Source organism: Mixophyes fleayi, chromosome 6, assembly GCF_038048845.1.
Source record: "Mixophyes fleayi isolate aMixFle1 chromosome 6, aMixFle1.hap1, whole genome shotgun sequence".
NCBI lineage: Eukaryota > Metazoa > Chordata > Amphibia > Anura > Limnodynastidae > Mixophyes > Mixophyes fleayi.
This window is the reverse complement of record NC_134407.1, coordinates 11806609-11863471: the sequence shown is the minus strand read 5'-3', so window position 1 is coordinate 11863471 and position 56863 is coordinate 11806609. Positions and strand designations below refer to the sequence as shown.

At 42.3% G+C, this 56863-nt stretch overlaps 2 protein-coding genes across 2 annotated transcripts; both read right to left on the bottom strand.

Moving 5' to 3' along the window:
• Positions 1-10551: 10551 nt before the first annotated feature.
• Positions 10552-20031, bottom strand: LOC142160179 (single-stranded DNA cytosine deaminase-like). The gene is made up of 4 exons (XM_075215122.1): positions 20010-20031; positions 15532-15953; positions 15325-15440; positions 10552-11303 (listed from the first exon to the last, which is right to left on the bottom strand). The coding sequence occupies exons 1-4, from the start codon at positions 20015-20017 to the stop codon at positions 11250-11252; spliced, it is 600 nt and encodes a 199-aa protein (XP_075071223.1). The 5' UTR covers positions 20018-20031; the 3' UTR covers positions 10552-11249.
• A 17007-nt stretch (positions 20032-37038) lies between these two features.
• Positions 37039-49417, bottom strand: MFAP5 (microfibril associated protein 5). The gene is made up of 7 exons (XM_075215777.1): positions 49307-49417; positions 46938-46997; positions 45290-45331; positions 42949-42990; positions 40533-40620; positions 37836-37909; positions 37039-37718 (listed from the first exon to the last, which is right to left on the bottom strand). The coding sequence occupies exons 2-7, from the start codon at positions 46993-46995 to the stop codon at positions 37633-37635; spliced, it is 390 nt and encodes a 129-aa protein (XP_075071878.1). The 5' UTR covers positions 46996-46997; positions 49307-49417; the 3' UTR covers positions 37039-37632.
• Between the last annotated feature and the right edge of the window lie 7446 nt (positions 49418-56863).

The following is a 56863-nucleotide window of genomic DNA, read 5'->3' as shown; positions in this document are numbered from 1 at the left end:
ACATTTTACCCTCTCCGCTAATTTAATTTTTTTTTTTTTTTTTTTTTTCCGTGGGGGGGGGGGGGGGTCTAGGGGGGGTGTGGGGGGTATTCATCGGTGGGGGGAGCTGGAAGAAAAAAAAACCCAAAAAAACAACAATACTCACGTGATCGCGCGGCACCATGTCCCTCCTCTCCTCTTCTCCATTCTCACTGACTGCCGGGCGTGACGTCATCAAGTCACGCCCGTCAGTCAGTGAGGAGCGCCGCAGCCAGGACACAGCATGAAGAAAGAAGACAGAAGAGAAGAAAAGAAAGGAAAGAAGTTGACAAAAGGTAAGTAAAGAAACGGAGAGGCAAGGGGAGGAAAACAGAGAGGGACAGTACTATAAAGAAAGGGGAGAGAGAAACAGAGGAGGAAAAAAAGCAGAGAGCCACAGAGGAATAAAAAAAAAAAGTGGGAAAGAGGAACAGAGAAGAAAAAAAAGGAGAGAGGAATAGAGGAGGAAAAAAGGTGGGAAAGAGGAACAGAGGAGGAAAAAAAAGTGGGAGAGAGGAACAGAGGAGGAAAAAAAGGAGAGAGGCACGGAGGAATAAAAAAAAGTGGGAGAGAGGCACAAAGGGAAAAAGGAGGGAAGGCAGCATGGAGGGCGCAGTGTGAGTATAAGGGGGCACAGTGTAGTTGTGAAGAAGGGGCACAGTATTGTGTGTGTGATGGCACAGGGGGCTTGTTGCAATGTAGTGAGTGTGGGGTAGGTGGTGGCTAATTAATGGGTGCTATTTTGTTTGTAGGGTGATGGTGGGGACTATTAATTTAAGATGGGGTGGTTTGGGGGCTATTGAATGTTGGGGTGAGTTTGGGGAGAATGAGGTCTATTTATTAAATGTGACTATGAATTATTTAATGGCAGTGATGGTTGCGGGAAATAGGTATTGCTGGGGCTGTTTGCAGGAAGGGAAATAGATTTATTTATTAAATGTGAATAGTATTATTTTAATGTTGGGGCTGGAGGAAGGCCTAATTATTAATCGTGAGTGCTATTGATTTAACGCCGGGGCTGGCTGTAATTTTCTAAATGTAGCCATTTTTTTTCAAAATAGATCCTTCAACATTCTTGGATCTGGACAAGCCACAACTAAAGAAACCAGCAGCCACAGGTGGAGAAAGTGAGAAGAACAGGTAGGAGAGAGCAGCACAGTGTGTGAAATGTTGTGATTCTAGTAGGGAAAATACCAATTTTTGGTGAATGTTGTGCCCAATGTAAGGTGCAGGCCAAGACTGAACTCTCTGTGTACACACTGCATTCTTTGTATACTACACTGTGGTGGTAGATGTCCTGAAAGTCAGGAGTGCTTGAACATATGTGACGCTCCGGCGAATTGAGAGCCTAGTGATTTTGATGCTAGCCACGCCCCAATGGCGCATTTGCCACGCCCCCAAATGTATGACCACACCTCGGAAAAATTTTGCTACACACTTAACGGCGGCGGCAAAATTTTTTTGGGGCTTACTCAACTATGAGGGGGGGGGGGGGGGGGGGGCATGAATTTGTTGTACCCGGGCCCTGAATTCCTCTTGGCAGCCCTGGCTGCGTGTACTGCTGTTAGGTGCACACAGCTCTCCCTTTTCAAGCAGAGCCGTGTGAAGCGGAGGCAGGGCCCAGCCACCTCCATTATGCAGTGCTCCAGGCTTGGAGGGGGGTTTCCACGTAGTAGGATCCCCCCCCCCCTCGGTTTGATTATGAAAGTGTCATAAGACGGTATGCTCTAACAAAGGAGATCATAATCATGTTAATATTTATAGGCTAGTGATGCAGGTTTATATTTACGTTCAGTGTAGGACAGGCCAGAAGGGGAAGAGTTGGGCGTCAGTTTGTCAGCTTAAAATTTATTGCAATATGTGGAACTAACATTCCCTGTTTTTAATACAGAGTATAGCTTTATTACAGTGTGAATAATGTTATTAGAGCGTTATCTTTATTGTACTTCCTCTACATTGGATATTTATTGTACTTTGCATTTTCTTGATGCCGTTAATAAACAGTATATTTAAAACAGTCATTAACAAACCAATATAGAATATCTTCCCTCTGATTGGTCAGAGCATGAGAAAGCAGCTCTGATTGGTCAGTAGTCTTTAGACCCACATGGACAATGGACTACATTGATAAACAGGTCAAACACGCACAACATATAAGTGTATCTGTGTCCGCATCCACTTACGACTGTGCCGCAATTATGTGAACGTGCCCTTACTGTACTTGTTCTACACTTGCCCACCCCTTTCCTCTTCTCTTAACGTAAGAAGTATTAAGTGTAAGATGCGGCTGAGTCTGTATAGGGTTGGAAACGTGCGCATTTTTAAGTCTGCGTTGACAGTATGGAAAAATAAAATGTACATTCAAATCTACATGAACTCCACTGTGTGCAAACGTTCCCCACCCCATGCCTTCACCGGAGGTCATTTACAAAGGGAATAACAGCAGCTTCACAATGCAAATACATCTTTATACCTACTGAGTGCCTCTATTGTCCCTCCCTGGAGCACTAAGTCCAAGTGAGACTTCATTTTCCGGCACTAGCTACTTGTCTGGAGATAAAGGGGAGAACGCTGAGTATTCTCTGTAAAACGAATTCTGCACCAACTCGGATATGGCTGAAATCGGGTCTTGTTCTATACTTTTCACAATATAAAACTCTTCCAATACACAGACCACTAAGCAATAAAATAAATATATAACTGGCACGGTACCCCCCAATCTTCAGCCAGCCACTATAACCAGATTTCACATGACAGGGAAGCAGTGTTTTCCCATGGTGGTTAGCACTTCTGCCTCACAGCGCTGGGGTCATGAGTTTGATTCCCGACCATGGCCTTATCTGTGTGGAGTTTGTATGTTCTCCCCATGTTTGCGTGGGTTTCCTCCAGGTGCTCCGGTTTCCTCCCACACTCCAAAAATATACTAGTAGGTTAATTGGCTGCTATTAAATTGACCCTAGTCTGTCTCTCTGTGTGTGTGTGTTAGGAAAATTTAGACTGTAAGCTCCAATGGGGGCAGGGACTGATGTGAGTGAGTTCTCTGTACAGCGCTGCGGAATTGGTGGCGCTATATAAATAGCTGATGAGGATGATGATGTTATGTGGGAAAAATGGAGGATTTTGGCAGCTCCATGATTATTTTTTTTTCGGTAGGCGCTACCTGTCTAATAGCTAATATAGTATTTTCAGGCTTCTAACTCAATATGGCACAATATGTGGCTGGGATCAAATGTATGATAGATACATCCATCCAAGCAAAACCAATTCAAGTACACAGGTAGTAACTTCCAAAATCTAAACTTTGTCATGGTAAGCACTGAAAATGTTGATACTGGTCAAATAGACGTGAATAGTAACTTCAATTTCAAATCATAAGAGAAATGGGCCCATGTGTTGTAGACCTTATAGTATTGGCATCACCGATAAGCAGAATCCATTTATATATTTATCAATATCAACAAAAGAGAATATAAAATTGCAGATCTATGGCAACAGGAAGCTACGTACAGAAATATATAAATAAATGGCAATAATAATATAGCAATTTCAAATAAAGCAGTATAAAAAACATATGTATTAAGTGGAAACACAATTGCAACAAAATGAAAACTGTTATCAAATGAGATGCTACCACTATAGCACTAGATGGCGCTAGTGGACAGACTTAGAGTTTCCCATCTATTTGAATGACTATAAAAATACTAACGACCTTCCCCTTTCATAATCAGACCAATATTTATGTTTCAAACTGCTCCAATTTCGGTGGGAATAACTTACATATTTTTAGTCTATCCAAATAAATTTTATATTTTTGTGGATGATGTGGATTTCAATTTGGTAGCATTTTAGAATAAATGCATTTTATTCTGTGCATTTTATATAGGGAAAATGGCCAACATAAGAGAATAAAATGCACTTTTCCATGATCCTTCCTAAAACCGCACTTAAATAATGAATGCAACCCCTGGAATGTACCTGCAATGAGTATAATTATAAATAATTGTAGAATTCCTACCAGGGATGTTTCAAATGCTCAATTTCAGAATAAAGCAGAACAATTGTCGTAGTAAGACCTGGGATCTGCTGGCGTTGCATTAGTCTTTTTTTAATATTAATAAAAACGTGTATCACTTGTTTAACATACTTACGTTACTAGGGTCTGAAGCTTGCTTGGAGCTCATTGCAGTCTTCCCTAATGTTTATACCCTCAGTAAACATGAATTGTGACAATAGGAACAATGATTTTTACTGTAAGCCATACTTGCCAACTTTGGTTGATCTCCAAGAGGGGACTCCGTCATGGGGCCGTGGCCACACGGATAGCGTTAGACGTTATCAATATCGGCCTATCACAACAGGGGGCGGGGCCAGGATGACATGTTTATCCCCGCCCTCACCCACTTCACCAACAAAGAGGGCACAATGTTGGAGGGTTTCCTTGCTTTCCCGGGAGTCTGAGAGAACTCCCAAAAATTCGGGAGTCTCCCAGACATTCCGGCACAGTAGGCAACTATGGTGTAACCACATTTACATACATTCAACTAGCGCTAATACACTGGTGAAACATATGTAGTTACTGCCAGTGTGTAACAGACACTATTTTTTCTAGTCAAATTGTTTCATTCTTAATAAATTACCTTCTACAGACACACGGACGGACACGTAGCTGGGTCACACCGATACATCCACTGTTCAGAGATACTGAATAAGCTTTCTTAAAACAGGAATTCACGCGCATACGTCTGTCTACGGCAGTGTGGTAGAAGGTGTGGCCACACTGTGATGAGGGTGTGGCCATGTCACAACAGGGGTGTGGTCACACCCCACAGAGGGCTGCCTAGCAGTGTAAATTAGGAGGCTGCACATTAGATGCCTTCCTTCCCCCAAAACTCCCACCCACAAATGTTCCCGGGTGGGAGTTTTTAAAATTGGGACTAAAAAGGGATCTTCTGTGTTAAAAGAAAAAAAAGATAATGGATGGATATACATGAAAATACTACAAGGTCAAAGTCTGAAAGTAAATGTTCAAAAAAGACTCCCATAAATCTCTGGTATATAGATGCCAAGATATGTGCATGCACAAAAAATAAAATAATTGTAAAAATCAGAAATAAATGAAGACTTACAAAATAAAAAGTTCAAAAGATCTCTCATGAAAATATCGATAATCTGGAATCTTTGCAAACATGCAGGGGCTCCAAATGGTGAGCTCTCCCCTCAGAGGACGCGGTGCACCTCCACCTCCGGCTCGTTCCATAGTTCCCCTGGATTATCAATATTTTCATGAGAGATCTTTTGATACAGAAGATCCCTTTTTAGATCACATCATACATTATTGTTTATATATTCATTGTTTTATTTATATTATCTATGCCAATTGGGCAAACCAATAATAATTCATTTGTTAGAAATATTTGATATTTCAGACCTTTACTAGAGTTCTCTTTTTGCATCTTTTTTCTTCTTACTCTTTAGTTTGTTTGTTTTGCCATTAGTTCTATTAATCAATAAATCTGTGAATCAGGAGATGTGACAGTAAATCCGTGGATAGAGCGAGAGGAGGTATGTAAAAATGGATAGAAGGATATAGAGTAGTGTACAAGAAAAGTGAGTGTCCGAAAATTAAATATACAGAAAAATTTAAAAGGGAAAAGTGGTTATACAAAAACTATTAATAAATCAATAGACAGCTAAATCAGTAGGTTCCAAATGCGTTTCACCCACAACAGAACCCACTGAGCCACATACCATGGTGAAACGCGTTCGGTACTTATCTACACTCCAAAAACAGTTTGCTACCTACTGACTTTACTGTCTATTGATTTGTTAATATTGATTGTATAACCACTTTTTCTGTGGAAGATTTCTGTATGCAAATAGCCAATCAGAGTGGTTTCAGAATGAACCAGCTCTGCATTGGTTATCTGTGGACAGGATCCTCAAGGAGCAAGTTCTCAACGGGTTTTATTTTTACATTTTTCTTAACCTTTATATTTTCACAGAAGAATGCTAAAGGGGACAAATGCTGGTACAGAGTGTTAAAGGGGGGCACAGGCTGGTACAGAGTGCTGAAGGGGTCCACAGGGTGGTACATAGAGCTAAAGGGGACCACAGGCTGGTACAGAGTGCTAAAGGGGTCTACAGGCTGGTACTGAGTGCTAAAGGGGACACAGGCTGGTAGAGTGCTAAAGGGGGCCACAGGCTGGTACAGAGTGCTAAAGGGGACCACAGGCTGGTACAGAGTGCTAAAGGGGTCCACAGGCTGGTACAGAGTGCTAAAGGGGACCACAGGCTGGTACATAGAGCTAAAGGGGTCCACAGACTGGTACAGAGAGCTAAAGGGGGCACAGGCTGGTACAGAGAGCTAAAGGGGACCACAGGCTGGTACAGAGTGCTACTAATGGGGAGCACAGGCTGGTACATAGAACTGTGCCGCCTGCTTGACTAGAAGCCCAAATTTCCTCCCTCAAATAAATATAAGGATTATGTATTTGCTTTGTGTCTGTGCTGCAGCTGGAGCACAACATTTGACCAACTAGTTCCGCTTATGATCTGTCCGTTATCCGATCATTTTATAGGTGTACCAGCGAAGATGTCATTTTTGTTTGTATATATGCAAACGATGGCAATATATACATGCAGAGACGGGCACAATAACATCACAGGCTCATCGTCTCAGCATCTGAGCTCTGTGCAGCCGCAGAATCAGTACATTGTCTTTAATGCAGGATAACTTCTGGGAAATCCAGCAGTAGAACATGTGTCCTCCTCTCTCCAGCTGTCTCTATGTATTGTTCTTTCTTCTTCCTACACAGAAACATTTGCTGTTCATTCTGGCAAGACTGGAATTACACAAATCAGATCCAGATTGCTGATAGAGAAGACGCAGGAGAATATGGATTCTACAGTGTTAACGCTTGGTTGACTAGTATTTCATCATCAATTAGGACACAGCCATTTCCTCAGAACATGTGATATATATATATGTGTTGCTTGTATGTTATACAAGCTATATATATATAGCCAGCGTTAGAATGAATGCAAAACGTGCTCTGACTCCAGTCAAACACATCTAATAACTGTCCAATTGTATTACCCAACACAACACCGTACTATAACTTTTATTGCTAGTGCTGCCTTATTCATTCTCGGGTCCAGGGCTGGGACATGCAGCATGTCTGGTGCCCCCTGCAAAAAATACATTTGCACCCTATTCTCTTTTATAAATTATTTGTTCATTCAATAATGCTTTTCTTCTTTTAATATAAATCATATAATAAACTTTCATAAAGAGAGTAATGCAAATAAGTACATTAAACAGTTATTGGTATATGAATAATATAAATGAAGAACATGTATTCTGTGTAATAAAATGTTACGTTTTTGGCAAATTAATTTGACGAGAAGTATAGAAGATAAAAAAAATTCCCCCTTCTTCACACTGTGACCCCTCTAGCATCACACTGTGCCCTCCTTCATTATCACACTGTCCCCCCCTTTATCATCACATTGTTTCCCCACTCCCTTCATTATCACACTGTCCCCCCTCTGCATTATCACACTGTTCCCCCCGCATTATCACACTGTCTCCCCCTAATTATCACACTGTCCCCCCTTGCATTATCACACTGTCCCCCCCGCATTATCACACTGTCCCCCCCACATTATCACACTGTCCCCCCTGTATTATCACACTGTCCCCCCCCACATTATCACACTGTCCCCCCTGTATTATCACACTGTCCCCCCAACATGATCCCACTGTCCCCCCTGTATTATCACACTGTCCCCCTGCATTATCACACTGTCCCCCCCTGCATTATCACATTATCTCCCACCCTGCATTATCACACTGCCCCCCCTGCATTATCACACTACCCCCCCCCCTGCATTATCACACTGCCCCCCCTGCATTATCACACTACCCCCCCCCCCCTGCATTATCACACTACCCCCCCTGCATTATCACAATGCCCCCCCCCCCACATTATCACACTGTTCCCCCCGCATTTCACACTGTTTCCCCCCTGCATTATCACACTGCCCTCCCTACAATATCACACTGCCTCCCCCCTACATTATCACAATCTCCCCCCCCCCCTGCATTATCACACTGTCCCCTCCATTTTTACTTACCTTTCTATGATCTTCCCCTCTTCTTTTTCTCTCTTCTTACCTTCGGTGCTGCTCCCTGTGTGGCTCCTCACTGACAGTGTCGGGCGCCATGACGTCACGCCCGACATTGACACCGTTTTCTTTAAACTGGGCCGGTGGACAGCAGGGGAGGCAGGCGGGGGAAGAGCCTCTCTGGCATTGCTTACCCCGCTTACCGCGTTCTGCCAGCTCTGCTCGGATTATACGTCTTATCATGTACTGCCCCATACAGAGTCTACCTGTAACTGCTTCTTTCTGTATTATGTAACCTGACTCTCTGGCGATAAGAATGAGCAGCCTATTTGACAAGGATTGCGGAATGCTTTATTATTTGAATAAATCATGTTTTAATTAGATACTAGTTATTTTTAAAAAAAACGTTTTCAATATTTTTAACTATTTTTTACTGTTTTTTTCATTAATGGAACTGAGATCCCAAATCTGTGCTTTCCACCACCATCAATAATCAAATAGAAGTCAACGGTACTGTGTCTCTGAATACACCAGTCAATAAAGTGATTTATGAAAGTTTCCAAGAAAGTACTTCCTTCCCAAACAACAAGACGGAAGCCAAGCTCCATAGTCCCTACTCTGAATCAGGAAAAAGACTAATAAAAGACAAAAGACAGTGCAGTAAATTGTGATGAAGTGATAAGTGCTAATAGGAACCGAGGTGAAACGCGTTGGTGACTTTTTTTTTTTGTTTCCATCAGATATAGGACTTGGAAAGGGCGGAAACTTTGCTCTCAGGAAATTACTATTACACCCCAGGTTGTGGAGTGGATGCAACAAATTGCTATAAGATAAGCTGTTTTTAGATATTTTTATGGAATGTGCATTAATTATTTTAACCTAATTGAGATTCATTCAGAACATACTACTTTATATTGGTTTTATTCTCTCTGTGCCGTAGGTGTACTAAAGTGCTCATTATCTAGTAAACAGGAGTTGTGGAAGATCCCCCAATTGCCAATCAGGTAAGCCCAAAATCATTGACTGCAATGTGTTTTGAGTATCACTTAATTGTAACACAATTTGCTGCCCTAGAAGTTGCCCTTTGTCTTTTATTATTAACCTCCACCAACATATTAATATAATTCCATGGACGCTTTTATGGGCCTGTGCATCTAAGCACCTGTTGGTATTTCTTTTAGTACTGTACTTATAATTATTTATTATTACGTTTCTTAGCTTTTTACACTTACAGTTAGGTTATCTGTGATATCAATTTCACGCTTGATGCAGCATTTACTTTGACTTTAACAGCAATGTGCTTTGACTTTACATCTGGGCTGACGCTGACTGGTTTCTATAGAAGTGACAGTTAAATTTTGTAAGCCACCAATAAGAACCACATACACACCATAAAATAGTGCATGAGGATAAGGCCTATAGATACAAACAAGGGTTTGTATTCATCTATGTGTCCATTTGTTGGGTTTGCAATAACTTTGAGATGAAAAACCAGGACAATGAAGTCTACTGAAGGCATGAAATCCACCCTACACAGATTCCTTTCAATGCCCCATAAGATAAAACAATACAAGAACATGTTCCCACTAATCCTGCTCAATTATGTGCATCAGAAGTCTAGATTATGGGTAAATAAGCAATTTCAGATTTTCCTTTGGGAAGTGGGTCAATTCTGAGAAAACCTGGACACTTTGAAACCTACCATGTGTGAAATTCCCTGTCTTTTTATGAGTCTATGAGAGTGTATATTTATGTTTCCGTTATTGACCTGCCCTACACAAGGGTCCCGTCTCACCCTAGTGTCTCTCCTGGTTCGGTTTTCGGCCACATACACACTGGGTAAGACTGTAGCGTTTAACAAGGCGGGATGGAGGCACCAGATGGAAGCAGGGAAACATAGAAATAAGATAACAAGGAATTACCATATTATACTGTAGGTTATTATAAGAAGAGAGTCGGGTAAGGGAATCTTCTTGAGGTATATTGAACCCCAGTATTTGAACTTACCAGGGAATTTACATTTTTATAATATTAAGAGATAAATAAACATATACCTAGGATATATTTATTTAAATTTCCATTTCTAAAGCTTCCATTCCCCCCTGGCAGAAGATCCGAAGAGGGGCGGACAATGAAGACCGCGTGAGCAAAGGATGGGAGATGTTGTTAATAGAGAATATCTGATTCTCCAGCAGGGCTTCCCCTGCACAGCTAAGTGAATAGGTTGGGAAGACATTGTCAGGATTTAAATGATAAAATAAATATATTAGATTTATGTTTACTGGTCATATAGCGAAGATGTGTAAGCTATCACCTGTCCCTTTTGTTTCTTTGGTGGATGTAATACAGAAAATAATGTTTGAAAAGCCAGAACTAGAGGACAATAACAGACACGCACTTCAGCACTGAATCTTGGCTCACAGGGCTGTTGTTTATTAATACTTGGGGGCTGTACAATAAATGATTCTCTAGGAAAAAACTAAAGAGTGTGAAAGAAGCAGAGAATATGTTTGCAGAAGAGAGAGAGAGAGAGAGAGAGATAAAAGTTGGAATTTCTGCCAAAAGCAAACTCTACACAAAGAAACATGGACCAACATAACTTATTATTTTGAAAAATAGTTATAAATAGCTATGTACATGTGTCTCTGCTATATTACTTTCTATGCAATTTGAGGCCAGAGTTTGGGCTCAGTTTTTACTTCTGTAAATGGTCTATGCCTACGTGTATATGGAATCTTAAGTCACTTCTGTGTTCGTTCTTGGTCTGGATGGAAGTTCACGTGCAGAACTGGTGAATTCTGCATCTGGATTCAATCTGCATACATTTTTTGTGTTGATTTTGAATGTAAGTTGCATCATCTACTCCTCTGATTCCTGATTGGATCCAGTTCCATTGATATTTTTTAACTACTTCTCAATTCAATGCTGTTTGTGATTCTTGTCTGGTACAGCGTTGGCTTGGCGGTTTGGTGTCTTCGCTCTGGGCTTAGGTTTGCTCTCAGCTCTGATTGTTGATCCTGGTTTAGTTTTACTAAAAATTCCAAAGTTTGTGTTCCGTTTGGTTATCCCTTCAAAGACTTATTTGAATATTTAATGCTGCGTCTTCAGAGTCCCAAAAGGTCAAATGCTTCATGCAAATCCTCCATGTCATAAGGAGGCTGTAATTAAAGGAGAAAGGAAAGAACGCTGATTGATAACATGAGCCAGATGTGGGGAAAACTTGACTGATGGAAAAAAGAGAATTAAGTAGCAGGAAGTGATAGCAACACAGGAACACAGGGGCAAACACAGGATCTGTAGAGGGGGGTTTCCACACCACGCCACCAGTGGGCGTGCCATCATGCATGGGGGCGTGGCTATAATTTTAGACAGTGCTTGGCTGCTCTCCAACTTTTCCTATCCCCATAATATACATGGGCAATGCTGTGTGCACTACTGTTAGGTACATGCAGCTCTCCCTTTTCAAGCAGAGCTGTGTGAAGTGGGAGCAGGGTCCAGCCATCTCAATTTTACAGTGCCCCAGGTTTGGGGGGGTTTCCAGGCACTAGGAACACCCCCCCCCCCCTCGGTTTGCCTATGCAACAATGACGTCACCAATTTAAGATCTAGAGATGAACCGTTAATTATTTTCCTGCTAATTAACGTTTAAAAGGTGGTAGGTTGCTCGTTGCGTTTATATGACAATTTTAAGTCAACATCAATGGCATGCTTAAAGCAAAATACTGAACATGAGAGCTACTATTACAATCAGATTTGATGAATACAATTGGCTTTCACAATTTTGGTCTTGGTTTTTTTCTGTGGATCTCCAATCTGCCCCCCACCTTCCTCCCTTCCCTGCATTAATTCTTCATTGCTACCCACTGCATGTGTGGCCCTGGTGTAGAGGCTGCATGGGAGTCTGTCTCCCACATTCTTAAAAAAAAATCAGTGAATGTTGATGGGGTTTAATATATTACTATAATGTGGGGTCTGGTGGAGGATTTTAATTTTATGTGGGGGTATTAATGTTATGTGGGGACTGGTGGGTGATTTTAATGTTATATGGAGGCTCTTTAATAAATGTAGGGTTATTAATGTAATGTGGGGTTGGTGCTGGCTATTAATATGTTGTAAGAGCTATTAATGCAATGTGGTATCTCTGTATTAAATGTAGAGGATAATAATTTTGTGTTTTAAGCTCATTGGGTAAAATAAACCTATTTATTAATTTTTGTATACTATTAATTTGATATCGGGTCTGGTTGGGTGAAAGAAGCCCTACTGATGAAAGAGGGGTGCTATTGATTTAATGAAAGAGTTGGTTGGGGAGAAATAGGTCTATTTATTAAAGGTGAATGCTATTAATGTAATGTCAGGGCTTGCTGATGAAAAGGAGGCCTAATTATTAAATATGGTTGCTATTGATTTATTGTCGGCTGGTTGGAAGAAAGGAGGCCTAGATTGTTCACTCCTTGCTCGGCATTCCAGTGAGAAATTGTACCTATCTTTTCCGGGGTCATTTTAAATTATTATTATTATTATTATAAATTTTTTATTTATAGGGCGCCATAAAGTATCTGTAGCGCTGTACAAGGATAAACAATGGCACAGTACAAGGTGAAACAGCACAGTAGAAGTAACAGTAAGCACTATAACTCTGGGAGCTCAATGCACAGCTAGAAAGAGAGGGTGGGGAATAGTCAATACAGGCTGGTAACTTGAGTCCAAGATGGTGGGCGCGGATGACAGGTTAAGAGCCACTGAGAGGAGCGGAGAGAAACGAGAGGAGTCGGAGGGCAGTAGGTCCGAGAGGAGGTGGGCTGAGTAGCTGGAGAGCGCAGTTAAAAGTGATGGAAACAGGAGGTAGGAGAGCCCTGCTCAAAGGAGCGTACAATCTAAAGAGAGGGGAAGACAGACAGACACAAGGATGAGACGGGGAGAAGGGTGAAACGGAGACGGAGTCGAGGAGGGGGGGAGAAGGGAAGAAGGGATGAGAGGGAGAGGTAGCCGAAAGGTGGGATGTTAGGCATGGGACTGGAAGGCTTGTAAGAAAAGGTGGGTTTTTAATGTTCGTTTGAAAGAGGGCAGATTAGGGGAATTTCTGATGGAGCGGGGGAGCTTGTTTCAATGGAGGGGAGCATCGCGGGAGAAGTCTTGGATACGTGAGTGAGAAGAGGTAATCAGAGGGGAAGAGAGGCGACGATCGTTGGACGATCGCAGTGGGCGGGATGGAGTGTGAATAGAGATAAGGTTGGAGATGTAGGGAGCAGTGGAGTTGGCGAGGGCCTTGTAAGTCAGAGTGAGGAGCTTGAAAAGGATTCTGTAGGAGAAGGGGAGCCAGTGAAGGGCTTGGTAGAGTGGGGAGACAGAAGTGGAACGGCGAGAGAGGAAGATGAGACTAGCAGCGGCGTTAAGTACAGATCTAAGAGGAGCGAGATGAGAAAGGGGGAGGCCGATAAGGAGAAGGTTGCAGTAGTCCAAGCGGGAGATAATCAGAGAGTGGAAGAGAGATTTGGTGGCATCCTGGGAGAGGAAGGGTCGAATGCTGGCAATGTTGCGTAGCTGGAAGCGGCAGGATTTGGCAAGAGAGTGAATGTGAGGGGCAAAGAAGTGAGAGGAGTCGAGGATGACACCCAGGCAGCGAAGTTGGGGAACAGGAGAGATAGAGTGATAGAGAGGTGATAGAGAGGTCAGAGGGGAAGGAGGTACGAGAGGGAGGAAAGACAATGAGTTAAGTTTTGGCAAGATTGAGTTTAAGAAATCTCGAGGACATCCAGGAGGAGATAGCAGAGAAGCATGCGGACAACCTGGAGAGAAGGGAGGGAGAGAGATCAGAAGAAGAAAGGTAGAGTTGAGTGTCATCGGCATAAAGGTGGTACTTGAGGCCAAAGGAGCTGATGAGTTCACCCAGTGAAGAGGTGTATAGTGAAAAGAGTAGGGGTCCAAGGACAGATCCCTGTGGGACCCCAACTGGAAGGGAGGAAGAGGGGGAGAGAGACCCAGAGGTGGAAACAGAAAAGGAACGGTCGGCAAGGTAAGAGGTGAACCAGGAGAGGACGGTACCGGAGAGGCCAATGGACTGGAGGGTGTGAAGCAGGAGGGGATGGTCAACGGTGTCAAAGGCCACTGAGAGGTCAAGGAGAATCAGGAGGGAGTAGTGGTCCCTGGCTTTAGCTGAAAGGAGATTGTTCATAACTTGAGCCAGGGCAGTTTCAGTGGAATGGAGGGGGCGGAAGCCTGATTGGAGAGGGTCAAGGAGGGAGTGTTCAGAGAGGTAGGTGGTGAGATGGTTGCAGACGAGTCTCTCGAGTATTTTGGAGGCAAAGGGGAGAATGGAAATGGGATGGTAATTAGAGAGTGAGGTGGGGTCAAGGTTGGGTTTCTTGAGAATGGGTGAGACAAGAGCATGTTTAAAAGAGGAGGGGAAGATGCCGGTGGAGAGGGACAGGTTAAAGAGGTGAGCGAGGTGGGAGCAGGTGGAGGGGGAAAGGGAGCGAAGAAGGTGAAAAGGGATAGGATCCTGGGGACAGGTAGAAGGGGGGGAGGATGAAATGAGAGAGTGGAATTCCTCGCCCGAGGTAGGGCGGAAGGAGTAAAGGAGTTGGTGGCTGGGGGGAGAGGGGGAAGGAGGAGATTTCAAGTCTGATGGCCTCGAATTTAGAGGAGAAAAGGGAGGCAAAGTCAGTGGCAGAGAGGGAGGATGGGAGGGGGGGAGGTGGGGGACACAGGAGAGTGTTGAAGGTGGCAAAGAGGCGGCGGGGGTTAGAGGACTGGGAGGAGATGAGGGATTTAAAGAAGGATTGTTTAGCGAGCAAGAGGGCAGAACTGTGGGAGGAGAGGATAAACTTGAAGTGGAGGAAATCAGCCAGGGAGCGAGATTTTCTCTAGTGGCGTTCAGCGGTACGGGAGCATTTTTGGAGGAAGCGGGTAAATTTGGAGTGCCAGGGTTGGGAATTGGAGCAGCAAAGGTGGATGGGCTGGGCAGGGCGACCGCATCAAGGGCGGAGGAGAGGGTTTGGTTATAGAGGGAGGCCGCCTGATTGGGGCAGGTCAGGGTGGAAAGGGGAGAGAGGAGAGTTTTGAAAGAAGAGGACACCCCTGATTAGAGGATTATAAGCAAGGTACTCTGATAGTGATGCATAATAACTATGTTGTCAAGGCTATTTATACATTTATATATCTCTGTCATAGGTTTACCTCTAATATACGTCTGAGTTTTCTAGACAATCTCACGGAGTTCTCATGCAATCCATCCCAAGCCTCAAATCTTTTCTCGTGGGTCTCCACAAAAGTGTTCCAACAATAAAAATAGTCTGAAAGAGTCAGTAAGAAGATGTTAAAGAGAAAAAAGTGTGTCCAAGTTCTCAACCACTGAAGATTCGGATTCTATTACCAATACCTTACCTTTATAACTCATGACCCCCAACCGCACGCCTGCTTTCTGCAGCCTCCGTAGACCTTCTGGCTCCGCGTTGCGGTCCTCACAGAAGTACAGTCGGGCTGTGAAGATGCGGAGGCTGAGGTTAGGGTGGTTGCGCAGAAAGTCAGCCGTGCGCTTGGAGCAGTCCCAGCACGGGCTCCAGGAACTGAACCAGGTGACTCGGAGCGCCTTGTATGGATCATGCCCCAGCCAGATAGCCAGGTACCGCAGGAATAGCATCTCAGCGTGGCAGCCGCTTTGATTGCGCAGGTAACCAAAGTCCATAGCGCAGGAAACAGAGCTGTACCGCCGCTTGACAATGTAACACAGGTAAGTCTCATGTCGACCTCTTGCCCAACGTAGGTTCTTATAGTGGTACAGGAACTTATTACGCTTCAGTAGGATGCTAGAGGGAAAGATATGTGTATCAGCAAGTTATATTTATCTGTATATATATATATATATATATATATATATATATATATATTTTATATATATATATATATTTGTATATACCAGTGGTTTCCACCCAATGTGTTGGCACAACTTTACATGTCACATAACAGCGTTTAGTTGTTATAGGAGAAATGTCCTATCAGATGTTGACAATATACAAAAGGGATAATATGGGAAGTGAAGAGCTTCTTCAGACATAATAGGCCTGATTCATCTTCAGAGATAACCTGTTTGCAGCTTGCGTTTAAACATAACGCACGTAGCTCGTACGCACATACGCCCAAATTCAAATCTAAGTGGATCTCAATATACATTAGCATTTGAATCTGGGTATAAGTCCGCTGTGGCTATACGTTACTTAGACAGAGAGAACAGAATGCAGGATACGCACATGCCTATGTGCAATATAAAGTAATATCAGAATGAATGCAAAAAAAAATTCTATAAAATAAATTAACAACACTTAATACTATAATCATATATAAAAATATGTGTTTTAAAAAAATGTTTTTTTTTGTAATTTTCTTTTACATTAAATATATAAATCAGGATGTTCTTAATGCGTACTGTACATAAAATGCATTTTAATAGCTTCTCTTAATTGCACACGTGTTCTGGCACACATACGTGTAGTCATCACTAACAGTTGGCACTTACACCTGCCCTGTAGCTGGTGCAAATGATACGGCTAGAAAATAACTACTTAAGAAGAAACCCTGAACTTGAATCGGCAGCATCTGCATTAGCTCGCCCTCGGCATGCCCTTACTATACATTACCTATGTCCGCCCTCCACCTTCCCGTCCGTGTTCTTCCCTTCAAGTCGTAGGCTGGTCTAAGTGCCATTTGCATTTAGACATGAATTGAATGCAATTGCGCTCACTGGCGGAAGTCCCGTTCTGGCGCATGCGCAGAGCTATTTCGCGCAAGATACGCCACACAAATGGACTTACGTTTGAAGATGAATCAGGCCCACTATAAGCCTGAAATCTCTCAAGTTGGAAAATACTCGAAAGCTGCACGTTTCAATTGGAAAATACTGCAGGAATAGGGATCAATGTTTGCTGCGCACTTTCTGACCAGCAGTTTACAACACTGTGTGGACAGCACGAGTGTGCAGACTCCAGCATCACTGATGCAGTCATTTCTGATTTTCTTGTGGCTAGTTTCATCCATCCATTAGATAGTGCTATGAAGGCACTTGTGGAACAATCCCAAAAAGTTAACAGATTCTACCAAGACATGCTTGTTTTTATTATTATAAATGTGCTCTTATGTCTAAGTGTGTTTCAATATCATTTTGCATCAGCAACAGATGTGTTGCAACATCAAAAGAGTTAGGAACCACTTGTATTTGCTGTGTAATACCACAAGTGACTTACTGCAGAACACACTTACACATACGTCCCACATAATTTCATATGCAACATCTTATCAGCTATGAACAATATATGCATTGGTGTTTCACTTCTCCAACAGGCATCCTGGGACACGCTAATGCACAGATTCACTGGTTTATCAGGAATACAAGAGAATAATTGCTATAAAATAGAACTCCTGTGTCGCTTTGCGAGTGTGCAGACAGAAACATCCATGTACACATAACAACATTTACAACAGACTTCAAAACGATGACTTTCACCGGCCGCTCTGCCGGTTGGAGAGAATTCCTCACAGCCCGGTCCCCTCATTGGTGGTGGAGAGAATAAATCTTTAATATTTCATTTGTATAACAACACTAGAGTACACAGCGGCTTACAACATTATAAGGAAATTTGTTTGACAATATCAGTAATAAATTTGTAAGATGTTGCTACTGCTACTGATACTAGTATTGTAAGAATAATAGACGTAATGTGCGAAAATATTCCAATTTCACTTTTCATTTGTATAATACAATATTCAATTTTGTGATTGTTTATTTGTAGATTGCCCTGATGTACTTGTAGCTCTATATCAATATACAGTATAGAACATGCACATAGCACACAAAAGACTTTAATTCATGCACTAATAATCTCTTGCAGTTCCCTTCTTACTGGTCTACCCCTAATCAGACATACGTCCCTGACAGTATATTTGAAACCAGCAACTAACCTAATTTTCCTTGATAATCGTTCTTCAGCTCATCTTGTTCTGTCACAGGGGCGGATCTAGAATATTATTTTATGGGGGGCTTTTTAGTCCCCGTCCCATTTTTTGCCAGCTAAGTGCAGCTCCGTTCGGCAGAGACAGGCAGGGAGTGTGCTGCCTGGCCACTTTGATTGTGTTTAAAACACAATCAGAGCAGCCAGGCAGGACTCTCTGTCTGCCTGTCCCTGCCAAACGGACCTGCACATATTGTGCAGCCACCGGTAGCAAGCCCCTGCTAGGGGGGAGTCGACTGCTCCGATCGACCCCCTCTGGATCCGCCAGTGCTCTGGCAGTCCTTACATTCGTAGTTTGTCCTTTACAGAATCTAAAAAAGACTTCTGTTAACAAACTAAGCCATTAGTCATAGAACTGCACCAACATACATCCCTTCCATCTTTAAATATCACTCAAGTTGACCTCTCTATCCTGCCCAATATCTGGTCCTCTCATCATCACCACTCATTACCTGCCCCCATTCCTGGTTACAGGACTTTTTGGGGGGCTTATACCAACCCTGTGAAATTTACTCCCTTGCACAAGAAGACTTTCAGCTTGTCTCCAAACATACAAGTGTTCCCTGGTAGCTTACCAAATTCCTGAACCATCCTCTTAACCTCCAGAGGCCATTCTACCAGATTAAAAGTTCAATGGGTGGAAGACCAGAGCCAAATGACCAGAGTGTCCAATATTCTAATTAATTACCACCATGTTATTCTAAAGTGGATAAACTAAATATGGTAAGTGGCTGTATCAGATCATTCCTGTCCTCCATGGTCATAATATCTGATTTTACAATGATAACTGCCATAACCTAGAACTCACAGTATAAAAATAATCATTTCAAGTAAATGAATCAGATTCATTGTTCTGCTACCAGATTCCGCAACTTAGACTTCGGTGTGAATGAAACATCAATGCGTTACCATGTTTGTAGAACGCTGCGGTATGCAAATGATTTGGTAAGGCTATTTTGGTTCTGTTTATGAATGTCTTGGTTTCTCTGCGTTGGGTTGAAAAACATGCAGACATAGGGACAGATACGTTAACAGTATAGATATAAGCTTAGTATAACTAGTACTAAGAAATGCAATACAAACCCTACCAAAAAATGTACAATGAAAACACACACCTATGACTATAAATATATATATATGCAAAGGACATCTCATATAAAACACCTGCAAATGAAAAAAGTGCATTATACGGAATATTACATCAGCAATTATCAGAAACTATCTAACCTGCAGAGATTACATTCTGACTATATAAATGATAACCTATAATTTGCTGCAGATTGTTTGCTAAATTCATATTGCAGTTTCCCCACTGATAATATCCCTGTCTGACAATTTCACACTGTTGTGTGACATAGAACACCAAGCACACATAGCACTAATATTTCATATTCCTTATATGAATAATAAACACATACTATATATTGATTAGAAGAATATATATAACAAATACAAGGTTACAAACATTCGCTCCCTGTGCAAGTTAGCAAAATCCAGCACTTAAACTGTGGCTGAAGTGTCAGTTGATCTAAGGTATATACTATAATATAATATATAATATAATACATACACATAATACATATATAAATATTAATAACCTTGTCGCTTCTTGCGATCGCTGAAGCATAAAGATTTATAAAGCTTCGTTATGAGTCAGTAACAAGATGACTGAGAAAAGTTCATCACAAAATGAGTTTGATTATGAAGCAGCGAGTGTCAGAAGACAATCAGCTGGAAATTTCTGCATATTGGTAAATTACATTAATGCTCCAATTTTGTGACGTGTTAATATATCGCAGAACAATGAGTAAGAACAAGAGACAAGGACACTCAGAGCGATACCAGGAGGGAGGTCCTTACCTGTCCATTTCTGGAGCTTCTCGTTGTGTTTCTGAGTCACTTTGGTACTTGCAGAATCATTAAAATACCCCCTCGTACGTCACCTCCCCCCCCCCTCGTGTCATAGTCAACGGTCAACAAAATTCAAATCTGTACTCAGCATCCAAGAAACTATTTACAATACACTTAGTTCCTCCTCTCAAAGAGCATCTTCGTAAACAGAAATTATATTGTTCTCAGTGTATAAAGTGAAATTACACACACTTAGGGGACGATTAGTTTCAGCTGGAGGTGCCGTAGAACATCACCTCAATGTTTGGATGCGCATATTGGCGATTATTACGGTACAGAATCTTCGCTGATTTTTCTGCACACCTCTATGGGACCCGAGAATAAATGAGCGGAGAATTCAGCCTGAACATCAAGGCGATGTGTCTCCATCGTCTCTTCTGGAGACGCATCGCGTTGAATTGAATCTCCCCCATAATTTATGAGGTACACTCAACGCGCAGTGCAAACCACCTTTGTTTTGCAATGATGCACTTAGATGGTCCACTCAGTGCACCTTCTCTGCGTTTTTGGGAGATGCCTAAACAAACTAGAGGAGCGCACAGGTGTGCGGAGATGTGCAAAACATCAATTTGTTGGTTTTGTGCACAGTAAGATATCCACAGACCTAAACGTGTTATATTTAAAGACACCACTGATGTCAAGCAAACCTGTAACTCATCATCATTGCTCCCATATCTTCTGAAGATATTCAGCACTGGGCTTAAAAAGTACTCTGCCTCCTTTAGACACTAAAAGTATTGGGAGTACAACTATCATTTGCTGCCCTCCAACCTTCAAGGGGCCGCACAGAGGAAGTAGGGAGAGCATCTCTTTTGTTATAAACCATGGTCTCCCCGTGTTGTGCAGAGCAGGTCACGTGATGCAGAATTCAGCTGCCCCCAATCTTAAGATTGGGAACAGCCGGCTGGAGGGTGCAAGTGAAGGCTCTGTGGGCCGCCTGTTGTCCACCACTGTCTGGATATAGTGGAATCATATTGCCTTGCTCTTCCTGCCCATTCATCATCAGTTATTTATATAGTGCCACTAATTCCGCAGCGCTGTACAGAGAACTCATTCACATCAGTCCCTGCCCCAATGGAGCTTACAGTCTAAATTCCCTAACATACACACACACACACAGAGAAAGACTAAGGTCAATTTTTGATAGCAGCCATTTAAACTAGTAGTATGTTTTTTTGGAGTGTGGGAGGAAGCCGGCGCACCCGGAGGAAACTCACGCAAACACAGGGAGAACATACACACCCCTCACAGATAAGGCCATGGTCGGGAATTGAACTACAGTTCAAAGCAGTTCACATTATAGTCAGTTTAACTCACTACACCTCCCAGATGCCTCCTTCGCTCGACTGCCACCCTCTCTCCATTCCCCACTCCCCTGCTTCCCTTTGCAATTAGATGATCCAACCCCCCCAGACATTAAGTAGCAGATCCCCATGCCTCTCTAACAGCTCCTCACTGCAGGCGGACTCTCCCCCATCATCATAATATAGCTTTGCCTATCTGCTAGCCAGACATGGACACGATAGCCTAACGCCAGAGGGGGCATTATACATTAATGCCGACCCTTACTATTGCAGTCAAAAAGAATTATTTCCGTGATGGTGGGATATTACTTAGGCCCCATAGCCTCTAGTAGTTATAACAGGGGATTTTAATTTAATGGAGAGCGTTTTCAAATGTTAGCTGAGTTTAGGATTCGCCAGAGTCTAACATTTTCCTGGCTGGCTGGAACTACGGGATCGGTCAGATAAGAAGAAGGTAGTTACTTTTAAGGGAGCAAATTGCTTCTGCTTGTAATTAATTTCCTCCTGTTTCCCTGATCTTATATGTAATAGTTGCACAAGCATTGCCCAGTGCGTTAAATAGTTACTATTAGCATCACCTTTTGCCTTAACCAGTGACCTCAGCTCATGAACAAGTACGTGTTATGGCTTCCTGGAACTGTCATAAGCCTTCCTAATAGGCAGAAGAGGTCTTCATCTATAGCAGTCGAAGGTATATGGATGACACCAGGACTTAAACTCCTGTAAAAGCTTATGATCAGAACTGGTAGCATAGTGATAGGAGGCAAAGAGAGACAGTCCAAATAACCAAGGCCAGGCCAGGGGTCAAAGGTCAGAGGCAAACAAGGAGAGGAGTAGAATAGACCAAAATGTCAGGACTCTCAGCAGGCAGGGATAGTGCAGGAAACAAGGCAGAGGTCAGGGCAATCAGCAAACAACCGAAGTCCAAGAAACAGGCCAAGGGTCACACCAGGTGTAGTACACAGCACAAGCAGCAGGTTCAGCAATGCAGAGCAGAGACGTTAGAACTGGCAGGGAAGCTGACACAAGAAAACCAATCAGAGGTGATGCCAGAATGAACACCCCTAAGCAAGTTTAGGTGGATGTGATCAGTAATATACTCGTGTTGGCAACATATACTGTCTGGGCAACAGCAGAGACTGCAAGGTACTTGACCTGTTACGGTTAGCGCGGCGGCTCGTAACAGTACTTTTGTCTGTTTTTACCCTTTGGAGAATTTGAGTGTGAGCGCTGTAATGTAGTCAGACACGTCTTAATACTTCCACTTTGAGTTTTTATCTTTGTGCATTATTGCTGATTGACAGAAAAGGCTAAAACACCTTATAGAGCAGTAGAAGGCATTTCAATTTCTCCCCATGTGATGGTATGGAAATTAAACTAGAGTATAGCAGTATACTGCGCTAAGTCCCTGAATGACTTATCAGAAAGCCGCAGTTTCACAGAGATGACTTTCAATCTAAAACACTAGCACTGATTAACCCGTAAGGCCAGGAGAACACAGCTATTAGCTGTCCATTAAGATTTTATCCATTCTTCCTGGTGCCTGATGCCTCTAAGGGCTCAAGATTCTCTCCAGTTACTTAATCTTTTGATCATGTCATCTACTTAGATGTCTTTGTTCTGTTTTAGAAAAACATTAGCAGAGCCTAACGAATGTAATCAAAGAAGAAGGATTGCAAGCAAGAGTTACTTCCGTTGATACTCAGTAAATTATGTAGGGCACTGTATCTATGCTACCTGACCAAAAGTATGTAGATACCCGAACTTCACGTCCATATGTGCTTGTTGAATATCTCATTACAAAACCATGGGTAATAATATGAAGTTGGTCTACCCTTTGCTGCTATTACAGTCTGCAGTCTTCTGAGAGGCTTTCCACTAGATTTTGGAGCATGACTACTGGGGTTTGCATGTACTCAGCTGCAATAGTATTGTTGAGGTTGGGCACTGATGTTGGGGTGACAACGACTGACTTGCAGTTGGCGTTCCAATTTATCTCAAATGTGTTTGATGGGGTTGATGTGCAGGGCAATCAAGGTGTTCCACACCAAGCAGGTGACTGGTTTTGGAAAGAATGATATGTATATATGACTATACATTTAGGGAAATGTGATTTTACGAATACAGCATGGAATGGCGATGTAAAATCAGAACTTGAAGACTGTATCGACAGAAATTTGTATCTCTGCAAAATGTCCTGTCCCACTACAAAATGCAATCTCTAATAACCACCTAACTTGATTACTGATAACCCTCTGACCTATTTCCTGACTACTGCAAAGCTAGATCTCATAAGACACCACGTGTTAGCTGATAACTAAAGGTCAAGGTTAAGCTCAAGGTCAAATAAACGCAAACTAAGACTTTATGAGTCAGTGCCTTGTCAGGACAATCTAATAAGCAGCCAGTAAATGGAGACACCAAGTATGGTGTATGAATGACAATAGCAGTTTGAATATAGGCCTCACCTGGAATTTTCACAGCGACTCTATGAAGTGAGCACTGATCTTTCCTTCCAATACCTTCCCTCCACTTAGGCAACCTCTCTCCCCAGCATTGCACCCTTTCCCCCAGGTGTGCAGTGTAAGGGGCCAACAGTAAGGGGCTTAAGCTCTCTGATGAGTGACCACAGAGACTTCATGGAACCTGCTCAGAGGGAAATGGAATTGTGATGCTCTCTGAGCAGGAAGACCAGAGTGATGCACAGCTGAGCGTCAGACAGAGCAGGAGTCAGCCCAGTGATGAGATAAATGTGCGCGTATGAGTGTGTGGGCGGTTATTGCTGTAATGTGTGTGGGGTATTTATTGGTTTAATGTGTGTGTGGGGCCTATTTGTTAAATGTGGCTGCTATTGATGTAATGTTGGAGCTGGGGGGATTGAGGCTTTCCTAGAGAGGCTTATTCCCTTTTCCAAAGAGAGCCCCAACATTCCAGGATCCGACCAAGCAACCAAAGAGCTCAAATCAGCAGCAACAGGTGGTGAAAGCTAAAAGAAAAGGTAGGAGAGAATTATCTGCTAATTGTCCTGATTGTGATGAGACTGTCTCAGGCAAGGTTGGTGGATGGCCAACACTTGTGTGCTGGTTACTCCCATTCCGGATACATGGCAGAAAACACTGGTGGCGGACCGGCGCATTTCACTGCTTCCTGTTGATTTGAATCTGCCTGCTGGTAATTTGGCCTCACCTACAACACCAGGCAATTTTCAGAATATTTTCCAGGGCCAGTTTAAAGCCCCACTCCATTCTGAATGTTCCTGTGGAACAGAAACAAACTGACTTATGTATTATATGGCACAGTATTAATATTACAATGGGTCAGTTAAGCACTGAAGAATAAAACAATTTTTCTAAGACATTTGCATGATCAAAACAGACCCTTTGGGTGGAGAAGTTCTATGATCTCATTCAGGAATGATTTTGTCTCATCACAAATTAAAGAAAATGTCAATGATCACTATGCTTAATAAGCTAAAGCCTTCTCCTCCGCAGATTAAACATGATCTACAGTGCTAAATGTTATAAATAGTCATCTTTATCCATTGTGGGCTGTTCCACTGATTATTTGCTGAATAAATAAAAAACATGAAAAACTTGCTCAACAAAGAACCCGAGGGAGATTAACTAAACTCTCTAAAAAGGAAAAGTGGAGGTGTTGCCTGTGGCAACCAATCAGATTCTCGCTGTCCTTTTTATAATGTAGTAGAGCAATGATAGCTAGAATCTGATTGGTTGCTATAGGCAACACCTCCACTGTTCCTTTTAAAATGATTTAGTAAGTCTACCCCCTGATGTTTAGTATATGTGTGCACCTGGAAGGCATCCCAGTGAAAGTACAGGGGCTATTAAAAATATTTGCCCCCTTTGGCATTTTTCACATTTTATTTTATTACATTGTTAAATCAATATGAATTTATGTAGGAATTCCTATCACTGACTAATCCAAAATAGTTTGTAATGTCAAATAAAAAAAAAATAATGTTACAGTTTTTACTTTATTAATTACAAATGACAATTAGACAATAATTGAGTATAAAGTAATCATTTGGTACAAGCACCTTTAGCTGCAGTTTTCTACCACTCCGCTTTGCTATATTTCTTGAGTTCCGCCAGATTGGATCACAACAATAAAAAATCAGTTATCACCCCAATTTAACAAAAAATATATCACCAGCTGCCCAGGTGATTCTAGCCCAGAGCTGTGCATGGGACAGTTTTAGATAAATAAAATACATTTTTAATAAATGTAAAAATAGATACAAATTAATAAAAACATTTAGGGCCTTTTTCATCTTCGGGCGTACGTCCAATAACGTGCCTTATCTTGCGTTAAATCGCTCTGCGCACGCCCAGAAATGAACCTTACGCCAGTGACCGCAATTGGATACAATCCAACTCCAAAGGCAAATTAAACTTTCGACTACCTACGGCTTAAAAGTAGAGATGCTCAGGCTCGGTTCCTCGAGAACCGAACACACCCGAACTTAGGGGATCCGAGTACTGAGTCGAGCCGGCTCGGTACTGTCATGCGCCTTTAGAATTTAAAACGAGGTAAAACGTCATTGTTACGTCGTCGGATCTCGGATCTCTCGAGTTTTGGATTCCTTTTTAAATTCCAACATCACGGAGGGAGGGCGGACCCCCATTTTTCTTTTCTGCCACTGCTGTGTGCCAAAGTTTTCTAGATGTGCTAGGAACTGCCGTGTGTTTGTGTCATTGCTCTGTCGCTTACCATCCAGCCAGGTCGCTGCAGTATTTGTCCAAAAGTGAATGAAATAATATTGTGACCTGTGAGGTGGCCAAAATTGACTGCAAATGACTTGAAATTAGTGTTATTGAGGTTAATAATAATGTAGGAACAAAAAAGGAGAGAAATTAGTATATTTTAGGATTTTTTATAAAAAATACAAAACCAAAACACACGAGGGTGGTTTTGACAAAACCAAAACACGAAGCTAATCCAGATCCAAAACCAAAACCAAAACCAGTTCATTACTTATCCCCCTACTGAAATGCAAACATTTCTTGAGATCCGTACTTGATTGCACTTGAACAAGAGTGTACGTGTCTGCAATTTATGTCTGATTTAAAACATGTTGGCAAATGTTACCGCCAACAGAGATCCCCGGCAGTATCGTTTTCATATAATGGGCGGTAACGAGCCCCAACACTGGAGAAAACACTTCGCCCGTTGATAAATATGACCCCCAATCACTATACATAGAACATAATGGTCAGTCTGATGGGCTATCTGGTTATCGGCATGAAAAGAATTACTAATCAATCTTGTCAGCTAGACCCAGTGCTTGGTGCACTTATGGTAATATCAGGGTGAGATGCGGTACCGGGATAGGACGTCCTATTAAAAAATGAAACAAATTAAGAATATATTGCAACTAAAAAATGCTTTGCACAAAATATTACAGAGAAACTTCGTTTCTTCCCCCTTTGAAGACTGCTTTGCAGATAAATATGTATTTCTGAGCAGTTTAATAGGTTTTCTGCAATATTTAAATGCCGCTAACAGCTGGTTAGAAAACAAGAGTCTGTTTTCGCCGGTGAGGTTGCAGCTTTTAATCTGCGAGTCTGTTTTCCCATCACAGAAAGCTTGTTTCTCGTGCCGGGTGCTGTCATAGGCGAAACACAAACCTCTGTCACCACCTTTTCTACCCAGAACTACAGTCACTTTCTCTGTGTACTAATAATAGAAAGCCACAAACAACAGACAGGCGTTTGCTGTGCCGGCTGCAGAGACAGGGGGGAGAGCAGGGGATAGAGAGCTTTGTCTGTCTTGGTGAAAGATGAGAGTGCTCTTGTAGTGGTAAATACAGGGGGGGGGGGGCGGAATAGTGGTCTGTGCTGGACCACTGTAGGTTATGGGCTCATGCTGACGCAAGTGTTGTGTCAGGGGGCTCTGCAAAAAGAAAGATGATAAATAAATAGTAAATAAATAATAAATAAAAAATAATGTGTGATCAGGAACAGTTGTGGGTAAGCAACAGATGAAAAGTTATTCGCCTAGGGCACCAGGGTTTAGGGGGCTCCTAAAATACTGAACGAGTGACATAATTTCACCAGGGCATCCATCACTATGTACTGGCCGCTGACAAGTAGGAGGAACAGCCAGCAATTTCTTACCTGTGAAGCTACTGGCTGCTAGTCCTGCATGCTGGTATTGCATGGGGAGTATAGGGCTGGGCAATCATCATCACCATTTATTTATATAGCACCACTGATTCCGTAGCGTTGTACAGAGAACTCACTCACATCAGTCCCTGCCCCATTGGAGCTTACAGTCTAAATTCCCTAACACACACACACACACAAACAGAGAGGGAGAGACTATGGTCAATTTTGATAGCAGCCAATTAACCTACCAGTATGTTTTTGGAGTGTGGGAGGAAACCGGAGCACCCGGAGGAAACCCATGCAAACACGGGGAGAACATACAAACTCCTCACAGATAAGGTAATGGTCGGGAATTGAACTCATGACCCCAGCGCTGTGAGGCAGAAGTGCTAACCACTGAGCCACCGTGCTGTCACAGCCCAGCTTCACACTCCCAAGCGGAGAACATCCTGCTCCATCCCTGCCCCCCACAAGAGGGGGTGTTGCGGTGCTTATGGGGGGAAGCGCTGTCCCTGAACGTAAGATATTTTGGGTTCTTGTGGTTTTAGAATACTCCTCCGCATGTTAGAGGCGTTGAACAGGAACATTATTGCGCTTATTAAACTGGACATGAAAAATTTAAATGCTAACTGTACATTAAAAAGAGATATATATTATAAATTAAGAATAATTGGGGGCTACATACTGGGGGTCACATATGAGTCATCAGCACAGGGCAAGGAGTCCGCAATTGGTATCACACGTATCTTCTGACATTGGGAAGAATTTCTCACCTTTGCGGCACAGACCATGTGACAGGCTGTGCGCGTGGTCCACAAAAGTCAGATTTCATTGTTTGGGATGAGACTTATCTTCATATCATGCGCTGTTTGCTGTCACTATACATTGTCTACAACACCAGCTTTGTGAACATTTTTTAATAACAGCAAAATCTGGATTGTTTTCAGTGTTTAGAATAATTTTTGTGCTGTTTACGGCACAGCAACCAATTGCCATATGGCTCCCCATACAGAAAGGGCTGGAGACTCACTAGATGCCCAAAATTCACTTGGCCGCAGTATATACTTGTCCACTGATTCTCAAGTACTTTCCCCATCCAAGAGCGACAAATAGGTCATAATTCCCATAGATATGAGCGCTAAAAACAATATTTTTAACCCCTTTGTCGGTGAGGCGATTTTCTTGTAAAGGATAAGTCCCACTGGTCCTTAGCACTTCAGGGGTTAAATTTCCGTCACCTTAAATAACGGCAGCTGCTTTTGGAAGCTATTTGAAATATAAATTAAGATCAGAGAGGTGAATAAATGAAACCATAAATATTTAAATGAATGAGGGTATATTACTTGCTTGATGGTGACGTTCGTTTCTGCAAGACGTACTGTGAAGTCCCACCTATAACTACTGCACACGCTGAGACTGATTGAGAGTGAGACATATGTACATTTCTGTCCCGAGCATGTGTAGCAATATGCCTCTGTGACTAGGTTTGTGCGTATCTTAGACACGTTCCCTTATGTCTTCCATTAAGGATGTGGTCAAGTAAAGTACGTCCCCTGGAAATGTGATTTAATGGAACTTGGCACAAATCCCCAGATACACGTCTGGCCATTTTGTGTGTTTGAAACTTTCTATTACATGTCTTGGAATGGCCCTAGCAACGCGTTTCTCCACCAAGGTGCAACTAAAAGATACAATTTGGGTCGCATTAAAAAACAACTTTACTTTTCCAGCTGTGGCATTACTCCGTCCTACTTTGCAAAGTTCTGCTGCTACTAACCCAGACGACATGTATGGAAATCTAGGCAGGACCAAAGCTGATTTCTCACCGTGCAGCGGATATTATGTGTTTCATGAATAACATCCAATATAAGAGTCCTTCTATTGATGGGATGGATAATATTGGGAATTGGTTGTGATGGTGAAAGATCAGGTTTGGGGAATGGATTATCAGGTGATTACAGATTACTGATCACTGATACAGGGGGGGGGGGTGTTACACTGAGAGTTGTGAGCAGCAGCTGTGTGGAGGTGGACTGCAGCGTTCTGCACATACAAACATGTAGCAGGTGTGCGGATGTGTGCATTGTGTTGACAGTTTGTTGTGTGCAAGGACTGAGTCTGGGGGATGTGAAAGTAAGCCGGGGTGTGTTGTTTTAAGCTTTCATCAGACCCACAGACAGACATAAAGAAAATACAGAGTCATTGTCAGAGACCATTCATCGAGTGGGTGTAAATTAAGTGATTATAGAATATTGAAAATCCTGATAATTAGGGAATTATTGGACTTAGGCACAAACTGACATACATACATACATGTTCTATTGCATACATGAGCGGATATGGAAAGACTGGTATAGCTGAGTGCACAAACAGATATCTTCTATATCATGTGGTCATGGCTCACTTGTAAGAGGAAGATATTTAAATAATTTAAATATAAATGTATTTGGTGCATTGCCCAGAAATGTCCCTATTACTAGCAGAAGTTCTATCTTTCAAGTGCAAAAGGGAAATCCTGGTTTGCGGGGTCACGTGATGACTTTATGACACGGGCAGAGCTTCCAGTCCAAGATGACCACATCTGCGGGAGGTGGTGGTGGGGGTCTTATATTATCTGATGGGAGGAATTGGGAAGATTGTGAATGAGTACAGATTACATGATTTTTGCACCCTTATGCAATAGCAAGACTTGTGCTTATGTAAATCAGGTTAAGGCAAAACGGGAGCTGACAGTGTCCTAGGCTACTGTACGAGACGGGGATATGGGGAACACGTCGCTCATGTGGGGTATTTGACTGTGTGCTAGGGACAAGATTCAGAAGGATTTATAAGTGGATATGTTCAAGATTCACTTACTATCTGATATTTGACAGTGATTTTCATTGCCTATATCTGTAATTTTGATTTTGTCCAGAGGATGTTTATTCCTGCTTCATTGTAAATCACCTAAAGACATTATTGCATTTTCTACCAGCCACGGACTTTGACCAATCACATGATGGATGAGCTCTAACCCAATCTCTACAAATAGGCGGAGACTTATGACCATAAAAAACATTAATATATGTATGTTAAAGCCACCCACCACTCCACGGTGCTTTTGCTAATAGGGTGGTCCTAACTCTAAACCATGAGAGTCCCATATATTTGGGTCATACATATGTGTTTTTTAAATTGAGAGCTAACTTACCAAAGAGGTACCCTAGAAGTCTCCAGATAGCAATCCAATGTCAGCAGTCCCCCTCAGCTACTGACACCAACATGCCTCTCAGACAAATAAATAAATGGAAGTTGCTCAAATCAATTTAAAGGCTATAGCAGGTGCATGAAAGGGTGGGGTTATCCTAAAAGGAACAAACATAGACAGATCCCCCAGCACACTGCTATAGCCAGCAACCTATTGCTATTTGGAGGCTTCTGGGGTACCTCTTTGGTAAGTTAGCTCTCAATTTAAAAAACACATATGTATGACCCAAATATATGGGACTCTCATGGTTTAGAGTTAGGACCACCCTATTAGCAAAATCACCGTGGAGTGGTGGATGGCTTTAACATATATTTGCAAATGTGTGCAACTAAGACTTTTGCATTTTTATCTACAGTAAGTATGGCAGATAGGTTGCTGGCTATAGCAGTGGGCTGGGGGATCTCTCTGTGTTTGTTCCTTTTAGGATAACCCGACCCTTTCATGCACCTGCTATGGCCTATAAATTGATTTGAGCAACTTCCATTTCTTTATAAGTATGAATTATATACAGACATACTGACCGGCTTTTTGTTCATGTTGAAATTTAGAGTTGAGTTAGAATTTACACCCCCCCCCCCCCAAAAAAAAAATCTATATCTGTCCATACAATTTAAATTTGCTACCCACATGCAAAATTGCACATTCTAGCTGGATTTTCTGTAAATAAGGCCCATTCTGTATCTAGAGAGAAAAGAGCGAGCAGTAAACATCTGAATTAATGTCATGATCATCCAGAAGAGACTTGTCGTAGTGCATTGAGCCCTCACACATGGACAGGAATGTATTATCATTGTCAATAGTCCATTACACAGATGAAAGAATTGATTTTACCTAGCAAGGTTACAGTGACATTGTCAAATGTGTTCAAAAGATTCCTGATGCACATTGTCAGATCATAGAATCATATCGTAAAATGTATTAGATTATGATACTGCGTTAAGAATCACATCATTAAAGCATCCACTAGTATCAGCCTCTAATGTGCTCCATCACACTGTATCAGCCTTTAATGTGCTTCATCAAACTGTATCAGCCATTAATCTGCTAAATCACACTGTATCAGCCTTTAATCTGCTCCATCAAACTGTATCAGCCTCTAATGTGATCCATCACACTGTATCAGCCTTTAATCTACTCCATCACACTGTATCAGCCTCTAATGTGCTTCATCATACTGTATCAGCCTCTAATCTGCTCCATCACACTGTATCAGCCTTAAATGTGCTCCATCACACTGTATCAGCCTCTAATGTGCACCATTACACTGTATCAGCCTTTAATGTGCTCCATCACACTGTATCAGTCTTTAATCTGCTCCATCACACTGTATCAGCCTCTAATGTGCTCCATCACATTGTATCAGCCTTTAATCTACTCCATCACACTGTATCAGCCTTTAATATGCTCCATCACACTGTATCAGCCTCTAATCTGCTCCATCACACTGTATCAGCCTTTAATGTGCTCCATCACACTGTATCAGCCTCTAATCTGCTCCATCCCACTGTATCAGCCTTTAATGTGCTCCATCACACTGTATCAGTCTTTAATGTGCTCCATTACACTGTATCAGCCTCTAATCTGATCCATCACACTGTATCAGCTTTTAATGTGCTCCATCACACTGTATCAGCCTCTAATTTGTTTCATCACACTGTGTCAGCCTTTAATCTGCTCCATCACATTGTATCAGCCTTTAGTCGGCTCCATCACACTGTATCAGCCTTTATTCGGCTCCATCACACTGTATCAGCCTTTAATATTCTCCATCACACTGTATCAGCCTTTAATCTGCTCCATCACACTGTATCAGCCTTTAATCTGCTCCATCACACTGTATCAGCCTTTAATCTGCTCCATCACACTGTATCAGCCTCTAATGTGCTCCATCACACTGTATCAGCCTCTAATGTGCTCCATCACACTGTATCAGCCTTTAATCTGCTCCATCACACTGTATCAGCTTTAAATGTGCTCCATCACACTGTATTAGCCTCTAATTTGTTTCATCACACTGTATCAGCCTTTAATCTGCTCCATCACACTGTATCAGCCTTTAGTCGGCTCCATCACACTGTATCAGCCTTTAATCAGCTCAATCACACTATATCAGCCTTTAATGTGCTCCATCACACTGTATCAGCCTCTAATCTGCTCCATTACACTGTATCAGCCTCTAATGTGCTCCATCATACTGTATCAGCCTCTAATGTGCTCCATCACACTGTATCAGCCTTTAATCTGCTCCATCACACTGTATCAGCTTTTAATGTGCTCCATCACACTGTATCAGCCTCTAATTTGTTTCATCACACTGTATCAGCCTTTAATCTGCTCCATCACACTGTATCAGCCTTTAGTCGACTCCATCACACTGTATCAGCCTTTAATCGGCTCCATCACACTGTATCAGCCTCTAATGTGCTCCATCACACTGTATCATCCTTTAATGTGCTACATCACACTGTATCAGCCTCTAATCTGCTCCATCACACTGTATCAGCCTTTAATGTGCTCCATCACACTGTATCAGTCTCTATTGTGCTCCATCACACTGTATCAGCCTCTAATGTGCTCCATCACAATGTATCAGCCTTTAATCTGCTACATCACAATGTTTCAGCCTCTAATCTGCTCCATCACACTGTATCAGCCTTTAATGCGCTCCATCACACTGTATCAGCCTCTAATCTGCTCCATCACACTCTATCAGTCTTTAATGTGCTTCATTACACTGTATCAGCCTCTAATCTGCTCCATCACACTCTATCAGATTTTAATGTGCTCCATTACACTGTATCAGCCTCTAATTTGTTTCATCACACTGTGTCAGCCTTTAATCTGCTCCATCACATTGTATCAGCCTTTAGTCGGCTCCATCACACTGTATCAGCCTTTAATCGGCTCCATCACACTGTATCAGCCTTTAATATTCTCCATCACACTGTATCAGCCTTTAATCTGCTCCATCACACTGTATCAGCCTTTAATCTGCTCCATCACACTGTATCAGCCTTTAATCTGCTCCATCACACTGTATCAGCCTCTAATGTGCTCCATCACACTGTATCAGCCTCTAATTTGCTTCATCACACTGTATCAGCCTTTAATCTGCTCCATCACACTGTATCAGCTTTAAATGTGCTCCATCACACTGTATTAGCCTCTAATTTGTTTCATCACACTGTATCAGCCTTTAATCTGCTCCATCACACTGTATCAGCCTTTAGTCGGCTCCATCACACTGTATCAGCCTCTAATCTGCTCCATTACACTGTATCAGCCTCTAATGTGCTCCATCACATTGTATCAGCCTCTAATGTGCTCCATCACTCTGTATCAGCCTCTAATTTGTTTCATCACACTGTATCAGCCTTTAATCTGCTCCATCACACTGTATCAGCCTTTAGTCGACTCCATCACACTGTATCAGCCTTTAATCGGCTCCATCACACTGTATCAGCCTCAAATGTGCTCCATCACACTGTATCATTCTTTAATGTGCTCCATCACACTGTATCAGCCTCTAATCTGCTCCATCACACTGTATCAGCCTTTAATGTGCTCCATCACACTGTATCAGTCTCTATTGTGCTCCATCACACTGTATCAGCCTCTAATGTGCTCCATCACAATGTATCAGCCTTTAATCTGCTCCATCACTCTGTATCAGCTTTTAATGTGCTCCATCACACTGTATCAGCCTCTAATTTGTTTCATCACACTGTATCAGCCTCTAATGTGCTCCATCACACTTTATCAGCTTTTAATCTGCTCCATCACACTGTATCAGCCTTTAATGTGCTCCATCACACTGTATCAGTCTCTATTGTGCTCCATCACACTGTATCAGCTTTTAATCTGCTCCATCACACTGTATCAGCCTTTAATCGGCTCCATCACACTGTATCAGTCTTTAATCGGCTCCATCACACTGTATCAGCCTTTAATCGGCTCCATCACACTGTATCAGCCTTTAATGTGATCCATCACACTGTATCAGCCTTTAATCTGCTCCATCACACTGTATCAGCCTCTAATGTGCTCCATCACACTGTATCAGCTTCTAATGTGCTCCATGACACTGTATCAGCCTTTAATGTGCTCCATCACACTGTATCAGCCTTTAATCTGTCCCATCACACTGTATCAGCCTTTAAAGTTTTTTTTCCAGTTTTCCCAATCATAGTACAACATGGTTCCTATCATTGTGCACCTGATTTTTTTTTTTTATGCTGGCGGAATTGTTTCATGCAATCAAGATTTTCATTGTTTAAAATATGATGTTCATTACATTTGTTTTCATGATTTGGCCTTAACTTGATCTAATGTTGGTGTCCATATTTTGCAATTCTCTATATAAACAAGTGCACTGAGCAGGGTGTAAAGTACTTTTGGAAGGTTTTGTCAATATATGCTCCCATATATCTGATCAGCGCCGGGAGGCTTATTTATTTTCTGTTGTCTCATGGATATGTCATTTTGTAGTGTTATGAGCCACCATAGGGCTCTAAGTAAATTAGTGGCTTGTGTACCCTAATCTCCTCTCCCCACGCCCCTCCGTTTGTTAAAACACCCGCATAAAAACAGATTAGGCCCCTTACTATAAAAAAAAATTCGTAAACATAAAAACGGGTTAGATTAATCCAGGTCCCTCAGTGCTCACTGGGCCCTAATCAGGGTCCTAGGCCACCTAGTAGATGATCCGGCTCTGGTGGCCAGTAACACATTTAAGCAACAATCTAGCTTTCAAGCAATCATCTTAGTTACCTAAGCATTATCTCCTTTTCAAAAGCTCTCTGGTTGTCAAACAAAAATGTCTGCCAGAAGCAAACAGAAACAGGCCCAATGCTCTCAGTATGTCATGTCAGAGAGGGGAGAGGGCGGATGTCACAGAGCAGATAGAGCACAGAGGGGAGTCCCAAAGCCTCTCTGCTCACTGCGCCATGGTAGTCCAGAATCATTAATAGCAGATTGAAGATAAAAAAACAAAGAAAACGTGTGTGTGTGTGTGTGTGTGTGTGTATATGTTTATATGTATGTATGTATGTATGTATGTATGTATGTTTATATATATATATATATATATATATATATTTGGTTTTGGATCCCGATTTCTTTTCTAAAATCACTATTTTTTTTTTCTAAAATCACATAAATGTGGCTCTTTTTTCCCCCCTACATTATTATTAACATGAATAACATTAGTTTCCAATTATTTCCAGTCAATTTTTGTCAAGTGACAAGAACACTGCTACCCCTCCTGTTTTTGTATAAGCAATGGCACTGAGCAATGTCACTGGAGACTGGAGAGTGACAAGAACACTGCTACCCCTGTTTCTGTGTGACCAATGACGCTGGTTCTCCTGAGGAGGGAGGTACTTATGGAATCCAAAACCCACGAGATCTGACAACACAACAATGATGTTTTGCCTCGATTCAGATCCGAAGACACGCAAAATTAAGGAGCCGGCTCGCGAGCCTACTCGGATCCCCTAAGTTCGGGTGGGCTCGGTTTTCAGAAAGCATATCTAATATATATATATATATATGCCAATGAACGATATGTGGGACCCTTAAAAAAAAATACTACAAGGCGAATACATGTATTGTTACTTCATCACACCGTATCAGCCTTTAATGTGCTCCATCACACTGTATCAGCCTTTAATGTGCTCCGTCACACTGTATCAGCCTCTAATCTGCTCCATGTATTGTTACACCCCAGTTTAAAGTTATTCCTAATAAGAAAACTCCATCCTTTTTTATTCCTATTTCTTGCTTTTTGTGGAGTCAAATCGTTGTCCTTAATTTTGATGCATTATGTGTGAAATTCTGTACTTTTGGGTTCTGTTTAAACATATTTACCTAGGCAGTAGAATTCAAGCCTACAATTATCAAATGAACTTGCAGAGCAGTAACAGCTCTCCACTGACTCCTTTATTACAGCAGACACAGCTAGTTCTCACTCAGCCCAACTAATTTACAGGGTGGAGTACAGGTAACTCTGATGCATAAAGCATGGGTTTTTAAAAAAAAAAAAAAATAGCTTGCATAAGTCCTACATCTCATCAAAAGGCTGCAGAAAAATGCATTCAAATTTGTGTTACATCAGGAGATGCCGTTGTTCATTACTTGATCTTGTGCAGATAAGTTCGTGAATGTGGGAAGTGGAATACGGTTAGCAGGATGTCAGGAATGCAAAGAGACGATGTATCATAATTGACACTACACAGTATATCTTACAGCGTATATAGTGATTTCTCTGAGATGTTTAATTATTGGAGGCTACAATTAGGTTCTTTAAATGTCTTTATATTGCAATTGTTACATCATTACATATGTTGGGATACAGAGGCACAGATATAGTGAAAGGAAAATGTCTTGTTCTACATAGTGCGACTGAGCTCTCCTTATAAAAATGCCCTAATTCACACTATGTAGCTCCTCCCCCTGGCATCGATCCGCAGCTCAATATGCAGCAAAGCACTCTCATTATATCTCAGGCTCCTTTCAATTCCGTATAACTATATATGCCAGGAGTGTTCCTCGGTTGCAGTTACACCACTTTCTACTCTCCCTGCACACAATGCATGCTATATTGTTGTCTTATGCCGAGACCTGTTATCCAATAAAAGGGTTCTATGTGTGAGACGGACTTGCTAATGGGAATAAGGGAGTGTAAGAAAGATATGGATTACTATTATTATCATAGAATTATAGGACACCGCACAGTGGGGTAAACAGGGACATACAGAAAACAAGGACATACAAGGGATGTGACAGTATTAGTCTAAATTCAGTGTTCTGAAGACCGGGACACACTATTGGAGTGTATAATATTGGGGGTGGGGGGGAGGGGGATTATAATTGAAGTGCTCCTTAATTAAGTTTCAGTTTGCTTCATTCTCTGCAGGAATATCTTGAGGCTCAGGAGGGGGGCGGGGTGGGAGTCCGGCTAGCATGCGACACTTCTCGTCTGCGCAGATTATCGGAGGACCATGGAAAGAGAAAAGAGATCACAGTGAAATGATGGAGCTAAGCAGGAAGGCTTCCTACAATGTTCCCCTCTTAGTTTATATCCAGCAATAGTCACCTTGAATGATCTCGTCTTCTTTGCACATAATCCGTGTGCAGATCTCCTTGTTCACCATGTATACACGCCGCACGCTGCGGATAGAGCAGAAAGAAGTGGAGGCAGAGAGATCAGGGTGGGAAGGAATGGAGTTGTACACTGAAGCAGCATTAAACACCACCTTCTAGCTGTGAGCAACGCCCCCTAGTGGTGGTAAAACATTCAGACCATATGTCTAGATTCCACAATAAATTAAGATAAAGAACCAAGTTTGGCAACTATGTCCAGGGGAATGGACAGTCCCTTAAAATAAAAAAACAAATATCAAAAAGATAAACGCTCAAACTGGAGAGTTCTATATGTTATCATCTATTAAATATAAATGTATACACAGGGTGTTGATTGGAAATACAGACCAAATGGGAAATTACCTAGATATGTTTAATAACACAAAGATGCAATCTTAATATAAACTTTTAAAATAGCACGTAATTATTGATGTCATATTCTAGAAATCGATACTTTCACGAGTTAAACACAAAGTATAAAATCATATCATAAGACTGATCGTAATAAAACAACTGAATAATACAGCATTAATAAACTCTGCGGGTAATTGTTACACAGTAACATTATAGCTACGATTAATCACTCATTGGACTTTTTACATGTTAAGTCTCAGAGAACAGAACTGTTCCAACAGAGTATAATAGATGCAATGGAATATATAGAACCTTCTAGTTTGAGCCTTTATCCTTTTGTTATTTATTTTTGCTAAACCCTGTGAGCAGCATTTAAAGAAATTGTTCTGATGTCTTTTTTTGATTGGTTTGCACATGCTCTCCTGCATTTCTTGGTAATCGCATTTTTTTTCTGGCTTCCTTCTGTGCTTTTCAGCCATGTCATTATGTCAGCAGTTGTTTATGTCTGTTGCCCGGGATACAGCACCTTCCTGCTCTCTGCTTTGGCTACAATTATATCCAGAGAGCCCTTTTGTGTCATATCCTCGGGCAACAAAAATACACAGTCTTATTTCCCATTTAAAAACATGGCTGAAAAGTTCAGAGAAATGCAATAAAGAAAAAAATCAATATACTAAAAAAAAAAATCACATCTGTGTAATGATTTTTGTCTAAATATGTATATTAACCCATCCCAATAGGTGGCATAAAGCCCTCTCTTGAGAACAACTCAGCGATCTCCCGAAGTGCCAGAACCCTGGTATGGTTCCTCAAGATCGTTCCGGCCATGTTTTTACAACAGGTGATAATTATGTTTTCGTCCATCTACTACCCTGAAGCACTAGGGGGTCTATTTACCAAGCATTTTTCCTGTGGTAAACCCCCGAAAACAACAGTTTTCGGGTGTTTACCGTGAAATCACTATGTACTATTGAAGCATCGCAGCAGATATCTCAGATATCTGCTGCTTTGCATTTCCTATCGTTTTTCTGAGCACTCCCCATAACAGTGTAAGGGAAGTGCTCAGAACCGCTATGTATTAAAGGCTAACTAGAGAAAATTTTCTCTTTTTTTTACATGTTAATGTACTCCATCTGAAGCTGGAGCCATCTGAAGCTGGCGTACATTAACATATCTGAAAACTTTCGCGCTGTCCAGCTCTGTTCTGAAGAGCAGAGCTGGACAGCGCATGTGTGGAGGGATCATGTGATCCCTTCCTGTCAATCATCCTGCAGTTTGCCGGCAAGGATGTTACTGCGCATGCACCAACTATTCAGTCGGTACATGTGCACTGACAAAAAAAGAAAAAGAAAAAAAAAAGAGAAGATCATCGCAGCCTTGAAAAATGAGAAAAGACTGCGATGATCAGATGAGTCACTTCTCAGGGACAGCAGGTTATCGGCACTGCTGTCCCTGAAAAGTTTTTTAATACATAGCCGTTACTTTTCAATCCTTATCAAGGAGATAAGGATTGAAAAGTATCAAGTCAAAAAAACGAAGGGTCATAAATAGACCCCTAGGAGAGCTCGTGATACTGTTCTGAATGTCAAACTCCATCTGTCAGAACACGAAATACCCAAGGAGCATTAACCCTTTCATGACCCACTTGCCAGCCTCCCCCTTATATCAGTTTACAAAAGTCTTCATCAACATTTCTACAGATGGATTTGACTTCATAGTCATTGTGTGAGTGCAGTTTGTTTAGAATTGTGTAAGTCTGTTTAGTGCATACTTGCCAACTCTACCGGAATGTCCGGGAGACTCCCGAAATTCGTGTAGGTCTCCCGGACTCCAGGGAGAGCAGGCAAGTATCCTGCATACTGGAACTTACTCCACATAATAATGCGATTCGTGATGAATCGCGTCATTTTGGTCCTGCCCCCCGCGACAAAAACGCCACTTTGTCATGGGGGCGGGGCCAAAATTACGCAATTCGCCGCGCCCCGCTCCCTCCCACCCTCCAACAGCGCCCATTGCCTTGGATCTCCAGGAATTCAGTTTTTAAAGCTTGGCAAGTATGGTTTAGTGCTATGTTATATATAGGGGGACTCAGGAGAGGGCTGGCAAATTTTAGCCCGGGGGGCAAGACTTGACTCAGCAGCCGACTTTAAAGGGAAAAACGCAGGTGGTCCAGTGACCCAGCCCAAGTTAACACACTATGGACCAGCCCCGGGGGGGGGGGGGGGGGATGCCCCCCTCCCCCCCCCAGCCCAGCCTGCCGCTGGGGGGACTCATGCGATGGTTAAGTTAACGGTACCTGGTGACACACAAGTAGCTGATACACTGCTTGACTGGCTTCTGTACAGAATACATTCTGGTGCAGGGATACTGGACCTCCTTGCAGTCTGAAAGGAAGAGAGGGAATTAGAGGCACAGATTGGGAGACCAGTAGATAAAGAACTGAGATCACAGCAGGTAAAAGGAATATTGAGCATGATACAAGGTTACTACGTCCTTTGTTCTGATTTTCATCATCTCATTTAGTACACAGAGACTAGTACATATATATTATATATACAAATTTATCAAGCTTAGCTCTTTGAAACTTGACTACGATGACTAATGCTGTCTGGAGATGGCGTTAGCGACTCAATCATATGGGGTGAACCCTGCAGGAGAGGGAACTATGGATCCCTCAACGGCAGCCTTCCTGCTCTCCGCTCCGTTAATTAAAGTAAATGACCTCTGCGCATGCAGTAAATTTGTCCTTAGAAAGAAGTAATCGTCAGGACAGCACAAGTATTCCAACATAGTAAATTGCCCCATTAATTCAGCTGTCATCGCTGTGATGACAGATGATAATTAACAGGGCAAAAGTGCAATTAATAGTAAATAGGTCCCTTAGCTTCTTCAGAAGTTATCTACAATTTATACAAAGATTTTTCCCATTATAATTTTGGCCACTGGGGCGGTGCTGTTACACTGGATTGTATGGCTGATATTTTATCTTACTTGAGTGCAGTCGGACTGCTCCAGAAATTTAATGAAGGTCATTAACAAAGCACACCATACAGATGGGCCTCAATGGTCCATCCGGCGCACATAAAGATCATATTTTCTTCCTCAATATTTTATCTGTGCTCTCCACCTTTTTACCTCACAATGAGGCATATCGATGCGCTTACTGTGTGCCTGGCTAAGAACCTCTCCACTCTGCCCGTGCAAACTGTTGCTACTCTGCAGTCATCTTGCAAATCTACGCTCCACGGCAGACACTAGGCGCCCTTATGCGAATAGATGAGCACTACAGATGCAATGCTGTATTTGTAGCTCTCTTCCGTTCAGGAAATGACCATCAATAGGTAATAAACGATTTCTGCCTATTTTCAGCAAAATACGTAAAATATAACCCGAGTTGTAGATTGGTTGTATTTTCAGTTTGATTGATAAACGTTTGTTGAAGATTTAATTGGCTGCACTATCACTCCATCCCCTGCATGTTCGGCAGTCTTCCCCCTGATGGCTTCATTCAAATGGTTCATTGTACCTGAAGCTGCCCAGTTTCATGTTGGTTCCTTTGGTTGACACCACCGGTGACTTCATTGGATGGAAGTGCCACAGTTTTATCTCTGCACTTCTTCCCCGTAGGCTTTCTATGAAAGGGACCATCTCACCCCCAACGCCCATCATAGTTTATCCCCATCTTTGATGAGATTGGGCACCACAGTCTGGATATCGGACTAACCCGGTCTGTCAGTCAGTGGGCCAATTGGGCTATATCAGCCCACCCAGTTATTAAATGTCGACCGGTGGCCGAATCCCTAGGAGGGATGTGACCGCAACTAGAAGGTGCAATATGCATCCGATGAGCACTATAGGAACAGGAGTCAATCTGGTGTCAGGAAAGTCGATCCTTTTGCCAGGAGAAAAACCTGCACTCCCACAAAACAGAGGAGACAACTATAATTGCCCATGCTCTATCATTAATTTTAAGCGAATCATGTCATCAAACAAAAACTGAATTTTGCTTTTGCATTTTAATGCAAAATAGATGCATTTGTGAACCTGAACCGTACTTTGTAAGTAGCGCCCCCTGACCCACCCAGCTCCTCCCATTGGACGGTGCAAACGTTTGTAACCCCTGCAGACTCCACCCTCAACAAACCCCTGCTTCTTCTGCAAAACCAGGGACAGTTACACAGAAGTGGGATTTGTATCTTCAGTTTTGTTATTGATACTACATTTCAAGTAGGTGACTCTAACATAATACTAAAATCTACAGCAAATGAGTGTAGTCAGATACTAGTCTACCCTTACAGTCAGGTAACTTACAGGTGTCCAAACAAAAACAGTGTAACGTCAAGGTATGAAAAAGTAATGTAAACTAAGTCAATAGTGTAGATTTATCCTAAGAAGGAAAAGCGGAAGAGTTGCCCATAGCAACCAATCAGATTCTAGCTGTCATTTATTTAGTACATTCTAGAATATGATAACTAGAATCTTTTTAGTTGCTACACCTCATTTTTTCAGGTTTTTAAAGGTTTGATGGATCTCCCCCAATGTGTCCTTTATGGTCTTGTATTTTAGAATTAAGCAGGTTTGCTGTAAATTATGTCATAAATGTGCAATATAGTGGGAGTGGGCTGTAGTGATTATTCTACATTAACTACTATAGGAATTGTCCAATTTTGGATCAGTAGCTACAAGCAGCATTCATGTACATGCTCACTCACCTGGCTCTGGAGACGGAACAACTGCAACACCATCAGTGTCATCTGGAACACAAAATATAAGTTTTATTAGGAATACCGGTATGTTGTTAGTGGGTAATATAACAATATATGGTCATATGACAGACACTGCTGCAACAAAGAAGCAGATAATAATATTTTATCATTTATAAGAAAACCACATTTTGTATTCTGTCCAGAATAAAACTGCAGCTCCACCTAAAGTAGTTCTCTATAAATTAACAGGTCAAAGAACCGTCTTCACCTGAAAGACTTCACCACTAGCAATAAGACAGAGTTCATTACTATTCCAATCAGGTATATATTGCATTGCCTAAGCAGTAATATTTGGAGCTATGCATTTCATCTTCCGGATCCCTGAGTGCTGCCTATTAGCTTACAGTAGTTATTTATAGAAATGCATTGGAGCTGCCAACTCACAAAATATTGTAACCCACTTCCAAAGCTGGCTGCCTAGTGCCATCTTGTGGACACTTTTAATAATGCAATCTTTATGTGTGGGATTCCGTCTGTATTCCTTTATCCCCATTATTATTATTTTTATATATAGTTTATTATGGCCGTTATTTAGAAAAGTATAAAAACCCCTTTGTAGTATTTGACAATGATATACAACAAGTGGCACATTTACATACTTGAAGCGCTTTCCCAGTGCTGGCTGAGAATCAACACATGTTGGAGCGCGCAGAGACGGTGCAACTCAGATACCAAGAATCAAGCAGGAAACAGTTCTCTCTGGATCGTAGAGCTGATACTATTTGTGAAGGGAGATAAACCCCATCTCCCTAACCAGGGGCAAACGCAGGATTTGTAGAGGGGGGTTTCTACACCACACCGCCAGTGGGCGTGACAAGCATGCATGGGGGCGTGGCTATAATATTAGACAGTGCTTGACTGCTCTCCAACTTTTCCTATCCCCATAATATACATGGGCAATGCTGCATTCACTACTGTTAGGTGCACACAGTTCTCCCTTTTCAAGCAGAGCCGTGTGAAGCGAGGGCAGGGTACAGCCGCCTCAATTATACAGTGCCACAGGCTTGGAGGGGGTTTCCATGCACTAGGAGACTCCCCTCAGTTTGCCTATGCTAACTATCAAAGGTTACCGGCAAGAAGCTTTGCCATCCTGCTATTTAACAAGGATTGCGCTGTACTTATAGATGCAGAAGCGCCAAGTTTGCCCTGGTGAGGAAGTAAGACTGAGTATCACCCAGCAGCTCCACCGATATTTTGATAATAATGCGATAGCTGATTTTCTATCCCTGTGATAAGTGGCAATAGAGAATCTGTGTTATCCATGGACATTCATAAATAGGATCCTGTAGTTACTGTTTTGAAATCCTCAAAGTGAAACTTAAAGAAAAACTCATTGGGTGGACTTTAACTTGCTAACGTTATGTACATGGGGCGCAGAAGTCCATCCAGCGGCTCTTTGACACCTCTAACAGTGCTCTCTCTGACACCTCTATCAGTGCTCTCCTCTATACGTGTTGTCGGTGCCCCTCCCCTCTGCGCTTGTCAATCATGTGAATAAGAAATTCACAGAGGAAGGGAGACAACAGCTCTGCTACATGCTTGACACAAGAAAGCCCCTAGCAGCTGCGTGGAAAGCATTGCTAAACCGTTAGAGGCATAAGGACAGAGCTGCTGCTTCCCAAATCGCAGCTTAATTTATACATTATGGTAAATGTATTTTATATTAACACATTTGGAGATCCAAATAAGATAGTAATGTGCTGTATTTGCGGGTGTTAATAAAAGAAGTAACATTTACAGAGGTAAAGAATACTGAAGTAATTGCTGTAGCATATATTGCAGGATCAATGCAATTTATTTAATAATTTAATCAGTAACTTGGAATGCAGGAAGGACTTTAACAGGAATATGGCAGTGGTCCGTAAACAACCTTGAATTGATGTTCTGATTTTCAAGCACAAGTAAGATAGTATGGTGACTCTTCTCTACAACATAGCGAAATGCGTAGTACTCCAAGCTGAGGGGCTGGAAGTGATAAGAAAGTGGCCTCGTGTGTTTCCACAAGCTGCTTGCAGGGGGTGCCCCTGATATTTAGGTGTTTTTTCCCTCACTGAAGCCCATCGTTGATCACTTTTTAAAATAAAATGCTGCATTAGGTAGTTCACTGTAAGAAAATGTCCATAAGATATCAGGCAACTCTGAATGTTGCTCTTGTTGCTGAGTTAAGGATAACGTTAACTTAAGGTTTACATAATCATGACACAATGCTAAGGTTTTACAATAGTGATGTAAGAAAGAATAGGAGCAGGTCTACCATACAAATTTATTTACATTATAGGACACTAACCAACATCTCTCCGACTCATCACATTTCCCAGGGCTGGCAGCACTGCAGAACACAGAGAAATAGGATGTTAATGTATCTCATACTGCAATCCAATAAATTTTACTACAAAATATTACAAAGACCAGACATCTACTAATTAACAAATTACACACAGATAACTTGGAAGTGCAGATTAAGTTATTTACAAGACAGTAAGTGAAAGTGATCATCATCATCGTCACCATTTATTTATATAGCGCCACTAATTCCGCAGCGCTGTACAGAGAACTCACTCACATCAGTCCCTGCCCCATTGGGGCTTAGAGTCTAAATTCCCTAATACACACAGACAGAGACACACAGACAGACAGACTAGGGTCAATTTGTTAACAGCCAATTAACCTACTAGTATGTTTTTGGAGTGTGGGAGGAAACCGGAGCACCCGGAGGAAACCCATGCAAACATGGGGAGAACATACAAACTCCACACAGATAAGGCCATGGTCGGGAATTGAACTCATGACCCCAGTGCTATGAGGCAGAAGTACTAACCACTGAGCCACCGTGCTGCCCACAAATGATGGTAATATCCAACATTAAGTAGGCCTGAGGTCAAGAAAACAGGGCTAGGGATGCACAGAGGTACAGAGATTAATGCAATAGAACAAGGAGAACACAAGAAAAGATGGAACCAACTCATCAGAGCTTGCAATCTAAACGGAAGGGCAAGACATAAATAGGGTGACACCGAGTGAGGGGGCAGAGGTGATAACCGAGGCAATGGAGTTAAGAGGAGGGCTGATAGCCTTGAATAAAGAAATTACTTTTAAGGGCATCCTTGAGATCATTCCACAGGTGAGGAGCAGCTGAGTGAAGTTCTGGAGGTGGGAGTAGGAAGAGGTAATCGGTGTGGTAGTGAGGCGGTGGTCATTGGCAAAGCAGAGGGGGGGGGGGGTGGGAAGGAGTTTGGGTTGAGCTGAGGTTTGATATGTAGGGAGGATGGATTGGTTGAGAGCTTTTTAGGTGAAGGTGACAAATTTAGACCTGGTGAGCATCCCAGAGAGCACAGTATAGAGGAAGAGAGGTTAGAGGAGAGATGTTGATGAGCTTGTTGGGTTTGCTGGATGGTAAGGGTGAGTGGGGATTTGAATTAGGGGGATGATCAGGGGAATGGGACGAGAAACAGAGTGTGTGTATGTTAGGGAATTTAGACTGTAAGCTCCAATGGGGCATGTGAGTGAGATCTCTGTACAGCGCTGTGGAATCAGTAGCGCTATATAAATAAATGGTGATGATGATGATGATGATAGGAGGGGCTCAGGACCATTCTGTGGAAAAGCGGGAGGGGAACTGCAAGTCCTCTATGCACAGCTGGCTCCCACCGCCACGCCATTTGGCCATTGTCAACAGGTTGAACTGAGTATTGCTAAAGGCTATTAGTGCTACTCAGTTCAAACCAGATGGCATCAGGTGTGTGATGTGCCACTGGGGGGCACAGACGAAGTATTGCATATGACTGGACCACCAATGATGAAGAATCTGCAAGATAGGTAGGTGCTACATACACTTTGCTAGAGAGAGTATCTAACAAATTATTCGACATTTGACCCCTCATATAGTCCACAAAGGTGCCGTGACACAAAGGTAGACCTCTTATTTAAATACTCACCGATCGCCAATACAGTGAGAAGCAACAAACAAAGATAACTGCTGTTCGGTCCTGACATCTCTGTAGAATAGGAAAAAATATATATTTATATACAATGTCAAAGAGGTTGTCTGAAATCAAATATGACGTACTGTGTAATATCATTACCGTTATTTTATTAGTGTTTATTTGTTTATTATATGTGCAGTTTGCTGTGTTTGAAATTGTTTATTACATTTCTAAAAAACAACCAACATATGAGATTTCCTGCAAAATCATAGCTCCCAACAATCCCGACTTAGACGGGACAGTCCTGATTTGAGGGTTCCGTCCCAACCACCGGCAACTTTTTCCGACAGTCTGAACATTGGGAGGGGGCCGCTTTGAGAGGAGGGAGGTAAGGGCTGGCCAAGCACCTCGGAAGACCCAGGTACAACCCATTGGGATGTGGCCACTCCCTATTGTGATGTGACCACACCCTTGCTTGTTTTTGCCATGCCCCCTTTTTGCGCAATACGTTCCTCCATTTTCTTTCCAAAAGTTGGGAGTGACGCAAAAGTGCAGCTGAAAGGAACAAAATGAGTCCTATTAATATAATAGGGATGAGGAGGTGCCTACCGGTAAAGGGAGAATTACCTTCCTAAATGTGTCTCCTCCCCCCTAATTTAAATAATTATTTTCCTCAAAATTAATCTTATTATTCCACTTAAGCGTAAAAGGAGACGCACGGCATCTATCCTAGGACCACCCTGACTTCTCCCAACACCTCCCAATATTCCTGATGCCAACCATCAGGCACTGCCATCTTGCCCAAAAAATCTAAGCATTCCCCTGTAAAATTGGATAAAGAGCTTTTGCGCTGGGCGTTTACACTTTCATAAATGACCCTTACTCTTCTAGAAACATTGTCTCTCCACTGTCTCTTATGCAGACACAGATAGACTGATTCAATAACATGGTGTAATGTGTACAAATGTCCTGTAAACCAAGAACAACCAAGTAGACACATGTGCTTCTTAAGGTGCTCTATAAGGATGACAGAATCTGACATTAGACCATGCATACTAGACAACTCTGTGGGCCTGATTCCTCAAGGAACGTAAAAGGCGATTTTGTGCGTATAATCCCCAAATTTGATCTGCGCTTGCCCAGAACCGGAAGATATTCAGCTAAATACAGCAACGTTAAATTTCTGGGAAGTAACGGGGTGGGGGAGGTGCGTTTGGCCATAGTCAATGTAAATCACAGTAAGGGCGCGCCAAACTGGAGGGAACGTAAGCCACGCCCGATTCAAGCTTTGCTCCAGCGCTACTCAAAGTCCCGAGTACTAGTATGCATGCTATAATATGTGCTTGCAATCAGTAGCAACTGTAAAAATATATTTTATGGTCAGTAGACATTAAAAACATTGCAACAAATTTATTTCATGAAGAGGAAAAATATTTTTTTAAAAAAGCACTTTTTTTTTTATCATTATTGCCTATATTATTAACCTGACATTAATTGAATATTTATTATTTCTGTGCGTTCTTTTGCGAATTTATATTCCAAATAAGTATTGGACGTACCCGGCAGTGTCTGGTGTTTGCAATTAGGAGCAACTGTAAAAATGCATTTTATGGTCAGTAGACATTAAGTACATCTTAATAAATATATTTCATCCCCAAAAAATATATATATATATATAAATATATATATATATATATATATATATATATATATATATATATATATATATATATTAAAAAAACACTTTTTTAAACTGATTTATCATTATTGCCTATATTATTAACAGGTGACATTAATTGAATATTTTTTTTCTGTTCGTTCTTTTGCAAATTTATGTTCCACATATGTTATGGACATATCCTGCAGTGTCTTGTGTAGTAGAGGAGAGCAGACCTACACCCAAATTCATCGGTGCACGTATCTGCAGATCAGCTCCCTGTTAAATTCCAAATTCCTTGCGTTTTAAAACAAACGCACGTTGCGCTCGGAATGCGTGATTTGATGAATCAGGCGCTGTGTGTATAGGAGACAGACGGAGGCAGAGACATGTCCTATCCTGTCACCACTTTCAAATGTTCCCCCTCAGTGTCTAATTCCTCTCTCTCTATCCTGCACATTGTGTTTCTGTCAGACGAGCTGCAGCCGAGATTACTGCAGTTTCCCCCAGGTACCAGCTCAGACATTTCCATCATACAGAAGAGGATTGTTAATAAAAGTATAATGTGGCTGTCCTCTCTCTCTCTCTCTCTGTTTCTATGCCTCTCTCTCTTGTTTCTGTCTCTCTCCGTTAACTCTCTCTTCCCCCCTCTCACAATCACATTTATCTCCTCAGTTGCTCTCCTGCTCCATGTTTAGCTCAGTCAGGTAAAGTCACAACTTACTGGTTTCTTGTCTGGGTCTCTGGGCCGTCTTCTCTCTGCCTGTCCCACTCTCGCTCTTTCTTCAGTCCCCTTCTCTACTCCCCTTCTATTCCCCTCGTTTTTGTCCTATATCCAGTATTTCGGAATTAAAAGCCGCACCCAGAGACACAAAATATTTGAGCAGTTGGGCAGCTGCTTGTCCTTTACGCAGTGTCTGCAGAGACTCACTATACTGTGTCAGTATAGATATATGTCTCCATGTACAATTAACTGCAACACCTGCAGTAAGAAGTGAACATACATGTGTGTTCACACTTGCGTGTCTTTCTACGGTACCGGGCTCAGTCATTGATATCCTATGTATGCAGTGTCAAAGAGAAAAAGTTGTGTGATGTTTCAGAAACCAAAATAATTGAAGGGTTTCTCCTTCCGAGTGCAAATGTCCTTTGTCCACAAAGTATCTTGTTTCCAGACTGTATATCTACCTGTATCTACCTGTTCCAGGCGTCCTGATCTGACTGCAGCATCCGCTTCCGACTCAGGTCTGCTCAGCAGCCATTAAATTGGTTTCGGTCTCCAGCAAGCGGCTCAGGCATCACCTCCACAATTGGGTGCTTTGGTTTCCTCCTATACTCCAAAAACATACTGGTAGGTATGTTAGTATCTTAGTCTCTCTCGGTCTGGTTGTCTGTGTGTGTGTTGGGGAATTTCGACTGTAATCTCCAATGGGGTCGGGATTGATGTGAGTGAGTTCTCTGTACAGCGCTGCGGAATTAGTGGCGCTGTATAAATAGCTTCTGCTGCTGCTGCTAATTCTGTGTGCATGAGACAGCAAAACCTTTATGAGCATTTTTGATCAATGGATGTAAGCCAGAAACCAAGCAGTCCCCATGTCACAGTCAGCCATGGGTGGCTGGGTGGCCGGATTAGGTAAGTATAGGTACACATGAAAGGATGAATGCATGGCTGGATTAGGTATAAGTATAATTACACATAACAGGATGTTGGCGGGCAGGGGCAGGCTGAACTAGGGGGCATCTGCCAGTCCCATAGTGGACTACCTTGGGCTGGGTCACTAGGCCACCTGCATTTTTTTTCCTTTAAAGTAGACTGCTGAGTCGAGTCTTGCCCCCAGGGCTAAAGTTTGCCAGCCCTCCCCTGTTGGCGGGATTAGTATAGTGTGACAAAGAGGCTTATTTGCCACAGCTCTCCTACTGAGGGATAGGTAAAACCCCAAGGAGTCTGCAGGACCAGTCTGGAGACAGGGATAAATTCCCTCTGGGTTCCTCTAGCAGCACACAAACACACAAGTGCACCACATGGGTGTTGCTGATTTGTTGTGTTCTGTGATTGGTTTGTAGTGCTTGGAAGGGAGATAAAACACTGTTTGTTCTTGTGAGCATGGTGACCGTCTCCAGCTACTAGCCGGTGACCAGGCAGGGGAACTGTGTCAAGCTACAGCAACGGTCGCCTGGTGTCATCCTGACGGAAGTTTGCTATATTTTTGTGACGTGAACAATAAAAGCACTGTTTATTCACCAAAGAAGTTGTTGGTGTCTATCATCTGCCAGGTGTCAGTACCGCAATAGGTACACATAAAAGGATGGCTGAATGAGGTTAAGTATACATACGAGGATGTTGGCTGGATTAGGTAAATATACTTCATGCACCCAACCTTCTTCTAATGTTCAGTCTTATTACTGTATTCGTATTATAAATGAACACACAGACACCAGATTAAATTCGGCAAAAAGGTCACAGTTTTATTTAGAAATAAATTTGAACATGTGAAAAATGTGGCGTCGAGAGCAGGGCAGTCAGCAGATCTTTTTGCAAAGCCAAACAGTGGAAGGTCTGACCATTACCCACACAAAACAGGTCAAGGGGTCCACACAAAAGGACCAAGAGTCAGGTTGCTTTGAAGGGGGCAGTGACCCCTGGCCAATCATCTGTGACAAAATATGCTTACTAGTCGCTGACTGCAATGCTGTGCTGCCCACTGTGCCTCCTCTGTAATAGGGAAGATAAGGTTAGTGCAAACAAGGAAAATACAGTCATGCCAATAGCCAGGTGGGAGGCAGGTATACGGCGCAAGAACAAGAGATCCAGCATCCACTGGGCAGAGAATATATGGGGAAGCTTGAGAACCTCCCTGTGGATATTATTGGCTGGGCATGACAGACACACACAGATGATTTTAAATGTGTTTGGTTTATGGCCTCTTTTGTCAAAGTATAGGTACAAATATAAGGATGGCTGGTTGGATTAGGTAAATACAGGCAAACATAAAAGGATTAATGGTTGGATTAGATAAGTATAGGTATACATAACAGGATGGATGGCTGGATTAGGTAAGTATAGGTGTACATAATAAAATGATTGGTTGGATTTGGTAACTATAGATATACATAAGAGATTGTTGGCTGGATTAGGTAAGTATAGGTATACATAAATGGATGGATGGCTGGATTAGGTAAGTAGAGGTATACATAATAGGATGGATGGCTGGATTAGGTAAGGATAGGCATAGATAAGAGGATGTTGGCTGGATTAGGTAAGTATAGGTACATGGATGGCTGGGTTAGGTAAAGATAGGTATACACAAGAGGTTGTTGGCTCGATTAGGTAAGTGTGAAGATACGTGGTTCCCAAATCACTCAGACACAGTATTAGAGAAAATTGGAGGATGATTTATTCTTCAGAACAGGATTAAATAAAGCACGGCCCCCTTAACGAAAACAGGTCCAACAAGTGAGGAAATCAGTTTAAATAAATCCAGTTAGATAGGTTCTACAGCACATTTGTCTGGTTTGATGGTCAACCCTGCTAATACTTAGGCCACATGTTGCAGGTGGTCCTCCCAGGTCTCACTAAAAATAGCTATATCGTCCAGGTATACCTAGGCAAACTCCTCACACCCTGTCAGCAAACGGTCTACAGTACGCTGAAAGGTGGCCGGGGCATTCTTCATTCCGAAGGGCATGGCAGTAAACTCAAATAGTCCAAATGGGGTGGTGAATGCGGACCGCTCCTGTGCCTCCCTGGTAAAGGGTATCTGCCAGTACCCCTTACTAAGGTCCAGCGTGGACACATAGTGAGCCACCCCCAGCCTGTCTAACAGCTCATCTACCCGGGGCATGGGATACGCATCTCTCACCATCACTTCGTTCAGTTTCCTATAATCCACGCAGAACCGTGTACTCCAGTCTTACTTGGGCACTAACACCACACTGGCCACCCAGGGACTATTGGATGGTATAATGACTCCCAGTGCCAGCATTACATCAACCTCTTTTTTGATCATGTCAAGCACCTCGGGACTCACTCGATACGCGGGTTGCCGAATAGGCCAAGCCTCCCTGGTGTCCACATGATGGACCACTATATGAGTGCACCCAGACCTGCTGGTGAACTGAGGCTCTACCTCCAATAATCTCTTCATCTGTTGAGTCTGGGCTCCTGTTAACTGCTGGTCTATGGGCACTGCCTCCACCCCTTGGTCCTTTTTGGTTGGTGCGAGCAGGTCAGGTATGGGGTCAGTCTCTGGGTTGTCCATAGGTGGGCAGCATATTGCCACAACCCCTATTTCCCTGTTGACATACTCCTTTAATCTATTAATGTGATACCCACCCGCTTCCCGGTTCGATCTAGTGCAATAATGTAATCAACCTGGTCCTGTCTGTCTACAATATAGGGCCCTACCAAGGTCGCCTGTAACTTGTGATTTCTGTCAGGTACTAGCACCATCACTTTCTGTCCAACTTCTAACTCCCATACTCGAGTCCCCTGGTTGTAATAATGGCGCCCCCAAAGTATGGTCATGAGCGAGCTGCATCAACCTCTGCTGTCTATCCCTCATTTGTACCACGCATTCCAAGACTGGAATCTCAGGTTCCTGGAATGACCCTTCCCAGCTTTCCCAGACTAGGTCGAGAGGTCCCCGTACCCTTCGAGCATATAATAACTCAAAAGGAGAGAACCCGGTAGAATCCTGCGGCACTTCGTGGAACGAGAACAATAGCTGCTGCAATGACTTCTCCCTGTCTCCCACCTCCGACTCAGCATATGCCCGCAGCATATGCTTAAGGGTCCCATTAAATCTCTTGCAAAGACCGTTAGTCTGGTGATGGTAGGGGTTTGTGTGGACTCAATCTTCGCTGCTCTCTGTCCCTCACATATTGGCCAGCACAAGGGAGTGAAAGGTTTAGTTAGAAAGCACAGGCAGAGATGTAATTGTCTCCAAGTCTACATGTGCAGAAATGAGGCAGCCACCAGGCTAAACTGTGATCTTGACATCAGATGGCTGCCATACTTGAGTGGTGTGGTGTCACGAGAGGAGCCTGAGACCACAATGACAGACTTCACTTGTGAGCAAACTGGGACTTGTGGTCCCACAAGAAGCTCAGATCTACCCTAATTATAACTTGTTGAGTAGCAATGTTCTAGAGTATTCATGAATAGTACTAAGAAGCATGCCAAGTAGCAAAGCAAAGTAAAAATATGTAATGTAAAAATAATGTGTCTCCACTGCCTCTAGCAGTCCTTATTCTTGTGGTTTAAGAATGCTGCTGGAGCCTGTTTGTGGTTTCACCCAGCGCGTTCCTTTACGTGGATACAGTGGACCAGCTTATCAAGTATCTCCACATTCATTTGAGCCTTAACATAATAGCATAGAATTTGCCTGCAGATAGAACCACTTGGTCCATCTAGTCTTCCCACTGTTTAACCTATAGTAACCTTAAACCCGATTTGATCTTTCAATCTTTGCAAGGATATCCATATGTCTATCCCAAGCATGTTTAAATTGTTCTACTGTATTACTCTTACCCACTACCTTTTCTGTGAAGTAGTTTTTCCTTACATTTCCTCTGAACCTCAGTACATGTCCTCGTGTTCTAATACTTCTCTTCCCTCCAGTGTCAGTACATGTCCTCGTGTTCTAATACTTCTCTTCCCCCCAGTGTCAGTACATGTCCTCGTGTTCTAATACTTCTCTTCCTTTGTAGAATGTTTCCCTCCTGCACCTTGTTATAACCCTTGATATATTGGAAAGTTTCTATCATGTTCCCCCTTTCCCTTCTCTGCTCCAAACTATACATATTAAGATCTTTTAGTCTTTCCGGGTAAGTTTTGTGCTGTAGGCCATGCACCATTTTAGTTGCCCTTCTTTGTACAGTCTCTAATGTATTTATATCCTTCTGGAGATATGGCCTCCAGAACTGAACACAGTATTCTAGATGAGGCCGTACCAGTGACCTATACAGTGGTATTATTACTTATTTCTTTCTGCTACTGATTCCTCTCCCTATACAACCAAACATCTGACTTACCTTCCTCATTGCTCTGTTACATTACTTACCTGCCTTTAAGTCACATGAAATAGTGACTCCTAGATCCCTTTCCTCCTCAGTAGTTTCCATTATAGTGTCATTAATACTGTATTTAGCCTTTGGATTTTTGAGACCTAAGTGCATGATTTTGCATTTTTTGGCATTAAACTGTAGTTGCCACTCTTTTGACAATTTCTCAAGTCTACCTAGATCATCAATCATTTGTTTTACCCCTCCTGGTGTTTCTACCCTGTTGCATATCTTTGTGTCAATAATGATATTAAAAAACACTGGTCCAAGTGCTTATCCTTGGGGTACTCCACTGGTAACCTTTTAATCCTGAGAATGCACTCCATTTACTATAATTCTCTGTTTTCTATCCTAAAACCAAGATCTTATCCAATCAACCATCTTAGAATCCATCAATTTCCCTACTACTGATGTAAGGCTCACTGGTCGGTAGTTGCTTGCCTCTTACTTGCTTCCACTTTTGTGCAGTGGGACTACATTCGCCCTTTTCCAGTCCTCTGGAATTACTCCTGTAGCTAGTTCTGTTAATGGTTTTACCAGCACCCCTTTAAGCTCTTTTAGTATTCTTGGATGTATCCCATCTGGCCCCATTGATTTATCCACTTTCACCTTTGAGAGCTCTGTTAGGACCTTCTCCTCTGTAAATGTACTTGTATCTACCTCATATTTATGAATATACTTGCAACTCAACTGTGGCCCCTTCCCTTCTCTTTCTGTAGTGAACACTGAGCAATCATAATTATTAAGATGATCCACTATTACGTTGTCTCCCTCAACAGAACTCTCACTCTCTGTCTTTAGTAAGTCTTGATACTAGTCTTGTTTCAATATGATACTAGGCATGATACCTTTCCTATAACCTGAACCTTGAATATCACTGAAGTGTAAATATATATATATATATATATATATATATATATATATAGACTAATAATAAACCAAATACTATCTGCTCATAAATTACAGTGTAACGGAACCAATATGAATTATATAAATGACTAAATGTTGTAATGCGAGTGTGTGTGTGCATATTTTACCGTGCGATCGCACCATGCCACGTGTTACGTGGCGTACGGATCTGTGTTACGTGGCGTACGGATCGCAATATTGATATTAACCAATATACTTTCGTTCATCCAATTATACGACTTCGACAGTCTTGCATACAACTAGCCTTGCATTTTGGTATAATTTCCTTAGGGCACTTAGTAAATAAGGAAGGGTATTGTACTACAATAATGCTTTGGGTCTGCTGAACCTTAACAGGAGACACACTGCATTGCCAAGTCATCGGTACAGTCCACTTGACTGACTTTGCCCACAGGCTGGCAATATGCAAGCCTGGGGGGTACACTGCCCTGGCCCAAAGTGCATGAGCAACGGCCCATCTCTTATGGTGGTTTTTAGGTACCATGAGTATTTTGACAATTCTACTTTAAGCGTCTTATGTAACATACAGCTATTTTGAAATATGAGTTAAAGTGTGCCCTCTGGTAGGACGTGCTCTGCTTTGTAGGTCTACTACACTGAATAGTCATAGGCACGGATAAGAGTAAAGTGCCATTGATTGTAGGCATAAATCCCTTGTAGCTTGTATGCTGCCCTGTCTGCTTCTCCTCTGTAGCTTCTCTGGAGCAGTGTAGAGGAGCAAAGCCCATCCTTGTGGGAAGCTTGAATTGCTATACAAAGTAAATATACCATGTCTCAGCAAGTCCGATATTTTAAGATTTTATATCTGTTGAAAGCAATTGAGATCCAGTTCATAGATATAGGGGTCTATTCATCATGCCCCTTTGTGGCAATATTTGAGATTTTTTTTATTGCTTATCGACACAATTTGTCAAAAAAATATCGTCGGGCAGCTCAGCCATACTCGGCACCTGGATCGGTAAAGGTTAACTTACCGCTTCTCCAAACAAGCCTTTGAAGATGTGTACATGAATGAGCGGGCTTGCCAGATTTCGCAGGCGCTTGTGCTTCTGCTCGTCTATGTCGCTTCTCATCGGCAGCCAACAGGACTCCATCAACTTCAACAGAAGAGGTGGAGGAAAGTAAGTGGTCAAGAGCGGTGGAAGAAAATGGGGGAGGTGGGAGAAGGGTAAGAGGAAAAGTGGATTGTGAATGGAGCAGGGGAAAAGTGGATGGTGGCAGCAAGTGATAGAAGAAGGGGATAAACAGGATAAGAGAGGTAAAAGGAGACAGACTGACATACAAAGGG

Excerpts from the sequence above, each read along its gene's own strand:
- LOC142160179 (XM_075215122.1), bottom strand. Across the intron at positions 15,441-15,531 it reads GGGGGTCATGAGTTATAAAG|ACTATTTTTATTGTTGGAAC; the intron begins GTAAGGTATTGG and ends TGACTCTTTCAG. Across the intron at positions 11,304-15,324 it reads AACTCAGACGTATATTAGAG|CCTCCTTATGACATGGAGGA; the intron begins GTAAACCTATGA and ends CTTTAATTACAG.
- MFAP5 (XM_075215777.1), bottom strand. The coding sequence starts at position 46,995 with ATGTCAGGACCGAACAGCAGTTATCTTTGTTTGTTGCTTCTCACTGTA. Across the intron at positions 37,910-40,532 it reads AGCTACTTGTGTGTCACCAG|CGTGCGGCGTGTATACATGG; the intron begins GTACCGTTAACT and ends CTCTATCCGCAG. Across the intron at positions 37,719-37,835 it reads AGAAGACGAGATCATTCAAG|ACGAGAAGTGTCGCATGCTA; the intron begins GTGACTATTGCT and ends TAATCTGCGCAG.